This window comes from Plecotus auritus (genome assembly GCF_963455305.1).
Source record: "Plecotus auritus genome assembly, chromosome: 9".
NCBI lineage: Eukaryota > Metazoa > Chordata > Mammalia > Chiroptera > Vespertilionidae > Plecotus > Plecotus auritus.
In genome coordinates this window covers 109,953,681-110,010,926 of record NC_137783.1, presented here as the reverse complement: position 1 = coordinate 110,010,926, position 57,246 = coordinate 109,953,681, and the positions used below count along the sequence as shown (strand labels likewise).

The 57,246-nt window shown below is 39.0% G+C and overlaps 1 protein-coding gene across 1 annotated transcript; it reads right to left on the bottom strand.

Annotated features, from left to right (window-relative positions):
- Nucleotides 1–11,094: 11,094 nt before the first annotated feature.
- Nucleotides 11,095–49,666, bottom strand: PGM2L1 (phosphoglucomutase 2 like 1). Its single transcript, XM_080687178.1, has 14 exons — nucleotides 49,185–49,666; nucleotides 36,703–36,870; nucleotides 33,789–33,895; nucleotides 32,984–33,068; nucleotides 28,727–28,810; nucleotides 25,427–25,620; nucleotides 24,410–24,599; nucleotides 24,000–24,097; nucleotides 22,799–22,979; nucleotides 20,987–21,080; nucleotides 20,533–20,662; nucleotides 20,113–20,302; nucleotides 16,811–16,944; nucleotides 11,095–14,139 (listed from the first exon to the last, which is right to left on the bottom strand). Exons 1-14 carry the CDS (start codon nucleotides 49,293–49,295, stop codon nucleotides 14,037–14,039), a joined length of 1,869 nt encoding a protein of 622 aa, XP_080543304.1. The 5' UTR covers nucleotides 49,296–49,666; the 3' UTR covers nucleotides 11,095–14,036.
- Between the last annotated feature and the right edge of the window lie 7,580 nt (nucleotides 49,667–57,246).

The following is a 57,246-nucleotide window of genomic DNA, read 5'->3' as shown; positions in this document are numbered from 1 at the left end:
TCTTCGCTGTGCCCCTTTCACACTTGGGGAAACTGAGGCTGGGGTGGGATGAGCGATGAATTAATTGGTCTATGGCTGTACAAAGCCATCCTAAAAACATTCACACACACCACCACCACCACCACCACCACCACCGCCCCCGCCAGATCAGGGTATGGAAATACAGAAATACCACTGGTTCTGATGGGGACATCCAGGAGAGTAAATGATGTGTTATGATAATTGAGAGTAAATAGCTGTGCTGGTAAAGAGCTGTGAGAGAACAGAGGAGAGGAAAACATTTCGCAAAGGACTTGACATCTGAGCCATCTTAAAGGATGAGTAGAATTTTTGACCTGAGGTGAAGCTGGTAAAGGCCATTGGGGTCAGTGCACCGCAAATCTAGGACCTATAGAACCTAAATCTCAAAGGTCCTGGGTCACTGCTCCACACAACATACCCGTGGTCACTTAAGCAAACAAAAATATTGTCATCCTTATATCCTACTAGGCTACTTATTCTTTCCCCTTCTTTCCCAGGCACTGTTCATTTATTCATTTAACAAATATAGGATGTCCAAAAAAGCGACACACACACTGAATAATCATAAAGGCAGTGTTTAATAAAATATAGTTTATTTTCACAATTGAGCTATTAGCTGTTAAAGTGTGTATACATTTTGGGGGGACTATCCTGTATTTAGCACCTCTGTTACTGTGCTGAGGACACAGAAATAGCAGATCCAACCCTGGACTCACAGGGGGAGACCAGGATGTAGACAAATAACCACAATAAAGCGCAATCAGGATAGCTGAGGGTTGTGCAATGAGCAATGGCAACTCTGAGGAGGGAGCTCACCCCATGTCTAGGTTTTCCTGGTTCATATGCTGAGCAATTTTGGATTAAGTACTAGATGTTTTGAATATTGTAAGTATCTAGATCTTGTTGAAATTTTATGGAGAACCGTAATATTTTTATTTTAGCGTGCAGTAGACTCAGTTGGACTCAGAAATCCTAACCTGCCTTCTGTGGTTGTGATTCCAATGTCAGTTCAGTTTTTAAGGCTTCTGCAGTGCTATACAGATCCATCCCAGTTGTGCACCAGCCAGTGGCCGACCTTGGATCTGGACAGTGGTCTACCCCATATCTCAGCATGAAAATGTATTATATGCTTTTTAGCATCAGATCCATGCATACACAGCTCAGGAGTGAGGCCAGGAATTATGGGGTTGCTCTCCTGAACTTATTTCCTCTCCGTGATCTCTCTGATATTTTCCAATCCTCTCAAACTCCCATTTTTGGTCTTGTCCAAAACCCGAGGCTTCAGTTACTCTATTCTGCTGTGTATTTCTCATGGTTGCATGCATCTAGGGCCAAGTGGCAGGAAAACAGAGGGAGAAAAAAATCAGTGGGTGTTTGTCCCCCCCTCCCCGCTTCCTCCCCCTCCCCACGTTGGGATTGCTGAAAGCAAAACTTACAGCATCATTTGATATGGTTTCAATGTATATAAATGTAATACATAAGATAACTCGAAGTTTTAGGCAGCCATAGACCCTCACTACCGCCACTGTCTGTGGGAAAGGTGCAGGAGAACAGAGGACAAAGACAGGAAAACATGGTATGTCCCCCCACCTCAATGTGAAGAGTCCTCTTTCCCGCTCCCTGAGCCGGAGCTAGAGGCCTTCTCCTGTAGGATTCCCAGTCCTCACCTTGGGGTTGGGACTACTGAGGAACAAAAAGGGGAAAGTCACTGCCAATTCAGTGGTGCTTAAATTCTGGTCTTTCCCCCAATCTACCTGCTGTCATTTACTTTTGGGACTACTTAAATACCTGCTCTATGCATTCTGTCCAAGTTTTATAGCTTCATTCAGTGGGTAAGATATTTTCCCACAGTAAGAACTTCCTACATTATGATATTTTAATTCTGCACCAGAGAGGAATTTTTGAAGTCACTCTAAGTAACAACAGGATTCCAAGTTTAACTAAAACCTAACTAAAATGTAACTAAATTATGCTATAAGTGCAAATAATTATGTGACAATAGAATAGATATTTTCCAAACATGGCTAGGGCTCAGTGTATGTTCCTGTTTGGTATTTAGCAGCATTTTTTTTACCTGTATTATTAGACAATCACTATTTCTGAATGTCTATATAGAAATAGTGATTGTTTAATAATATATACATATATTAATAATATACCATATTATTATATATGGTATAATTATATATGGTATTATTATATATGGTATAACTTTGAGTAAATGTTACTATTATTAGGCTTTTCATGTGAAAATGAAAAGAAAATATAAGTAGAAATAAAAAGAATCAAGGAAAAGATCAAGATTTTCAAATAAATATAAAGGCAGGAAAGAAGAAAGGCTTTTCTAGAAATAATAAACACCCTTGGCTTCATGTAATGGCAATCTCCCTGCTCACCACACCAGCCAGGCTGGCCTCTAGCCTTTTCATTTCCTGCGCCTGCCAGTCTCTTTCCTGATTCGTGCGTAATTTCTGACTAACTCCTAATCATCCTTTGAGTCATTTCCTCGAGGACCTTTTATTTGTCTGCAGACTAGGTTTGAATCCCTACATTACTTAAAACACCCCCTATATTTTCCCTTGGTAGCATTTATTACATTCATAATTCCTTTTTTTCCCTATAATTAATGGCTATCTGCTCCACTAGATCCCAAGTTTTATGTAGACAGGACTGCCTAGCAGAATGCCTGGCAACCGTAAGTACTCATTTTAAAAAATAGAATAATGGCCTGGCCAGCATAGCTCAGTGGTTGAGCATTGATCCATGAACCAGGAGGTCACGGTTCCATTCCCGGTCAGGGCACATGCCTGGTTTGCAGGCTCGGTCTCCAGTGGAGTGTGCAGGAGGCACCCGATCCATGATTCTCTCTCATCATTGATGTCTCTATCTCTCCATCTGTTTTTCTCTGAAATCAATAAAAAAACATTAAAAAAAATGGAATAATGGAGTTGAAAGAGCATTCAAAACTATCCCATGAATCAAGGGTCCTCTATGTGCTATTCCTTTGCTGAATCTTTCATAGTATCTATCTCCTTTCCCTCAGAATAAGCCTATGAGGGATACATTTTTCTTCTGCATTTTACTGTTGAGAAATCTGTAGTTCATTGAAGTTAAGTGATTTGGCTGCAACGTGGTAAACATTGAACTCAGGTCTCCAACATCCCGTTGAGTGCTTTTCCATTGCGTCATTACTGCAGGTTGCTCGTTTTCAGTTCCTGGGCCACATTCAAGGAGAGTTTCCAGGGGACTCACTTCTGCTCACTTCTCCTCAGTTTCCTCTTCTATATTAGGAAAGGATTCAACCAATGGATCAATGTTCCTAAAAGTGGTCCACAGTCCATCAGCATCAGAATTATGGAGGGAAGAGTGGATGTTAATTATGAAAAATTCAGATCCCAGAGCCCCACCCAGACCCATTGAATCAAAATATAGATAAGGGGGAGACAAGGTCCAGGAATATGCATTTTAACAGGCTCTTGAGGTGATCCTTACTAGTAAGCATGCCTAAGTTGAGAATACTTAGTGATGTTTTTTTTTCCAAAGTTCCCTCCAGCTTTGATAGTCTTTGCTTCTAAGACATTAAATTTGGAGGGTATGTCTTTGCATCTCTATCATATTGTAGAGAGCCTGGAACTCAATATATTTTTAGTGTGAATATATTTGAATTTGGAAGACAGATTCAAGTCCTTGCTTTGGTATTTACCAACTGTCATTTCCTTGGGAAAATTAGCTCTTTGAACCTGAGTTACCATCTCTAAGATGAAAATAATAATGACAGTTCCTGTTTTAGCTCCCAACAGTTGATGTGGAATATAAGTTAAATCATGTTTTGAAAGCTCTTGATTCCAATCTGAAGATAATTTCAAGTTGAAGAATCAATGCAGGTATAAAGTGAACACCAACAGGGATTACTTCACTCCTTCAAATTCACAGATAGCTCATCTACAGCTCTCTCAAGTGGACTGAATAGGGAGTTTTTTAAAACACAAAACACAATCACCACCACATTTGGAAAACACCACATTTGAAAATCACATTTCTACCCAAAGTAGGTAGGATCCTTTCAGCAAAAAAACCAACATGATTTTTTATTAGGAGAAATCTGAGGCATTCCAATAATGCCCCCTGGTGGAATTTACAAGAGACAACTCAAATCTACCGTTCATGTGACATATTTGCTGTTTGCCTAGCAGAGAGATTAGTTTATCAATGTATGTATCTGTTCTCCACCTAGATTAGGAGCTTTTTGTGGAGGCTCTTTTTGTCTCCAGAGCCTAGCATTTATTTGTGCATGCATTCATCAGCCATTAGTGAGCATCCGTGGTGCTGGGTGCTGTGCTTGGCACCCAGGGACACAGCAGAGGAACCAGATGGTCCCTGACCTTAGAACCCTTAAGTCTAGTCATGGAGACAGACAAGTAAGTAGCCAGTAACAATAGTGACATATGCCATGTAGGAGGAGGCGCAGGGAACTATGGAAGCCACTTTCTTTGGGCAAAACTCAATGATCAGTTTTGAGAAAAAGAATGGCAAAAATGAGGCGTAAAATATAAAGGGGAGCCAAATGGAGTTTGGGTTTTAGTCCAAGGTCAATGCAAAGCAACTGAACAGTTTTAAGCAGAGGAATGATGTGGTTAGATTTTTGTTTTTTTAAAAATCGTTCTGACTATGGGTGGAACTGAGTGGAGGAAGCAGGCCAGCGTTAGAAAGGCCAGTTAGGAAGCTGCTGCGTAGTCCAGGTGATAAATGTTTGGGTAAGAGCAGCACACAGGGAGTTTAAAATGTATTGGTAAAGTTCCATGTCTTCTCCTGGGTGAGGTGTAGAAGCGTTTTATTTTTTGTATCTTACATTACATTACACAAATCCTGCCCTTGCTTCATATCCACAGGGGAAAAATCTCTTCTACCTCCTCTCCACTCCAGCTTTATTTAGTCCTCCCCACCCCCTTCAGCTTCTCTTATGACTTTGCTGCAGCCCGTCTGGCTGGAAGCCCTCTAGCAAGTCTCAAATACTCCTGCTTCCCAGTCTTCACTCAAATATTTCCTTCACTTTGGGTTGAATTTATTCATATACCATGTATGTCCTCTTCCCTTTGTTTACACACAGCCTACTTTCCTTTCGAAAGTTAGCTCTAATTCTAATTCAGTTCATTTCAGTTGAACCATTTTTTTCCTGGAGGGCTTATCTGCTTGGCTTGGTTTTGGGCACCAGGGTACTGCACGGAGCCAGCCAATTCCAGCCCTCGGGAGCTCACAATTGATGGCAGAGTCCAACACACAAACAGATCATTTCCTCATGGCTCATAGTGGGGGAAGTGCTGTGACAGGTCGGCAAAGGGAGCTATGGCCGCACAGAGTGTGGGGACCCTTGCCCTGCTTGGTTGGTGGGGTGAGGGTAGGGAGACAGGCAGGAGATGCTTTTTGGAAGGGATGATGCTTGAGTTGAGGGTGAAAGGAGGAGTTGTTTGCAATGTGAAGAGGTGTCAAGGAGTGAGCCGCAGGCTGGGCCCTTCCCTGCCAAGTCTGTTGTGCCAGATAGAAATCCTACCTTTGGCTACTCTGGGCTGGTACCTCCATATCTAGCGTACATATTAATTCTGGACCTAGCTCTTTGAAAACTGTCCATAGGGTGATCAGGAAGGTGAAGGGGACCACAAACTGGCCATATAAGGACAGTAGCTGAATTATGCATACTTAGCCTGAGGGGACTTTTTTTGGGTGAAAGGAAATGAACTTTTGTGTAACAGTGAGTTTCCAAGTGTAACCAAAGGGCAGAAGCTAGTGGAGGGAGATTTCAGCTGAACACAAGAAAGAACTCCTTATTGGTCTTTCTTTAAAAGAGAGTAACTTGTCTTGGCAGGTTATCACTAGCGAGGTTCAAATATACACTGAGTGGCCAGATTATTATGACCTCTGAACGCATAATAACCTGGCCACTCAGGATATATATATATATATTAGAGGCCTGGTGCATGAATTCGTGCATGAGTGGGGTCTGGCCAGCCTGGCCAGGGGGAGGGGACATGGGCGGTTGGCCGGACTGCCTGCTGGTCGAACTCCTGGTCGAGGGGACAATTTGCATATTAGCCTTTTATTATATAGGATATACACTGAGTGGCCAGATTATTATGCATTCAGAGATCATAATAATCTGGCCACTCAGTGTATAACCCCATTTGGTGGTCATATTATAGAAAATTATGAGAGTTCGACAAGATGACCTTTAAGCTTCTTTCCAGGGCTGGATTTTCTCATACCACCTCCCCCATTCTCACCATCATCTCTCAGAGACCTTCTGCTTAAACCTTTTCGTGACCTTCGTCACCTGCTGATTCAAGACCATGCTATATAGCATAGCACACAGGAACCTCCCTCTCCCACATCTCCACTCACATCCCCACCCAAATGAAGCAACATCAAACCACTTAGTGGTGCTCTGCACACTCAGACTGTGCTCTGTGCTGAAGATGCCCTCCCCTCTTTGCCTAGCTCTTATCTCTGACACTTTCTCCAACACTCTGTTCCAGCACTGCAGTGGATGTTTGTCGTCTATTGTATGCACCTTAATTTCCAATTGGTAAATTAATTTTGTGTTTTGATGCAAGGGTAACTGCAGGGGCCTGCCTCCCACTACCATTCAGAAGAAGTTGAGGGAGTCAAATACTTCCCTATCAAGTCTCTTGTTCCAGCTAGGAGGCAGGCAGGTGACAATAGACCAGCCAACTGGGCCTTCTCTCCAGGTGTTTTGAATCCAAAGATATGAGGAATAGTTAAAGATGATTTGTCTGGTGGTGCAGGGGCAGGTAGAAAGGTGTCCTGAACAGGCTGTTGCAGCAATAACATGGTTGCTGTCTCTTTTTTTCTACCCTTGATACCATTTCTAGGCCAATTAATATTTAGAAAATGAATGAACGAAGAAGTACAGGAGTAAAGGTCAAAGACTAAATTTAAAGCAAATTACATGCATGATTGGAACATTTAATGATCAGAACCAGAGGTAAAGAAAGGGAAATAATGATAAATGATCCTACCCCTAAAAGAAACGAGGAAGAATGGTAAATTTTATAGTAATTCCCTCCTCCAACATAACTCCGTTTATATACACATCAACTATTCTCCACTGGGGATGACAACCGTTCTATTATTTCAGGCTGAGTTAGCTTCCTGGTTCCTCTTTAGATGGGCTTCAGGCCAGTGGCCCTGCCCTTACCTTCAGAGACTGTTAACAAACTTGTCAAATAGCACACATCCAGGAGAACTGAAAGATGACTTGGAGACTTCAAGATACGAAGCCACTAAGAAAAGGCTGGAAGAAAATGCTGAACTTTTTGAACTTCATGAATTTCACCATGAAGTGGGTAAAGATGACCCTGAGGCAGCAAGAAGTAGGCCATGCATAGATGATACGTTAATGGGTTTATAAATCTTAAAGCTGGTGCTGTCACTACTGCATATTTCTCATCATGTGCAGCTCTGTGCATGTGCAGAATCAATAATTTAGTGTTTTTCTTCCACAGGCAGAAACATGAATTCATTCCATAAATATAAGGTGTCCCCCCAAAATGTACACACACTGTAACAGCTGATAACTCAATTTTCACTCCTTTTCAGGTTTAACTGATTTGAAGTAATAAATGGGTGAAGCCAGACGAAGCTTTGAACGAAGAAAATTTATCCTAAAGTGCCACTACACTTTTTTTATGGGGACACATAAGAGATAAAGTTTATGGTACAAAAACAGGGATAGTCAATGAATTGAGGGTGCACAAATACCGAATGAAATGATTCTTGATGTTTGCAATTCCATTGCTTGGCGTTTTCAGCAGTGCCCAATCCAGAACAATCATCAGTTTGAAAACAGGCATTGACAAAAAATTATTCATTTCTGTAGATTCGTTTAAATTTTGAAAATGAACTGTATGTTAATAAACACTGACTTTATAATCATTCAAAGTGTGTACCCGTTTTTTGGGACACCCTGTATTTACTGGGCACCTACTCTGTGCCATGCTTTGTTGTAGGCAGTATTAAAGCAGTGAAAAAGCTACACTCATGGAGACCACAGAAACAAATTAATACTACTTATTTGTTCACTTGCTCATGTGCTATGAACAATATTATATTAGCACATGCTAACAACATGGACAAATGAGGTCAACTGAAGGACAGAAAGAGAAAAATAAGATGGACAAAACTTTAATATTAATTCTTTTTTCTGGGACTTCTGATAAACCAATCAAGAAATATTTATTGGATAATGAGCTAGAATATTTATGTAGGCTCAAAGTAGATTCTAGGATGTGTCACACATATTTTAAAAATGTATTCAGTCTGGATACCAAACTTTATGAACTACTCAGTACTAGTATCTAAGATATAAAAATTACACAGAAATTCATGCTTATAAAAAGTCCTGTTTATTACTGACAACACTTCATTTGGCTAAAACCACAAGAAATCCACAACACAAATACTTAAAGTGCAAATTCTCAGTATTTAACACCCTGGTGTTTTCTTGGGGGGGGCGGAAATGGAAAGATATTGACAGAAACTGTTCAAACAAGTGCATAATTTTGAACTACTGCTACATAGTCAGAAAAATAATTCATTCTTAACTGCACACATTTTATCTGGCATAGTCAATGATGTACACAAAGTGTTTATTTTAGCCCCAAACAAGAAGGCCTCACCGTATATAGATGTGGACTCTGGAGTGGCTCTTGTCAGATATATGCTGAATCATAACACTGAACAAAATATACCAAATAATACCAAATTAGTTGTGACTCACTTGGACGGTAGCACTAGCAGGCTCAAAATGGCACTTGTATTAGTGATATTACATAGACACTTTCTTAGCCTTCTTGGCCAATACCTTACTGTGAATATAAAATACTAGGCATTATATGCAATTTCCAAATAGGAATATGCTCTGCTTTTTCCAAAGAAACTGAGTATTTAAGGATGTGTGTGCTTAATAAACATTACTTATAAATTTTAGTGGTGAGAATTAATACTTTTATTGTTTATCAAACTATTTGCTTCTTTAAAATAAAATCCCTTAATTACTATTATCACCAATTAAGCACTCTGTAGCAGGTACTATATTCTAGGTGGTGTGGATATTAAAAATAATAAATGGAGCTGATAGTTAAGAAAGATCGTAGTCAAGGAATGCCAATAAATTAAAGAGAACAAAGTGGCCAATACCTCTAACTATATTATAAGGTTCATTGGTAACATAACTGTTCCAGGTCAGTTTTCACTTGTCATCAATACTTTCAAAGGTCAGCTACTGAAGGGCAGGAAATATCCTATCTCCGTTCTATGTTTATAGTTCTCACACCAGCGTCAGTGTGTGTACACCCAGGGATATGCGGCAATTGGAGGGGCGTTTGGAGGAGAAAACTGAGAGGCCACATGGTAAACAACAGTGCTCCTTTCTGGCGGCACCAGTTTTGGTGAAGATTGAAGGAGTCATTTTTATATCAACACAGTTTTATTATGGAGAATGCAAAATCCGCTTACATTTCTGTGACAGAACATGAATTTCATGAGTGGGAGGCTGCTTCTGATTTTGCTCTCAGACCCCTTCCCCTACACATTCGGCTTTAGGGTCATGCTGATGGAAAGATCTGAGAAGCAAACTTTAGCTAGGTCACTTTGCCCTTGGTCGCTTTACTCATTCTTGTATGTTCTCTTTTTTAAGTACATAGTCTTTAATGAATAAAGGGAAAAGATGGCTTAATGAGTATAACAGTATGATGAATATCTCAAGGTAACCAATGGTCAACACTAACTTTGTTTCCAGCTAGAACTAAAGTCATGCTGTGTCCTGAGACAATGACAGATTCTCTTCTTTCTACTTAGACTCCTTATGGTTTATGGTAAGAGGCTTTGAGGCACAAATATTTAAAAATAATTTCCTCAAATCTTGTGCTTTGGATACCCAAAATACAAGGAAACTGAAAATAATATACTAGATTAATTGACCATTCATTTTGGTTAGTATGACTCTTTCCTCATCAGTTTCTAGAGCAATCTCAGAAAACAAGTGAATTGTAAAAAGCCATAATAATTTAATGTATAGTATCCAGGTAGACCACAAAAAGTTATGAAATAGGTTTAAAGTTACTTCTTACAATGTCTTCTCACAATAACAAAATACTCAAAAGTTCATAAACCAACTTAGTTTATGAATAAGTTTAAAGCATTCTGAAAGATACAGTTAAAGATTTCTTATCAGTGAGGTAACAGGGCAGTAGCATTTCACAGTAACAAAATGTGGGCGGAAAGAGGGAGGTAGAGAAAAAAAGACATAAAATTAAATTTATCCAAGCAGAATCATGAACAACAGAAAAGATCTGAAAGAAATACCAAGGGGGGTGAGGGCATGAGTGGGGGGTGGGGGTGGGGGGGTAATGGGGGAAGGACACATATGTGACACCTTAATCAATAAAGAAATAAAAAAAAGAAATACCAATAGCAGCAGCTCATAGAACAATTTCTCCATTAAACTCCAGCTAATATCTTTGCTGCATCAATTCCAGAAGCAATCTGCTTAAGAAACAGAAGTTCTATTTCCTCCATAAAGATATCCCAAAGTGTCCAATCTCTTAGAAACTCTCTGCTAAAGTTACTACATCCGAATAACAATACTGTAAACTTTAAACAAACCCCTCAAATACCCTATAATGCTATACATTCTTCAAGATTAACAAAATTGTGTTCAAGTCTCACTTAATTTGCCAGATTAAATTAAAAATAACATCTTAGTAGGTCTTATTCACTGCACTCATGCATCTACTACTCAACAAATTTATCTTATAGCTAAATTCTTACAGATATGGAGTGAAATTCAAATGTTACTTTCAGTGCTCTTTATGACATCTTTGTTCCAACCTGAATTTAAAAAAAAAAAAGGTTTAGAAAGAACCTGTAAAAGCCATTTAGCATATCCTATAACATTTAAATTTTTATTCTCTTAAAAATCAAAATCAAATCGAAGGCTTCATAATGATTCCTGCCTAAGGTTTTAAATCTTAAACTATTCATGTTGTCTTTTTTTTTTTTAAAGATCCTTATTCCCTCCTATTTTATGCTTCCTGGAGATGGAGAACAGTTTTTTATATTCCTTCTTAATTTAAGTCGTTCAATAAAAGACTCAATAACTTATGATTTATTAAACTATCTCAACAGCTTTCTCCTCTCCAGAATTAAATGCTCTTATTATTTTTTTACTTTTTCTCAGAGGTCTTATTTTCCAATCTATATTTTATTCCTCTTCATTTCTGCTATATCCCCTCCCCAGTTCCCATATGCTCCTAAGAAACAGCCTCCTCTCAGAAACTGAATCGGTAAGAGGGGTACTTTTTCTCATGCCTTAAAACATGGCCTCTTTAGTGGTCACCAATAATAGAAAACAAAGGTTCACTACTCATTCATCGTCACAACAAATAAATACAATTAAACAACTTGCCTACAGTCCATTTATTCCCTGTTTTTAGGGTGGTAAATTTGCCCTTGACAAAAAGCATTTCCTGTGCTACCTTATTGGCCTTCCTATTGTTTGCTTATTTCTACTGTTTATTCCCAACCTATGCTTTAATCTTGCCCCACTAATTCTTTCCTTTCCCTAGAGTTCTAGAAAATCCCAGTTTTGATCTGCACACTCAGTGAGGATGCGTTCATTTCCATGATATTGTTTATAAAGAAAAAGATAATCAATACAGAGACCAAAGTTGAGACCTACTGGTCAGCACTTCTGTCTGACCTGGTTGGCTGGGGCTACTGAATTTATCCTGTTAGGCAAGTGTACACCCACTATGTCAAGTTCATGCTAAATATCACACTCAAATAGACTTGAGAATTTAGCTAGAATCAAATAATTTCCTCAATTTATGCACTTTGGGAACACTTGCAAATATTTATTAACTTTAACTTTGGATTTTTAAATTTTTGAGATAAGAATCCAAGCTTTAATAACTTTTCACCTTGATTAAGATGACTTAAATGTTGCATTACATTAAAGCACTCAAATAAAACTGTCCTCTTTACAACAGAATGACAATCATAACATGGCTTTAGAGATTGTAAATTGGCTATTGTATCATTTTAGCTCCACTTTGTTCTTCAGTCAATGAAAAACACACTGAAATCAAATATACATATTTTCCATGTATATAGCATAGTTCATACCACTTTGTAGAATATAGGCCATTTCCTAAATTAATATCTACATTCCTAAAAGTACATAAAGAAAAAAATTCTACACATTTCTTAAGTTCAAAGCCACTGAAGACAAACGACAAACTCATTTAGAAACATGGTACTCTACATTTAGCTAGCTGTCTATTATCTACAGTCATACAAGATCCAGCTGTAAGAAACTAAGAAAGGAATAAATTAACAATAGTGGCAATACAATAATTTGAAAATTACATTTGGATTATATAAGTTCAACCAAATGTTAGCCAATAGCTACAACAAAACAAACCATGACTTAATAAGTATTCCAATCAGTTCAAATTTATGTCATTATTTTTAGGAAATAAATTCTCTAATAACAGTTATCTTCCATAGGCAATTTGTTTAGATGATTACACCCAAGACCTTGTTATTGTTACTTCTTAACTATACCACATGTGTTTAAGTATTCTGTGAGCTATATATAACAGGATACACTGTGAGCTATATATAACAGGATACACTGTGAGCTATATATAACAGGATACACTTTTTAAAAGCTTCTCCACTGTCTCTTTAGAAGACTGCAGAATCAACCAGTGACCTTCCAATTTTTTTTCCACATTAGAAAAGATAAATAGTTACTCTTGTGATAAGAAATTGTATAGAAGCCAGAAAGATGTTAGGATAAACTGGACAATAGTTTGAAAACATGTAGTTTTAGTGTTTCATAATACCTAAAGTCGGGATGTTTTATTTCCTAGTAAAATTGGTATTACTTCATCTGATAAAGAAATAAATCTAATTATAAATATGTAATCCAAATGTTAGACTTTTAAATAAATTCAGAGCTCTTTTCTCAGTTAAGGTCTTTTTCTTGACTCAAAGGCTGTGATAACTAACACTTAATTCTAACATGAAGATGCTTTTAACTACAGTTACATTGAGTCTGCTTTTATTAATAATTTTATATACATTCATAAGATTTTAAAGTCAGCAAACCTATTTAATATAGAGGGAATGCACCTATATAGTTTGAAAGGTTTTCCTGAACTGCCTGAAAATTAATGAATTAAATTATATTCAATGCAGGAACACTGTTTCAATTCAAAACATACCCTGAGAAGGCACTGAGAAATTGGACAAGAACCAAGCTTCTAGGAATATTGCCACTATTGTCTATGTTCAATAAACGCGGAATTTTAAATACATACAATAAATTTACACTGCACTAGCAGCACCTGAAACAGAAGAGCTGGACACCACATTTGTAACATCTGTGCTAAGCTAGAAATGCTAAATACCCTATCTCAAGAAGTCTCATTTGTAAGTCAATACCTATGATGTAACAATGATACTTTTCCACAGTATTCTGAGAGTAGTGCTGTTTTCTTGCCAATTTTATGAAATAAATTTCTTAACTAACTCGATAATAATACAACATTTATCTGCCTATTTTTTAAAATAAAAACACATGCTATACACAATCACAAGAATATGGAACTAAGCTTACTTGATCACACTTTAATAAGAAAACTCACTTTTGCACAGTTTTGTTTCTGCTAAAGGAAGAATGACATGTTACTATAATACTTTTAATGTAATGACTTTTGTTCAAGATTATGAAAAAATTTGAATCATTTTCTCCAGACTACTTCATATCAAAGTTATATAGTTTGTTTAGTCATCCAACCAAAGAGAGAAAATAAAAGGAAAAGGATACTCGGCCAGATGAGATAGAGAGGGAATGCTAACACAAGTTCGATGCATGAAGTTCTTGGCAGCCCTGTTCCATGTGACAGCGCAAAGTAATGATGTACGAATGTCCACTAAACAGAACGCCAGACCAGCCCATTTTTACTGGGCTCAAGAAAATTCTCTATCAAAGCTTCAATGAGTTTCTTCAATTCCTCTTCTAGTAAGGCAGTGTCACTGAGGGAAAAAATGAAGAGTTTTGAATTTCTTGAATTTCATAGCCTTAAAATTTTAATTGTTATAACATTTTAAGAAGGCATATGCCTGATGGAATGATTAAAACAATTGGTAAAGAAAAGAGAAATTTACTCATTTAAACTAAAACAATACCAAGGGCGGGGGGTGGGGGGGAATCACACCCAAGAAATATCACAAACTGAGGTTAAACTACATTAAGAGGAGACCCTTGGAACATGATACATGGATGAGTTATAGTACACCTGAAGATTCCTCCTAGGTGAGGCGATTTAATGGCTTAGAACACCAAGACTGAGTATTAAGAGAAACAGCTTCCTGAAACACTTTGAAGAATAACCTGTACAAATACTATGGGATGCTATGGCACTGTCTTTCAGGTAGCAGAAGGAAGTGTCACTATAAGAATGAGATGTTTGAAAAATAAATGTACACTTACAAGTAGATCCTTCAAAGTCATCACCTGAAGAGCTGCTGTTGCCCAAAACATTTCCAGAAAAGCCTCTTGTAAACTGCCTTCAGTTATTTTACACGCTACTCAACAAACCAGTTTTTGTTACTTTAATAATCGCCCTTCATTTTTATAAACCTTTTTTAAAATATGTTTTTATTGATTTCAGAGAGAAGGGAGAGAGAAACAGAAACATCAACGATGCGAGAGAATCACTGATCAGCTGCCTCCTGCATGCCCCACACTGGGGACTGAGCCCATAAGCCGGGTATGTGCCCGGATCAGGAATCGAACCGTGACCTCCTGGTTCATGGGTCGACACTCAACCACTCACTGAGCCTCACCGGCAGGGACATCCTTCATTTTTACAAAAATGTAGCATTACCTAATTTGGTTTACTTTAAACTCTGCTCTCTCCACCACCACCCCACATCCCCACCACTAAAGGAAACACAAAGATTTAGGGAAATACTAAATAATGTACCTTGGAGTCAATTCCAAAAAAATCTTCCCAAAAATATATTGATCAATGCCAACACTATAGAAGGTACTACTTTTAATAAGTTTAAATAGCCTTTGAATATGTTTATTAAAGTTATTTATTCACACACTCTTAAAAGGAAATAAATTGGGCAGATTAAATCAAATCATATTAGATGCAACAAATGAATATATGGCAATAAACACATTATTTGTTGATCATTTCTTTATATTTACTATTAAAGCTCAGAGAGCCTTTCTAGGAATATAAATTCACCAAAATTTAAAAATTCAATTCCCAAATGGTATTGCTGCTTTGGAAAATTGTCCAGATGATTCTCAAAAGGTTAAATATAGAATTACCATATGACCCAGCAATTCTACCCCTATATACCCAAGAGAAATGAAAACCTATGTTCACATAAAAATGTGTATGTAAGCATTTGTAGCATCATTATTCATAATAGTCCAAACATTCATCACCTGATAAATGGATAAAAAATGTGATCCATACAATGAAATATTATTGAACCATGAAAACAATTAAAAAAAATGAAAGTACTGATTCATGTTACAATATGGATGAACCTGAAAAACATGATGCTAAAAAAACCCCACCACAATAATATATAACCTCAAAAAAAACCCACAAAAAACCATTATGCTGCCTCTCCGGCACGCCCCCAACTGTGGCTCAGTGGCTGACATTGACCTATGAACCAGAGGTCATGGTTCGATTCCTGGTCAGGGCACAAGCTAGGTTTGAGGGCTCGATCCCCAGTGTGGGGCGTGCAAGGAGGCAGCTGATCAATGATTCTTTCTCATCATTGATGTTTCTATCTCTATCTCCCTCTCCCTTCCTCTCTGAAATTAAAAAAGAACAACACCCAAAACTAAAATCATCATGCTAAGTAAAAGATGCCAGTCACAAAGAAACACATCTATACTAATAAAAGGGTAATATGCTAATTAGACCAGACATCTTCCAGACATCCATCTAGGCGTCCTTCTGGACAAAGCCATAGTGGCAGGGGCTGAGGTAGGCGATCAGGCCAGCAGGGGAGAGCAGTTAGGGGTGACCAGGCTGGCAGGGGAGGGCAGTTAGGGGCGACCAGGCCGGCAGGCAGAGGTGGTTAGGGGAGATCAGGCAGGCAGAGGTGGTTAGGGGCGATCAGGCAGGCAGGGGAGCAGTTAGGGGCATCAGGCAGGCAGGCAGAGTGGTTAGGGGCGATCAGGCAGGCAGGCAGGTGAACAGTTAGGAGCCAGTGGTCCCAGATTGTGAGAGGGATGTCTGACTGCCGGTTTAGGCCCAATCCTAAACCGGCCGTCAGACATCCCCCGAGGGGTCCCAGATTGGAGAGGGTGCAGGCCAGGCTGAGGGACCCTCCTCCCCCGCCCCATGCACGAATTTCATGCACCGGGCCTCTAGTATTATATAATTCCATGTCTATAAAATGTTCAGAATAAGCAGCAAATCTATAATGGGATATAGTAGACTGGTGGTTGCCTAGGGCTGGGGGAGGGGGGAATGGGAAGTGACTGCTAATGGGTATGAGGTTTCCCTTTGAGGTGATGAAAATGGCCTAAAATCGATTGTAGTGATGTCTGCACAACTCTGGATACACAACTACTGAATTATATACTTTAGTGGGCGAACTCTTTGATATGTGAATTACCTCTCAATAAAGCTTTTACGTATACATTTAAAAAGTCAATTCTCACCTCTGGTCAGGTGATGCGCACATCTCTGCATAATACTTTATCTTTGGTTCTGTCCCACTTGTCCGAAGAGTAGCAACACAACCATTTTGAAAAGTAAATGTGATCATCTGGCTGTTTTTACTCACAGGCAACACCTATGCACAATTGTAACAACAGCTTAATTGCACTTGTTTCCTGGGTATAGAGTTTCAGTTTAGCAAGATGAAAAAGTTCTGGAGATCTACACAATAATGTGAAAGTAGTTAACAATGCTGAACTGTATGCTTAAAAATGGTTAAGTTGATAAAATTTATGTTTTAATTGTTTACCACAATTTAAAATAAAAAATTTTAAAGAATTATAAAATACAAAAAATATTACATACATAATTTACAAATATACCATTTGCGGAACACTTACAATACAGTCATTGGGTTATATACCTTTCCTTACATACATGGTCGCTGGATCCCAACAATAATCCCACAAAGTAAACATTACTGCCAATTTACGGGCAAGACTCAGAGTAAACGGCCGCTCAAGGTCATCAGCTAAGTGGCAGAGCAAGAAGTTGAAGCCAGGTCTATCTGTATCAAAGTCCAAACTGCCTCTATCTTTGCAAAGTGCTTTATAATTTTAAAGTACTTTCACAGTTTATTAATTCGCCAAAGCAGAATGCACATATCCTGGAGGACAGGCAAAATAATTCATTGGGGTTCAAAAATTAATATTTTTACTTCAAAATTAAAAAAGCAAAAAGAACCAAAGCTTTACTGACAGTAAATATATGGGTTAACACTGTTACTCTTTCTAGACCACAGATTGGTCTGTGAAGGCATCTCAAAGGAGCTGTGGGGGTTGACAGTGGGGCCTTTCCTCAGGTGTCCCAAGCTTGGTCCTCTCCTTGAGATCCCTCTCTCGGTCAATGCTACTACCATACACTAGTTGCTAAGGCAGAGACCTTCCTCCCTGCTTTTTCATTCACAGAACATCAACTAGCAAGCCCTATCTATTCTATACTTTATTTTACTCAACTTCGTCCACTTCTCTCCATCACTACTGCTACTATTAAGTTCTGGCTCCCATTCTCTCTCACTGAAACAGTGCACTAACGGATCCTCCTGCCTGGACATTTGCCCCTCTCTACCCACTCACCACACAGACCATTCTTCCTCGAGCCCCACACTATAGAGAGTTACTTGTGGTTCTTTTTAAAAAAATTTTTAATCCTTACCTGAGAATACATTTTTATTGATTTTAGAGAGGGAGGGAGGGAGAGAAACATCAATGTGAGAGAGAACCATTGATCAGTTTCCTCCTGCACACGCCCTGACCGGGAATTGAACCTGCAACCTAGGTATGTGTCCTGACTGGGAACCAAACCTGCAACCTTTTGGTGTATGGGATGATGCTCCAACCAACTAAACCACCCAGCTAAGGTTACTTGTGGTTCTTTATAATTATTATTTTTCTTTTATTTTGATTGATTTCAGAGAGGAAGGGAAAGGGAGAGATAGAAACATCAATGATGAGAGAGAATCATTGATAGGCCGCCTCTGGCACACCCCCAAATGGGGATCGAGCCCGCAACCCAGGCATGCGCCCTTGACCAGAATCGAACCCGGGACCCTTCAGGCCGCAGGCCGACGCTCTATCCATTGAGCCAAACCAGCCAGGGCACTTGTGGTTCTTTAAAGGAGAAGATGTCTTCTCACCTCCAGACCTAGCACTTCATATTCCCTTTGCCTGAAATACCCTCTGTTCCTCCTAATTTGGATAACTCCTACTCTAGAACACAACTCAACAAAGTCCTCCAGAAAGTCTTCCACAAGCCCCCCCGATTCTGAGTAAGGGCCCTTCCTATGCTCTTCCATGGCACCCTTTGCACCCCCTAGTAGCACTTATCACTTTGTAAAGTAGTCACTGTTTACTTGTTTGTTTCCCCACTGGACTCTGAGTGCAGAAGTGGTGCCTTTGTCATTGCTGTATCCCCAGCATGCCTCTGCCTGTAGCACAGAAGGGTTCTGATAAATGCCTGCTGAACACATGGATGAATGGCAACCTGAAGTGTGGAGAACAAACTCAGGAAGTCTTTGACACTGACTTTGTGACCTTAGGGGATTAACTATATCTCCACTACTAAGCATCAGTGAGAAACAGATAGAAAAGCCCTTTGATTAACAAATATATACTTTAAAGCAGCAGTCACCAACCTTTTGGACTTCACGGACCACCAGTGGTCCGCAAACCACTGATTGGCAACCGCTGCTTTAAAGGGAGTTAAGAGAAAAAAAAGCAAAACACAAGAACTATGATAAGCATAGCAACAATAGAAAAATAAAAAGCAAAAAAATTGGTTCTTTAAGTAGTTTACAAAGACACAAAAATAGATACACACAGATGTGCACATGCATACAATATCAATGACTGGGGACCAATATTTGTTGACTGGATGTATATACACAAAGAGAATATGGGTAGTATTCTCCACAAGAGGCTACAGGTTTCCCCAAATATATCATGCCCCTAGAATCTTGCGTCAACATCAGAACACTATAAATGAAAATTTAGGCTAATAACAACAACAATAACTAAAGATGATCAGCAAATATTTGTTGAGCACCTACTATGTAGGCAGGACATTGAGAAGCATAAAGGTACATCAGAAATGGATCTGCCACGTACAACACGGATAACATAAAACAGAAAGTGATGAATGACAAGAGGAAGCACAATACGTAATGAAACCTCAGGAGAAAGATATTTGCTTATGGGTCTTGGAGGGGACTGTGGAGGAGGTGACATTTGCCTTAAGTCTTGAATATGGCTAAGGTGTAGACCTGCAACAGCAGGAAGAAAAGGTAGACGGAAGAACTAGCTTGAGCAAAAATAGATAAATTTTTAAAAAAAGTATATATGCAAGAAACTATAAATTGTTCTATTTGGCTGGAGGTATAGGGAATAAAGCTGAAAAAGGGAGATTACACTAGAAAGATGGGCAGCTTTGAAATTATAGGCTTTTGGACTTCATTTTCAACATTATTTATTTAGCATCATCACACATTCTCCCTCCCTTCTTCCCTTCCTCTTTGCCTTTCTCATTTTTGTTCTCACCTCTCCAGGCCCAGAGGGTAGCATACACTTGGGGATTGATAAGACAGAATCAGAGTCAGAGAGCCAGTTAGTGGACTTAAAACAGCTCTGCGGCAAAGCAATGGATCCTAGTTTCAGGAAAATAATTGGCTTGAACTTCCTCTATTTTGCCCTAGTATGAAGTTAACAACTGTTTTCTGTTGTGTGTGTGTTTTTTTAAAGGTACTTACTGATTTCTTATTAGGCTGGCTGCTGTCATATCCAGTGGTAACGTCTCGTGTATGCAATATAGCAAATGTCCCACAAAATTTTGGATATTCTTTTGGAGAATCAAAATTGCGAAGCCTTTCAAATATACTTTTGATGGTATGTGGATCATAACACAAGAAATACGAAGTTTTTGAAATATGATAACCATACCTGCACACAAAGATTTAAAGTGTTAAAATCAGCTTTCAGATAACTCTTTAGAAAAGTATATATTAAAGATAACCTAATTATAGTATTATGTAGAAAGTGGCAGTCCTTAACTCAGTGTCTCAGACAATGAGTACTTTTAAAAAAGGACTGACTATTTCTCGAAAACAAGTTTGGCTGAAAGTAGGACAAAGAAAAATTTAGCACGTGAAATTCATAATGGTAGGACTTACTTTTCATAAACCTTAACCAGTTGCTGTTTCAGTGTTATATTCATGGTTTCCAGGTAAGTTGCCATCTCAGCAACAACAGCGGCTGCACTCACCCCATCTTTATCCAAAACTGAAGTTCCACATAGAAAACCTGAGAATTAAAAAAAAATCTTTAAAAAAGAGGAAAACTTAAGCCTGTAATAAGTTCATTGGTTTTACATTTCTTCAGGAGGACCAATGAATTTAAATCCTATTAATAAATGAAGCACATTGATACTGAAGTTATTTAGGGGACCTTCAAGGGTCTTTTTTTTTTCTGATGAGGGGATGTACCTACACATTTCTGAATGCTCTTTGGTTTTTACCACAACTCAGAATACAAAACCAGAATACAAAAATTCCTCTCTATAGAATCACTACAATTAAAAAAAATGCCCTCATTCAAATTTCAAAGGTTTTAATATTTACTACATACCAATAGACTCTTCAAATGCAAAAAGGACTTCTTTCCCACTTTCCAGGAGGTCTTTTATCCTACTTCCAATCCATTTAAAACCTGGTAATGTTTCCTGAAATGCAGAGGAGGCCACTCTTGTTAAGTGACTCTCTCATAACACATATTATAGAAAAGCAGGTCTCTAAATGCACTACATAACACTCTCACAGTGATCGTCTGTATGGCTTTTGGCCCATAAAGATGTACATAGTGGTAAACATGTAGTCATAAAGTGCACGGACACATGCACTGCCACAACTGATGACCTAATATTTATCAAAATAGGTGATTTACACCAAATATAATCCAATATTTACAAGTGGTGATGCATATAGTCACAAAGTAACATATTATGACCACCTACTATTTACAACACAGTGTAACAAGTGCTTTACATCACTCTTTTTAACGCTCACAAAAACCCTGTTGCTGAAACAGGCTCAGAAGTCCAGTAAATTTGCCCAAGATTATGCTGCATATAAGAGATGGAGGCAGGATTCAATTGCACTGCTTCTCAGAAACTGTCCTGTAAGCTGTATTGTAAGCACTAGAATAAGAGTACTTACGAAGGTTGTGATTTATTCCCTTGGAGTAATCGAAGGCCATAAAGCTTTTTAAGGATGCACTTTCAATATTATCACAACATATGCCTGAACCAAGTGTTCTTTACCATAACACCAAGTCCTTCTTTGGTAATTAGATTTGAGGACTTTTCATCTGATGAGCTATTGTTCCCTTCATAGACATGAACTGTTTTAGAGTCAACAGAAAGAGCATGTGATACACACTGACTCTAGAGCTCAGCATTACCAACTTAAGATTCCTAATTCACCTTTCTACCTCCTCACTGGAAAATAACATAACGTAACGTAACGTAACGTAACGTAACGTAACGTAACGTAAAAGCCAAAATCATCTGCCACCCCTATTCCCAACAACAAAAACAACAAGGAAGTACATTTATAATATTGGTCTTTAGAATCATTTTTTTCTCTTTTGTGCTCATTATACATTTTTCTTACCATAAATGATAAAAATGTTAACGTTACTTGTAATTCAGAATCTTAAATAAAATATCACTTTCTTCTATTTTGCTATTTGTATTTTAGAAAGCCTGAGGTTGAAAGCTCTATTTTATTAAGACAAGTACAATTTTCTTTTACTCAGCCAGTTAATGTTAAGACCTGTAGCTTGACTGTGGCTCAAGAAAAATGCCCAAAGGTGACATTTTCACTGATACTTGGCAAAGATGGCAGAGGAAAAGCAACTTCATTGACATTAGTCCCAGTGGCAGTCAGCTTAGTCAGGTTAACTGCCTGAGGCTCACAAAGGTTAGTGATCTGTGCTGAGAGAGAGGCATCATTTTTTTTTTTTTTTTTAATGTAGAATCTCTGGGTCTTAATTTGCAATTCAGAAGACTACTTAAAGTTTAAGACTGAACTTGAAGAGCCTACACAAGTGGTTCCAGACACCTACAATTTTTTGGAATGGAGTTTATGTTATTGATGAAGTCAGGAGCCAGATTTTCTCAGTATGGAAACCAGATATTATTGTATAGAATAATAAGCATTAATGCAATTTTTAAAGAACACCTAATCTTAGCTTCAGAAATTCACACACTGGATGAATTTGGCTCATGTCTAAGCTATCAAAAAGATTTAATGTTAACAAAATTAGAAAAAAAGTGGGAATCATAAATGAAATTGATAAAAGTCAGTTTTGGCGGGGAGATGGCTTTAATTTATAGAAATAGGTTTAGAAAAGTGGCACACAGGTATTATCTATTCTTACTTCAAAATGAAATCCTTCTTTAAGTGCAATTGCCTTCAAAATTTTGGAAGAGACTGTGGTGGCTAACATATAAATGTTCTTCACATCAGCATTTCCTGATTTACTTTTCTTCCAGCAATCAAACATCCACCACCCAAACAGAGCTGCCAACTCATTTCCTGAGAAAACTTTCCAGTGACCACTGCAGAGAGAAAAAAAACTCAAGTCAGGAACTTTATAACTTCTCATTAAAGCTTCTTGATCCCCAAGACCTACAAATCACCAACCCAAACACTACTGTATGGACTCTTTGAGAAAACATTTACGACTACTTTTCTAACTGACCAGGGGTGAGCTTAGAGTAGAAATGGTAGCAATGTCTTTTGAAAAATTGTTACTTTTATTATCCTATTTAATTAGAAAAAAAGTTAATATAATGTCCTTTCTATGCAGACAGTTGTCACAACATTATAACAGCAAAAATACATAGCAACTCAAAGGACCAAGATTAGGAAATGATCACATTGATAAGCAATCTGTTGTGATATTATGCCATTTTAAAATTTAATATTTTAAACAATAATTAAGGACAGGGGAAAATACTCACAGTATGATATTAAATAGAAAATAATCTACATAAAATTATATACATGGTGGGGTAAAAGTAGGTTTACAGTTGTTCGTATGGAAAATAATACAATCATTAATAAATAATACAAGAAAAACCTGTTTTTCGTACTCTCAACTATAAACCTGCTTTTGGTCCATCCTGTATAGTATGGTCACAATTTTGTAAAAACAAATATATCTTAAATATTTGAGTAGAAAAAACACAGAAAGAAAATGTTAAAATATCAACCTAGGTCAGCCGTGGGCAAACTATGGCTCGTGGGCTGGATCCGGCCCGTTCGGCTGTTCTATCCGGCCCGCGGAGCCAAAAGAGCAGAGGGTTCTCTTGCTCTCCCCTCCACTCCTTTACTTTGAATTTATATTAGTTCACACAAACACTCCATCCATGCTTTTGTCCCGGCCCTCCGGTCCAGTTTAAGAACCCATTGTGGCCCTCGAGTCAAAAAGTTTGCCCACCCCGTTTCTGGATCATGGGCTTACAGGAGATGTATTTTCTTATTTTTAAAATTATTTCCAACAAGCCTATTCGACTAAAATAAAAAATTTTTTCATCAAAATTTAAGCTTTTAATCAAATAACAGGTTCTACTGACTTCTCCTGAAGCTCTGCCACCGCCAGTCGGTCTGCGTCGGGGTCTGTGGCGACCACTACCCGGGCATTTTCCTTCTCTGCCAGTCTCAAAGAGAGTTCCTACAACAGTGACCCAAAAGGCTGGATTGTATTGAAGACATTCAATTCAATGTTAATAATCCTAAATGTAGGCACTATGCCAGTGATATGAATTTTAGAAGGAATACAGTTCAGCTAAATTTAAAATAAGCCTGGAAGTAGGAATATCTACCATAGAGATTTCAAACAAAACAGAATATATGGCTCCCATATAATTTAAAAGATGTAAACTAAAGTGATTTCTGCTTTTGTAAGTAATCTTTGAATTGTCAATGAGTTCTATTTGATTAAGTTTAATACACTAATAATAATTTAAAAATAAAAGAAAGATACCAGCACAGATTCTCCCTCTTCAGGATTTGGACATTTAACAGTAGAAAAGTCTGGGTCAGGATCTTTTTGTTCTGGTACTGGAATTGGAGGCTTAAAACCAAATACTTGAAAAGCCAACTGCACATAATCATGTCCAACCCCATGAAAAGATGAATGTACAAATTTCAAGGTGGTCTTTGAGTTTAATTCCCTGTAAAGAAAAATCATCACTCAATCAATCTAAAGCTTTGTTACTTGGGATATAATTAAAACAAGCTATAGAGAAAGCTAAAATCTGTTTTGTAGAATAAGGAAAACCTACTCAGCAAGCCAGGATGCTTTCTAGCAATTGTGTTAGCTACTTATGAAATAGTTATGAAAATATGCACATAGAAAAGGCAAAATAAATTTTTAGAGAAAATTCCCTAATCTTATACAGAGAGAATACATATATTTAGCTAAACTTTTTTAATGACTTTACTGAGAGGTAATTAGTATACTATACAATGCACCCATTTAATGTGTACAATTCAATGGCTTTCACTATATTCTGAGTTTTTCAACCATTATCATAATCAATTTTAGAACATTCTCATTACCCCCAAAAGAATCTGCATACCCCATAGCTGCCATATTCTAACCCTCCCATTCCTCCCAGCCATAGGTAACCACTAATGTATTTTCTGTTTGTTTCTGTCTCAATAGATTTGCCTATTCTGGACATTTCATATACATGGAATCATACAATATGTGGTCCTTGGTGACTGGTTTCTTTCACTTAGGATAATGTTTTGCATCAGTATTTCACTTCCTTTTATTGCTGGATAATATTTCATTGTTTGGATATATCATATTTTACTTATCTCTTCATCAGTTGATGGGTATTTAGGTTATTTCCACTTTCTTACTATTATGACCATACTGTTTAGCTATAATTTTAAATATAATAAACAGCCAACACATTTTTATATGTATTTCTTTCCCTTATTTGTTAATCTTATTCTAAGGTAATACTATCCTATAGTCCCACTTGGGTACCTGTGAAAACAGATCTTTTTCAGGTCTTCCATGTATCTACTACAAATGTCCTGCAGAGGATCTTTCTTCAGTGGGCTGGTGTCCACTAAATTATCATTCCAGGAACCATTCCAGGGTTCCACACATTCTTCTATACATTTCAGAATTTCCTTGTCATGAGGAGATGTGATCTGAGCACCCGTTTCCCAATAAACCTAGATAACAGGTAAATACACTTATAAATACTTGAAATATTGGCCAAATATTGGCCAGATATTTTCTTAGCTAGAGATATTTGACTTTATAAAGAAGCACACCAAATTAATCAGGTAGAAAATGTCAACATGGGACTAGACTAATAAATGCCAAAGTACATTGATGGTATATTGAGGTCAAAAAGCTTCTGAATCACAGAGTTAGGTTTCAAACCCAAACCATACTCTTAACTGCTATTCTAATCTGACTATATAAAGTTACTTGCACATATGAACAAAGATTATGTGTAGAACAACATTCATTGTAGCACTGCTTATAAGTAGATCAGAAACAAATGAAATATTCACCAACAGAGGACCAGTCAAATAAATTAGGATTCATCTATATAGGTTTTTAAAGATCAATGAGACAGATCTATCTATCTATCTATCTATCTATCAATCAATCATCGATGGCTCGATGCAGAGAATTATCTCTAAGACTGTTTCATACTGTTGTGTGAAAAAAGTAAGGGAATGACAAATGCATATATGATTACACATGCATAGACTATCTCTGGAAGGAAACTAAAATTGGAAACAGTATTTGCTTCTGAAAGGGGTACTGGGGGAAAGGGTTAGGAGTGATAATATTTATTATTTAACTTTTTAGGCTGTTTAACTTTTGTATTTTTTACCTTGTGCTTATATTTTAAGAAAAAGAAATCTTTGAGGGTTTACTATGTGACAAATATGTTCAACAACAATGAATATCAAAACAGACTAAATACCTCCACCCATGCATGAGCTTATTATATTGGGAATGGGGGGGTGTCAAACAAACATGTCAACAAAACAAACAGATAAATTATTATAAAGAAAGCAGGGCCCTGGCTGGATTGTCTCAGTGGATAGAGCATCAGCCTTTGGACTGAAGGGTCCCAGGTTCGATTCTGGTCAAGGGCACATGTCCCGGTTGTGGGCTCAGTCCCCAGTGGGGTGTGTGTGGGAGGCAGCCAATCAATGATTCTCTCTCGTTGTTAATGTCTGTATCTCTCTCTCCCTCTCACTTCCTCTCTGAAATCAATTTAAAAAAAAAAAAAGAGGAAAAGAACGCAGATAATGAGAGATAGTGATAAGTTCTGTGAAGGAAATAAACAAGATAGATCAGGTCACTGAGGGAAGCTACTTGAGATAAGGTGACCCTGGAAGGTCTTCAAGGAAGATACATCTGGGCAGGAAGCTGAAGGATGAAAACAAGCCAGTCTGCAAGATTGGAGAAGAGCAATCCAAGCAGAGGGAAAAAACAATTACAAAGCCTCAGAGGCACAGAAGGGCTGGGTATACTGGAGGAACTGGAGGAACAAAGGAGATAGTGTGACTGGAAAGTAGTGACCACAGGAGAGGAATGAAGGAAACGAGGTTGAAGAGGTAGGCAGAGACAGAGTCCTGTAATCCCCAAAGTAAGGAGTTTGGATTTTATTTGAAGAATGAGAAGCCACTGAAAATTTTAAGCAAGAAAGTAACATGACCTGTTTATATTTAAAAGATCATCTGGCCACTTGGTGGAGAATGGACTGCAGGCGAGAACAATGGAAGGAGGGAAGAGACCAGTTTGGATGCTGTAGTTCAGACAGAAGACAACAATGCTTTGGAATGCTGGAGGTAGAAGATATGGACCGAAGTAAACATATTCAACATATATTGTAGATGTAGACTGTGTAGAACCTGTTAGTGGATTAAATGTTAGGATTAAATGTGTTCCTCTCAGTCTTCCCATCTCTGTAAATGTTAGGATTAAATGTGTTCCTCTCAGTCTTCCCATCTCTATAAATTGTTATCAATTTACAGAGATGGGAAGACTGAGAGGAACACGTATCTTCTACCTCCACCATTCCAAAGCATTGATGGGAAGACTGAGAGGAACACATTTAGGTGTGTATGTGGCAGGTTGTGGGGGAATCAAGAGCTCTGTTCTGGAGACACTATAGTAATTTTGAGATGTCTGCTAGACAACCCAGTGGATATCAAGTAGGCAGCTGGATGTAGGAGTCTGATACTCAGAGAAGATCTGGGTTATTAGCTCTCTTGACAGTTGACCTTTCTTTTCCTCCTTGCAACTCTTTCATCCCTTTTGTTTTTGTGACACCAAAATTTTCTGGCCTTTCTCCCATCTCCAGCAGTTCCTCTTTCTCCCTTCCCTTAAAGTTCATATTCTGTACAGATCCCCTCTGGACCTGCTTTTCTACCATATGTTGTCTCTGGGCTGCTCATCCCAGAGACAATATATGGTTGAACATTTGAAGTAAAGAACTTCCAAATACACTTAAATACTCTAATATGTATGGTGACCCCCAAATCCATAACTTCAGTCCAGATTTCTCCCCTGAGCAACAGATCTTTATATCTAACTGCATATAGGACGTTGCTACCTGGCTGACCGAATATCTCAAACTTAATATATCCAAAACGGAATTAATCTTCCTTCTGTGACTGGTAGTACTACCCATTTAGCTGGGTAGTGTTCCTATTAAATTTTATTTTCCCCAGTGTACCTGAAGACCTTCCACACAAGAAGAAAAGCAAATATAAGATCGTGGACTCATCACCCAGGAGCCCCAAACACTGGCTCCATACTGTGCTGTGTGTTTTCTGTTTGTCCCTCCAGGGCCACTCTTCACCCTTCTCCACCCTACTTTCTGTCACAGAGGCTGACACATCAAGTGGATCCTGTGGCCAATGGGGAGCCCTGGTAGAAGGCAGAGGACAGTGATGTCCAAGTACTATTACTCTGGCTCTCTTCCTGCAAACTCCAATTCATTTAGATACAATATGATTATATTTCTGAAATGGAAGACAGGATGGATTTGGAACAGAATAGGGAAATTGAGGACAGTAAGATAGAAGTAATGAGACTGATGAAGAGACTTTTGTTATAATAGTACATGTTGAGAAGTAGTAAGGGCCAGTAGGGATTCACATTCTTTGAGGGTTGGCCTCAATGTTTTTATCTCCCTGTCCCCAATATCTAGTTTTGCTCCCCAGTGTAGAAAATAAACCCAGCATTTAATATTTAAATGAGAAAGGAGCTATGTAAATAAGCAAAGAATAGGAGCCCAAGGCATACCTTGTATCCGTTATCTTCTTTGCGGTTGTGAGATGCTGTAATCATCACACCTGCAACTGCTTTGAGCTTCTGGACTGCATATGGCTGAAAAAACAGCAACAGCATAATTTCCTGGCTACTCATACATGTGACATTAGAATACCTTTGACTAAATAACAGGAAAAGACATCAAGATATAAATAGCCTATAACCGCAACCATCATTGGGTGGGGCCCATTTCTAAAAGGTCAACAATAATCACCTATTAGGCTGAATGGCTTTTCCCCCTAGTCTCATTGAACTTAGTCCTATGTTTTTTATTATTTTGTTCATTTAACAAACATTTAATGAGCATCTACTATATGCCAGACACTCCACTAGACTCTGGAGATATGAGTGATGAATATAATCATAAAATGTTAGAGCTGGAAGTAAATTTAGAAATCACCTAATCCGAAATAATTTTACACTGAGGTTTATCCAACATTATACAATCACAAGGGAGACAATTCATGGGTAGAATATAGGTCTCTTGCCTTCCAATTTGAAAATCTGAAAAAAAAATTGGAAATCTGTATATCTACTTTGTGGCCTCTATATCATATAAAGGTCAACTCACCATCTTTGTTGTCAAAGTTAATTCCTAGAGGTTGGGTTTCACTTTTTTTTTGTAGCATGTTCCCTCTACTCCTCTACCATTACATCCAACTTCTCTCCTCCTGGCCATCGAGGGATGGACACATGGTCCAGTACTGACCAGAGTAACTTATCCCTTGATTTAATTCAGAAACTGGTTCATAACGCAAGCCTCTCTGCTGAAGGTAGACAAGGAGGACTGCCTTTTAACTCAAGGTTATGTTGATAAAGGCTGTGAATCTGGGACTGCTAAAAATACCAGCTGAGCAAATCCCACCTTCAGTAAGACCACGCAGGGATTGATAGAGTTGGGACTGGCAACCCAGTGGCAGAATCCTATAAAAATGTTCTAAATTTCTGGATCCTTCCTGGTTTTTGTAAATCATTAGAACTAATTACTTAACAACTCCTTCAATTCTTTGAGCCACTCAGTATATTTCCAGTAAATCACTAGTTACCATTTATAGAGACATTATCTCTTCCTCAAACATTTGGTAAAACTTGCCTATAAAATCACCTGGAGTTGGCATATTTAATTTGAAAAAAAAATTTAAAATATACCATTTTAATTTCTTTAGTGGTTAGACACTTATTCAGGTTTTCTACTTCTTTTTGTTTATTTGTTAATCCTCACCCGAGGATATTTTTTCTATAGATTTTTAGAAGAGTGGAAGGGAGGGGGAGAGACAGAGAGAGAGAAACATTAATGTGAGAGAGACACATTGATTGGTTGCCTCTCATATGGTGCCTTGACCAGGGCCAGGGATGGAGCCTGCAATTGAGGTAGTAAAACTGAGTAAAACTGGCTAGGGCCAGGTTTTATACTTCTTACCAGTTTTGACATATCAATTACTATAGGAAATTGGGAAATTCATCTAAGCCCGGGGTCGGCAAACTGCGGCTCGCGAGCCACATGCGGGTCTTTGGCCCCTTGAGTGTGGCTCTTTCACAAAATACCACGGCCTGGGCGAGTCTATTTTGAAGAAGTGGCATTAGAAGAAGTTTAAGTTTAAAACATTTGGCTCTCACCCTAACCGGTTTGGCTCAGTGGATAGAGCGTCGGCCTGCGGACTGAAAGGTCCCAGGTTCGATTCCAGTCAAGGGCATGTGCCTTGGTTGCGGGCACATCCCCAGTAGGAGGTGTGCAGGAGGCAGCTGATCGATGTTTCTCTCTCATCGATGTTTCTAGCTCTCTATCCCTCTCCCTTCCTCTCTGTAGAAAATCAATAAAATATATTTAAAAAAAAACAAAAAAACACACATTTGGCTCTCACAAGAAATTTCAATCGCTGTACTGTTGATATTTGGCTCTGTTGACTACTGAGTTTGCCGACCACTGAAGCTTTCACATTTATTTGCATTATGTTATTCAGAATATTGTGCTTTTCTTAGTCTCTACTGTATTTATTATTAAATTTCTTTATTTGTGTCTTTTCTCTCTTTTTCTTGAGCACCCTTGTTAAAGGTTTGTTTATTTATTTTTATTTTTTTAAATACATTTTATTGATTTTTTACAGAGAGGAAGGGAGAGGGATAGAGAGTTAGAAACATTGATGAGAGAGGACCATCAATCAGCTGCCTCCTGCACACCTCCTACTGGGGATGTGCCCGCAACCAAGGTACATGCCCTTGACCGGAATCGAACCCGGGACCCTTGAGTCTGCAGGCCGACGCTCTATTCACTGAGCCAAACTGGCTAGGGCAAAGGTTTGTTTATTTTATTAGTTTCTTCAGAGAGCCAACTTACTCTTATGGTGGTACTCTCTTTTCTTTGTTTCCTATTTGATTTTCCTTATATCTTTATTATTTCCTTCATTTTACTTTATTTGGACTTATTCTGTTTTCATTCTAATATACTAAGTTAAAGAGCTTAGCTCATCATTTTTAATATTTTTTCCTAATTTATTCACAGACTATAAATTTGCCTTTAAGCAGGGCTTTAGTTATAGCCCATAATTTTTGCTACTTATGTTGCTCAGTTTTAAATATAGGCAGTCCTTGCTTTGCACAGTTCCAATATACACAAATGTCTGACACCATGCTTTAGTTAAATAATCCTAGTCTTCCAACAACATGTTTAAATTTCAGTTACTATGCTATATTATCTATAGCTTGCAAAAATGGAGAACTGAAAGAAGGAACTAGCCAATGAAGATGAAAATGCAGCAAAAACACAAAAGTGATAATGGTGGAAATGAAATTTGAATTGAATGGCAATGGAGTTGTAGGAAAAAATAACTGGGAATGTTGATAACACTGCTGTCATTCAAGAGACTCTAGATCTGCAACCAGAAGAGCCTTGTGAAGGCGAACGTATGGATTTAATTAAGTGAGAGCTATAGTTGTGATGAAAAGGATGAAGATGTCCCCGAGAAGTGACACTGGCAAAAAAAAAAAAAAAAAAAAAAAAAAAAGGAATTCTCAGAGAGAGTTCATAATATTGAAAGTACCAAGGATAAAATGTGGGAAGCTGATCCAAATTAGGAGTGTGACAATTCACTAAGGCATAGAAAAGATGCTCATCACATTGTTAAGAGATATGACAAGAAGCAAGCACTGGTCATACTCTTAATAAGTTATTTTACAAAAGAATAAAACACTTTAGTCCTCAATGTTTTAAATTACAGTGTACTAAATAAATAACATTTTTACTATTTTTTATTTTCCCTATACATTTTTAAATCAGTTATCTGCCACTGATAAATAATTTAATATTTTGAATATACTGGAACATTACATTGTTTACAAAAGTACTTGGTTTCTTTTCGCTGTTTTGTACCAATACTAGTAGAAGAACATACCAAACACATTTTCCACGTAGAGATTTGCAGCTATAGATGCGTGTGGTGTGTGGGGAAGGTCTGCCGCTTGTGTCTATAGACGCTTATGGTGTACAAAGGGACCTAACAGTAAGGTTTACAAATGTTTTAATAAAAATTTTAAAGTAAGGGTTAAGAGTGTTTTTATGTTTTGACAAAAAAAATTTAAAGTTTACAGAACAATTTTTCTCATTAATCATTCAGCTCGATTTCCATGGTTTTATAGTCCTGCACCACCATGCAAAGCAAGGATTGCCTGTAATTTTTAATCTTCACTATGATATCTTCATAAAAGGGTTTTTAAAATTCCAACACTGGATTTCTCATTTCTAATCTTATTGCATTGGGGTCCAGGACTATAGTTTAATAAGCAGTTCTCTGGTATTTGTTGAGATTTCCTATGTGATCCTGCTTGATAAGAATGAACATCCTACCATCACTAAGTACAGGGTTTTTACACACACACACACACACACACACACACACACACACACACAGATCAAACATACTAACAACGTGTTCAAAGCTATCCTTAATTGTTTTTGCCTGTCTAATAAGTCAATTTCTGAAAGAATAGTATTAAAATATTCCACCCTGACTCTAGATTTGTCAGTTTGTTACAGATCAAATTCTTACTTGGTTTAGCACATGCTTGTTGAATGAAAATAAATTCAGAGCAACACTGTTTTCCTTTGGTTCTTCTTTTGGCACTTCATATCACTTAATAGAGAACTATATGCAGGAAAAATATTTGAATCCTGGTTGACTTAAGAAATCTTTTCCAGAGCAGCAAACTGTAAGATTAATAACATAACACACTTACTACAAAAGGTGTAGGAACATATCTTGAAAAAAGGTACACAGGAACATCTTTAGCCAATAATACTGCAGCAGTGAGTTTAGCAAGCCTAAAAAAGAGAGAGGAAAAAAAAAAGATTTCACTTAGTCTTACCATACTTTTTAGAAACCTAACTTCCATAATAAATGTTTCCTGTTACAATTATTCTGAATATATAGTATCCTAATATAACCAATTCCTATAATCACTGGTTATTTAAGCTTCATGCTCTAACTTAAAAAGGTTAAATAAATTAGATATTTTTAAAGGAGCTTAACAATAAAGAGAATTGACATTTTAATTTCTTTTTTCTTATTTATCTTTTTATGGCTCTTTTACTAAGAAATAAAACCTAAAAAAAGCAAAAATAACAGAGAAAAGTGAAATAAGAGACTTTAATAAACACAATATGCATAACTACCCCCTGAAAAAATAAGGTATCATGGTAATCTATGTGTAAAAATACCCTAAAACTATTCAAATGGGACTACAATGAGAAAATATAAGCTACATCATTATTCCTACCCAGTGCCTTGGTCAAAATAGAAAATCATAAAATAAGCATGATGCTGTTCTAAATACTAACTCTAAGTATTTTTAAATGTTGCTCCTTTCTGTAAAAGCTAAAGCTTATCTTTGAAACGCTTCTATTTCAGCTCTAAAATAAATATTAGCATGTGATCACATTTCTATTGACAGTTTCCTAGTTCAGATATCCTGCCACTGGTGGGGAAAAATTAAGGTTTTTCCCTCTAATCCATTTTAACATCTGAGACAATGAACACTGTACCTCTGGCTGCTGCAGCTGCTAGTTACTTGCCCCCGGGTATCATACCCAACGACAAAGCCTCTCTGCTTGAAGTCTGAGAAACATCTCTCCAGGTATTTGTACATCCCCTGAAGCAGATAAACACAAAACATTAGCTCCTAATGCCTGCGTTTTTCTACGATTTAAAATCCATTATTTTTATGTGCAGTGTGCAGTTTATGGTTATGCCTATGTTTACCAATGTGGAGACAAGACTGTTCAATCCTCAAAGGTGAGATGTCAAACATTTATTTCCCAGAGTTCCAGAAACATTTAATACCACAAAAATATCAATTAAGTAAATATTAAACAAAATATGTTACATAAAATACGAAGGGGGAAAAATATGGGACATGCTAAAAATATTGTTAGAAGGGCCAAAAGAAATTGTTTCTTGCCTTAAGGCTCTAGAGAACAAAATTTTGACCATTTTAGGCCTTTCTAAATCATAAGACGAAAGCTAATCAAAATATTTCACCTATTTATGACATAATCATTTTTAATCAAAAACAAAAAACTTCATTAGAACATTTCTTAAAATGGCTTATCCCATTCGTAATTCCTTGGTTTTAAAATCTCACAGAAAAGAAAATCCTATAAACTAGGACTATTAACAGTCAAGGGTGATGAAAAAATGAAGTATTTAATATTGAAAACATCATGAAAATAGCTAAAACCATTTAACTATCTTATGAATGATTTGCTAACATTAACACTTTCATTTCTAAAAATAATCCTATATAATAAAAGGGTAATATGCAAATTGTCCCCTTGACCGAGAGTTTGACCAGGGGGTGGGGCTGGCTGGCCAAACGCACCGGGGCCCCTCCCCCCGGCTGGCCCTGCCCCCATTGGCTCCGATTGGGGTGGGCCAGCTGGACCCCACCCATGCATGAATTTGTGCACCGGGCCTCTAGTATTTCATATTGTTACAAGTTCTTTAAAACTACTTTCACAAATGTTGCCACACTCAATCCTTAAAACCCTGAAAAGACAGAAATGCTGATACCATTTCTATTTTTGTCTGTCTTTTAACATCTCTTCAAAAAGGAAGAATAAGATTGATGCTCCATTTAATGACTTGCCCAAGGCCATTCATTCAACTAAAACTAAGTTATACTGATTAATTAAAGACCTACCACGTGGCAGCACCAAATGAGGCCCCAGTGACTTCTGGACTCTTCTTCCAGGGCTCTTTCAAGAATGGCTCACTGGTTGAGCATCGACCTATGAACCAGGAGGTCATGGTTCAATTCCTGGTCAGGGCACATGCTCAGGTCATGGGCTTGATCTCCAGTAGGGGGCGTGCAGGAGGCAGCCAATTGATTCTCTCCCATCATTGATGTTTCTATCTCTCCCTCTCCCTTCCTCTCTTTGAAATCAATAAAAATACATATATTTTTTTAAAAAGAATAATTATTCTTGCCCTGACCAGTGTGGCTCAGCTGGTTGGGCATCGTCCCATGCACTGAAAGGTTACTGATTCGATTCTGGGTCAGGGCACATGCCTGAGTTGCAGGCTCGATCCCTGGTAAGGGGCGTGCAGGAGGCAGCCAATCCGTGCTTTGCTCTCACATCAATGTTTCTCTCTCTCTCTCATTGTCTTTTCCCCTCTCTCTTTAAAAATCAATGTAAAAATCTTTAAAAAAAGAATTATTCTTCCCAACTTACCTTCTGTGTGTGTATGTATGTGTATGCACATGCACACCCAAATTGACTTGTTTCACCCACTTATTTATTTCTAATGATTATACTATCCTAAAACCTCACAGAACCTCATATTATTCTCTGGTATGAAAATCCATTTTATCTTATCCCCGTCTACCTAGATTCTGAAAAGGCTGAAGAATCAGATTCCATTTGACTTTTCTACTTCATACTCAACTCCTGTAAAAATTTGTACTTCTAAAGAAATTGTTTTTCAAATAGCTACTCCACCCAATTTTGTTAAGTCAAGGAATCTTCATTTAAAATGAAAGCTTATGAGGAAACCCAATATATAAAAAAGATTGAACTGAAGCATCTCTAGATGAGGAGATGGGGGTGGGGAGGTGGTATGTATGTTGTCATCCCTTCATCCCCAACCCCTGCACTAGCCCTTGGCTTTAGAGAATTCCCTCAGAACAAGGCTAAAGATGATTTGCTATCTGCCAGGATCAATTAGAATTACGACTACTGAACATTTCTCTAGTCTGGATCTATTTTTAGTATATGCTAAATGCACTTTGGCCTTCAAGCAAATATAGTTCCTTGAAGCAATGATAATGATTCACTGGAAAGAAAAGTAATTTTGTTTCCAAAATAAGTTGCATAAAATGGGGAGAAATAAAATAAATGGTGTCATGCCATACACTGTCTTAAAGAACTTTCCAATGAATATGAAGAACCAAGGGAAATATTTTCAACTAAATTTTCCAAATACTCTGATTAACCTGTACCAATGGCCATATGCCTAAATGGGTAATCTAAATAGTAAATGTCAATATTCATTTGTTAGAAGAGCCAAAAGAAATTGTTTCTTTCTTTCTTTTTTTTTTTTTAAGAAATTGTTTCTTGCCTTAAGGCTCTAGAGAAAAGAATTTTGACCATTTTAGGCCTTGCTAAATCACAAGACAAAAGCTAACCAAAAGATTTCACCTATTTATGACAAATGCAAAGTAACACTGTCAAGAAGGTGACAATGACAGCTAAAATAACTCCTACTGAGAAAGTTAGTATTTGACCTTGAAGATACAGAAATGCCTTCTAAGATAAATCAAAGATCAGAATTTATTCTTTTTTTATTTACCTACAAGAGAGAATCTTCCTGGATATGAAGGTTTTGGTTTTTCTTAGAAAAGCACAATCTAATTTATACGATAAAAAACATTGAGTGATAAAAAGTGTACAGACTTACCTGTGTTGATTGTATTACTGTAAGGTCATTAATATAACAAAATCCTGCCCCCATAGCAGAACGAAGTCCTGCAGTCCCAAAAGTCATTCGGCAACAAAGACGATCCCGCAGTTCCTTATTCATTCCATTTCGTAACAGATTTTCAATTTGCTCTTTTGTTTTGGGATTCTATAAAAAAGAAGTATTAAAACTTAATCAGGATCACAAGCAGATTCCTAATATGAAGCCTTTCTAAGGAGCCAATAAATACTATGTATAGTCTGACCAGCATGGCGCAGTGGTTGAGAGTCGACCTATTAACCAGGACGTCACGGTTATTGAGTTGTATAAGTTTCTTATATATTTTGATATCAATCCTTTATCAAATATATAATTTGCAAATATATTCTCCCAGTCAGTAGGTTGCCTTTTTGTTTTGTTGAAGGTTTCCTTCACTATGAAGAAACTTTTTAGTTGGACGTCGTCCCATTTGTTTATTTTTTTATTTTGTTTCCCTTACATGAGGGGATGTGTCCACAAAGATATTACTCTGATGTCAGATAGTTTACTTCCTATGTTTTCTTGAGTTTTATGGTCTCAGGCCTTACCTTAAAGCAATTCCACTTCTGGGTATTTATCCAAAGAAAATGAGAAGACATTATTCAAAAAGATATATGCACCCTCATGTGCATTGCAGCAAAATCTACAATAGCCAAGATATGGAAGCAATTTATGTGTCTGTTGATAGATAAATGGATAAAGAAGATGTAGTACATATATACACAATGGAATATTACACAGCAATAAAAAAGAATGAAATCTTGCCATTTGTGACAACGTGGAGGGATCTAGAGGGTATTGTGCTAAGTGAAATAAGCTGGCAGAGGAAGAAGTGGAACTGCACAAGCTGGCTCTGATCATCCTAGGGCAGTTCTCCAGAGAAGGATGCATATGTGTGAACTCATAGCAGTAGTACCTATAGTAGCTGGAAATGGACACAACCAACTAGTTAAACGGATCTCTGGGGGGAATCTTAACAGGATCTTAGCACACACACACTAAATTTATATATAGTCCTTGTTTGTTAGATTTTATCTTATGTAACAAATGTTTAACTTTATTAGGCACTTTGCATGTTGAAATTGTTATATGATTTTTCTTTTTTAACCTGTCAAAGTTGTGGATAACGTTGATTGATTTTCTAATATTATACTAACCTTGAATTCTGGTTTTGGTTTGATAAATTTACTTTTTATTTAAGGATAGCTGGTATACAATCTTACATTGGTTGTATTAGTTTCAGGTGTATAATATAGTGATTCAACATTTTTATACCTTATAATGTGGTCACTCCACTAATTCTAATACTCATCTGTCACATGTAAACTTATCACTATCTTATTGACTAAATTCCTCTTCCCTTTTTCACCTTCCTCCCCACCCTTCCCTTCTGGTAACCATCCCTTTTGTCTCTGTTTCTGAATCTGTTTGTGCAGAACACATGAAGACTATACACACCTTCCCCTATGGCCAATAGCCGATGACTGTTTGGTGCAGGGTTATAACTCCATTAATACTCCAGAGGGTATTAATTAATACTCCAGAGGGCCAACGAATCAAGTTGAGATTCAATTTCACCTGAAACTAAATCATTCCCTCACTCCCCTACAGGTTTCTCCTGAGAGCAGTCCTTTTATAAATCATTTACGCAAGAATCCCCATCTCGGCTTCTAGGGAACTCAACCTAAGATACATATATGCAAATATACACAGGTGACCTTTGAACAATGCAGGGGTTTAGGGTGCCCAACCGTGTGCTATCAAAAATCGGCAAATAACTTTTGACTCCTCAAAAACTACAGTCCCTTGGTATCTGTGGGGAACTGGTTCCAGGACCCCTACAGATACCAAAATCTATAGATGCTCAAGTCCCTCATATAAAATGACACAGATCAATGCATACAGTCGGCCCTCTGCATTCATGAATTTCCAACTGCAGATAAAACACCTGGGGATACAAAGGGCTAACTGCATATTTATTGAAAAAATATGCACATAAGTGGACCTGTGTCGTTCAAACCTGTATTGTTCAAGTGTCAACTGTATATACTTTTAACTTTTAGCACACAAGAAATAGAAAGGAACTTCCTGAATCTGATAATGGCTAGCAATCCTAGCTAAAGCTGTAAAGCAAGAAAAAGGGACAAAAAGTACAAGAACTGCAAAAGAAACAAAACACATATTTACAGATGAAATGGTTGAGCACATAAACAATTTCAAGAGTAAATAATTTTTAGAATGAATGTTAAAATACAGTAGGGTTGTTGGATACCAGGTCAATATACAAAAGCCAATTGCATTTCTCTGTATCAACAAACAGAAATATCATTTTAAACCATCTGTTTCCTATATGGCCATGTAAACTCCAACAATATCTGACCTTCCCATAGGTAACAATTGTAAACTCTAGACAAAATACAAAAACAAAGAAACAAAATCAAACCCACAAAGACCTGAAGGTACTGGAGAGTGGACAAATGCAAATGATTGTAAAAGGGAGTTGGCACTTGGGACAAGGGAACCAGTACAGGGTGAGTTTCCCATTTTTATGGCTCTTAACGTGAAGGCAGGTATTAATCTGAACCATGCACAGTGGCTAAAACACCAGTGAAAATTCTACAGTCCTTGTGGCCTGAAGAACCAGAGCACAGAGTTCAGGGTAACCACTGGGGTATATGTCCAGAAAGGAGAGAGTTGGAGGGGGAGAACCTGACATTCTGCACACAGACTCTGCCCAGCTCTCTGGCTAACTCCTGTACTATGTATGTGAGATAGACTTCGGCTAAAGATAAAAGAATAAATCGAGATTTGAGCAGCCTCTCAAGAAACAGTTTGCAGTTAGCGTTCACCAAGTTAACTACCTGTTAAAACACGCAAAATCAAACACTCAATACTTAAAAGGTGCTTGAATTCTCAGTGCTTTATAAAACAGAGGTTCTTTTCCCCCCTAAGGGCATGAAAATTACAAAAATAAATACACATTGGTGTGAGTGGTACTGTAGTACTATAGTATAATATCAACTCACTTACTGTTAAGTTTTTCTTTATAATTATGTAAAAGTTCCTTGATATTTGGGGAGAAGATGTTTAAGTCATTTATTTTATGTATGAATCTAATTTTACAGAAATCACAAATAAAACTTATTATTTTTGTAAAGTATGACATTTCTACTTAGATGAACATCTTAGTCTGTTTTAATGTTATTTTATTGTTGACTTTCATTCTATTAAGGAAATAAAGCTTCTGAAAACCTTGTAATAGTGTACTGTTTAAAGATAAGTTAGTAGTATCCACATTTTCAAAAGTTATATACTAAGTATTTATATATTACTAGTGGCCCGGTGCACAGATTCATGCACATTGAAAGGAAATTAGAAGAAAGATGCATGTGATAATTATGCTACTGCAAAAATTACATGTCAAAATATTATATGTAATATAGTATTATAAAATTAAATACAAAATATTTTAATATCATTTGCCCTTTTTCTATAATAGAAGTATCAGAGATAAAAGAAAATTAGTAAAATGTATATGAAAATAATATATAAATTGATTAATAAATAATAACATGATATAAAAACAAAGACATGATATAAAAATAACAAAACATGATATAAAAACATTTATAAAAACAATGATTGATAAATTGATTAGTAAATAAACAAAAACAAAATTTTATGATTTAACAAAATGGGAACTGTTTATCATTCTCTGTATTTTTAAAAAGGGTGGGGTCCCTTGCCCTGGCAGGCAATCAGGGCCGATTAGGCCCGTCTCACCCACTCCCGATCGAGTGGGCCAGCTGGGGGAAAGGACTGCAGGTGGTTGGCCGGCCACAGGAGGTTGGCTATGGGAGTGCAATGACCACCAGGGGGAAGCTCCTGCATTGAGCATCTGCTCCCTGGTGGTCAGTGCACGTCATAGCGACTGGTCATTCGGTCAACTGGTTGTAACAGTCACTTGGGCTTTTATATAGAGAGATTATTAATTACAAACTACATAATATACTTTCTTTGCATAAAAAAGTACTAATAATATAGATAAGGCTATAAACATCTTTGACTATTATCCTCATTCCCATATGTCTGCTTTAGGGAAGCCAGTACTGTTTGTGATGAATCCTTCCAGAACTTTTCTTGCACCTCCATGCTTAGGGAAATGTAGTTTTGCTTTATCTCTTTTTATTATATACTAGAGGCCCAGTGCACGAAATTTGTGCACAGGGGTGTGTGTCCCTCAGCCCAGCCTGCACCCTCTCCAATCTGGGACCCCTCGAGGGATGTCCGACTGCCCATTTAGGCCCGATCCCGGTGGCCTGATCGCCCACAACTGCCCTCCCTTGCAGGCCTGGTCCCTCCCAACTGCCCTCCCCTGCTGGCCATCTTGTGGTGGTCATCTTGTGTCCACATGGGGGCAGGATCTTTGACCACATGGGGGCAGCCATCTTGTGTGTTGGAGTGATGGTCAATCTGCATATTACTCTTTTATTAGACAGGATAGAGGCCTGCTGCACGGGTGGGGGCCAGCTGGTTTGCCCTGAAGGGTGTCCCCGATCAGGGTGGGGGTTCCCTTGGGGCATGGGGCGGCTTGGGCAAGGGGCCTGTGGTGGTTTGCAGGCCGGCCATGCCCCCTGGCGACCCAAGCAGAGGCCCTGGTATCTGGGGTTTATTTATCTTCTACAATTGAAACTTTGTAGCCTGCAGTGGAGCCAAGCCTTCTGCTTGCTCCGAGGCGGCAGCCATTTCTCTTGGGGATTTATGTATCTTCTATAATTGAAACTTTGTAGCCTTAAGCAGAGGCCTGGGCCGGCCAGGGTGTACAGAAAGCTTGGCTTTCTCCATCACTGGGGGCAACCCTAGCCTCCTGCTCTTTCCAGCTCCGTGGCTGCCGCCATTTCTGTTTGGGTTTATGTATCTTCTATCATTGAAACTTTGTAGCCTTGAGTGGAGGCCTAGGCCGGCAAGGGCAGGTGGAAAGCTTGGCTTCCTCCATTGCCGGGGAAACCCAAGCCTCCCTCCTGCTCTCTGTGGCTGTAGCCATCTTGGTTGGGTTTATTTGCATATTAGCTCCTGATTGGCTGGTGGGCGTGGCCTGTGGGCGTGGCCTGTGGGTGTAGCGGAGTGATGGTTAATTTGCATATTACTCTTTTATTAGATAGAATACTAGAGGCCCGGTGCACAAAATTTGTGCACTTGGCAGGGGATCCCCTCAGCCTGGCCTGCGCCCTCTCACAGTCTGGGAGCCCTCGGGGGATGTCCAACTGCCGGCTTAGGCCTGGCCTAAGCCAGCAGTCAGACATCCTTAGCACTGCTGTGTAGGTGGGAGAGGGTCCTGCCACCGCCACTGTGCTCGCCAGCCATGAGCCCAGCTCAGGGCTTCTGGCTGAGCCTCACTCCTGCTGTGGGAGCACGCTGACCACCAGGGGGCAGCTCCTACATTGAGCGTCTGCCCCCTGGTGGTCAGTGTGCATCATGTGACTGGTCGTTCTGCCATTTGATCAATTTGCATATTACCCTTTTATTATATAGGATATGGTATTAAATTGTATGTGATGCTCTATAACTTGTTTATTTAATTGAATATCCTTTCAATACATGTAGTATCTATGCTAATCTTTTCAACTACTGCAGAACGTTCCAGTTTATTTATCCTTTGCCCTATTGGTGGGCATTTATGTTTTCTCTAATTTTTATTTGCATAAATAATAAAATATTTCAGAGGGAAAATTACATGAGAACATTCTGAGCAGAAACCACAAAATAAAACCACTACTTATATTGAATTTATTGAAGAGATTTTCTAACAAGATTCTAGTTAGCTGAAAATGAATATGCCTTTGTATATAAGAAGCACGGTATTTTTCAATTACACTATAATTTTCATACTCTCTTGGGCATTGAATATGACAGTATCCATAGTTTTTTTTTTGGTAAGATACAGTGCTCACTAAATTATTTGTTGTGGAAGATCTCAAGCAGGTTTGGATACACTACTGTCTGTCTATTCTTTCCACCAGCATTAATCATTTTCTCCATTAACTCCCAACACCAGAGGGCAGCAGCCTCAGTACTAATTAGCAATAATGCAGAGAGCAATTTCGTGAAAATACACTCCTGTAGTAAAATCTGCACTAAGTTGCTAATCAACCTTTTATTTGGTGTGTGTGTGGGCGGGGGGGGGGGGGGGTATATTTCTTAAAAACAAACAGAACAGACATATAAAGTAGGTAAAAAACAATTCAAACAAGCAAATGATGTTTGTTTTCTTTATATAACTTGACCTCGGTTAGTCATTGACATCCATAGATTTTTTTCTGGAAAGCTGGTATGGGTTTTCTCTGTTTTTGTATATACAGGCATGTTTTCTGCCAGTGTGTTCTTAAGTAGAATGGCCAATTAGGAGCTCTGTGTTTGTGAGCTGGGCTTATTGTTTTGCAGACTTGGTTAGCACTAATTACATTATGTAAACTTTCAGAAGAATAATGAAAACTGATGGCATAATGAAATTTAGGAGGGTTAAAGAATAGTGTGAGTGACTCCCATTTTTTCATAGCATGTATTTGACAGACGATATCTAAAATAAATCAAGGGATAGTGGTACTAGCACATTATTTAGTTTTTTTGATGGTAACCAGGAGAATAAAAACAAAGCTGAAAATGGCTTCTAAAGGGCAAATTGCAGATGCGAAGAGGCAGTTAGAAACATTACTTCCCATTATAATCCCTTTTATACTATTTTTTATCATAAGCATGTATTTCTTTGAAATAAATACAAATAAATTAAAAAGAAAATGGTAGAAACTGAGGAAAATGTAAAAAAAATGGAAATAAAAAGAAAAATAAATTTATTTTTAAAAAGGGAAATAAATCCAAACTCTTGTTCGTATGTACTAAATTTCTGGGACAGAAGGAGAATGTTGTTGCCAAGGAGACCAAAGCAACTGTTGAGCAGCAAATATAGCTCTTGAAAAAAAAAAATTCCATGATAATGTATTCTGCTTAATATTACATCCTATTCCAGCTTTTAAAAAGGACAAAATGGTTTTAATGAGGTTCCTGAAACTTGGTGATGATGTCACTAACATTTGCTAAGTATTCAGATTATAAGGTCTAGTACAGGATAAGAAAATTTGAGTAAAGGTCAAATGACCTGGGTTCTAGTCCCAATTCTACTACTTAAAAGCCATATGTCCTTGAGCAAGCCATTTTCCTTTTCTGAAATTAAGTTTCTTTGCTTGTAAAAAATGGGATAACCACTCCCTAGCCTGCCCACCACTCAAGTTTGCTGTAAATATAAAAAAAATTTTAGGTTATTTTACAAAGTTTAAAACACTACACAAATAAATTCAAGTGATGAGTACTAATATTTCCCAAGATTGATAAAGCCATATGTATTCCGTACTTTTCATTGATTAAATGCCAAATTAAGTAAATTATTATAAAAATGTGAACAAAACAATATAATATAAACTGTTATTGTAAAAATTGGATTGAACTAAGTGGCAGATCCAAGCTCGGGTCCAGGCTCTACCACAACTGGCTAATTTCCACAATTACTTTGGGTCTCTACACAGTGAAATTGGACTATACCACCTTGAAGTAGAGGTGCTCCATGGTATATTTTCCATCACAAGATGACTTAAAAGGGAATTCATTCACCATTTTAAAAAATCTGGGCTACATTTTGCTTGAAAAAAAAAAAAAATCACTGCTAGATGTCCGAAAGTCACTGGCTTCGATTAAAGTCTTTTTTATTTCTATTTCCAGGCATTTCATAACCTTATCTAAACTAATCTATCTTTAACTTTTCATTCTACTCTTTCTCAACATAGACCTACAGTGAGGTCAGAGTGTTCTACTCACTATTTTTCAAAATGCCATGGCCCCAAAACACCAAGGGTCAGATCCTGGACTACGGTAGATTTACCAATAGAATGCCCCCACTGAAACTACACGGGATACCCGACTGCCCAATAAACACCCTATTGCACTATTTTCTTTTTTAACACTTACACACACTTTTATTTATTCAAGGCCACTAAAGACAAATCACAGTTGACTCTAGAACTTAGCCCCTTTAAACTCCCTGCAGTCAAAAATCCACTTTTGACTCCCCCAAAACTTAATTACTAATAGCCTACTGCTGACCAGGAGCCTTACTGATAAGTCAATTAACACATGTTTTGTATGTTACACATATTACTTACTGTATTCTTATAATAAAGTAAGCTAGAGAAAAGAAAATGTTATTAAAAAAATCATAAGGAAGAGAAAATACATTTACAGTATTATATTTATTTTTAAAAATCTGCATATAAGTGAACCTACAGAGCTGAAACCTGTGTTGTAAAGACTTCCTATGACCTGGTCTCTACATGCCTTCTCAACAGTTTCTCTTTGTACCCTAAGCTACAGCAGAAACAAATGTTCGAAGTACACACATAGAAGGATAACATTCATTTGTAATTTAGTTTTCCCTGCTGAAGACACACATTAAAGTTTCAATCTCTGCTTGGTATAATAGTCTTCCTCTCCATGTTAACAAGTCTAAATTTTATTTAATTCTGAAAGTTAGCAGAAACAACACGTTTTTCATGAAGACTTCTCAAAGTACACCACCCCACCAAGGCTAAAACTAGCAATTTTGGTGACTTAAGCAAGTAGCAAGTTGCCCTCTGATCAATTTATAAATTATGTGCTTCACTTAGAGTCATTAGAATCAGTGGCATTTGGTAGGTTCCTTCTTTCAATTAAACTCAGTTTCTCTGTGCTAAAAGACTATAGATGTTGTCAACATGTAATGAGACAAATGCTGTAAATCTGGCCTATTATTTTGTATTTTAGCACTCTACATTTCAGTGCCCAGGGATACAACCTAGCTTACCTATACTCTCAGTCTACAATATACACCTTTATTTACCAATTAAAAGTATTTTCTCTCATTAAGAGGATTAATTAATCTTTATTATTTGTATTACGTGATTATCAAAATTATTTAAATCTGTTCCTCTGTTAAGGGCACCTGTTACTTACTCCCTGTATTATATTTGTGAGCTTTTGTTTTATCTTCCCTTCTACGTTCTTTAAAGATATGATCCATATCTATTTCATCTTTGATTTCCCACAGATTTTCAGACAGTGCCTTATATATAGACGGCACTTTAGATATAAATTAAGATTTTCTTTTCCACTTTCAATGAAGGCTGGCTCTCCGCATTCTGCTGTAGCTTAGGATATTTTCTTCTAGAAAGTCTTCCTTGACCATCCCAGTCTACAGGTCACTCTTACTTTTTAACTCCTAAGAGAGCTGTCTATAAACCATTTAATTGCCACTAAAACTACTCAGCATTATCTTTTTATGTTTATATGTATGTTATAATCTTTTTATATTTCAGTATATTCCAATAATATCTAGGCACAACATAGACAATCAATCTTTAAAAAAATTAATCAAGAGATTCATTAAGGGCCTAGCCGGTTTGGCTCAGTGGATAGAGCGTTGGCCTGTGGACCAAAGGGTCCCAGGTTCGATTCCGGTCAAGGGCAAATGCCGGGGTTGCAGGCTTGATCCCCAGTAGGAGACGTGCAGAAGGCAGCCGATCAGTGATTCTCCCTTATCATTGATGTTTCTATCTCTCTCTCTCCCTCTCCTTTCTCTCTGAAATCAATAAAAATATATTTTTTAAAAAAGAGAGATTCATTAAGAAGAGTATACTCAAAACTGGCACCTAAAGAGAACAAAAGATCTCATTCATGGCAATGAAAAACAAACTATTGTTGAAGGGCCAAAGGCTTTGACATACATAATAGTTACTAGTAAATTAAATTGTTTTAGAATTCTACAAGTGTCTTTGAATTTCATAAATCTTCCTTTCACTTTAGGAAGACATAAGTGCAACCACATGCATTTACTGACTACCAATGAAAGCAGATGACTGTAAACAAAAACTAACTGTATTAAACATATAAGGATAACATTCTTCTGTAATTTAGTTAATTTTCCCTGCTGAAGACATTTATATAGTTTGCAGTATATATCATTTTACTGTATGCTAAGCCTTAGTGCTTTTATTTCTATTAGGTTCCCTCCTCCCTAATGGACTAAAACCAGAAAAGCAATCTTTGAATCTTCACTTCTTTTGTATCCTTCCACAGTGAGGAACTATATTATAGCAGGCATTTTATAAATACTGCCAAAATGAATTTAAAGGCACATCTTTATGTTAATTAATGGGATATCACAGATTTGGTACACTTGACTATATTATATATATATATATATATATATATATATATATATATATATATATATATATAATATCCAAATCCTACAATAAGGGAGTTGGTTCTCTAGTTTATTTTACTTCAGTCAGAACACTCTAGAGCAGTGACTTCAACCTTTTACGATCCATGGCAAACATAACCTAATATAATTCGATCTGGACCAAAAAAGATGAAAAAAGTATAATTTTGATTCAGATCATCACTGGACAGCTAATGCTATGATGGCTGTTGTAATTTTTTAATTTGACAATCTAAGGGAAAAAGAGGTCAGTGCCCCTTAGCAAGTCAGGTATTGCATGTCTTAAAAATTCTTGCGGCACACCAGTTAAAAATTGCTGATCTTGAGTCTTGCTACTCAAAGTGTGGTTCAAAGACCAGCAGCACTGGTATCACCTGGGAACTCATTCTGAGGCTGAATCCTCAAGCCCTACTCGAGGCTTCCTAAACCAGAAATTGGTGATCCGTAAGCACTTCAAGGTTTGAGAAGTACTGGTTTTGACTCCAGAAGAAGAATGAGAATGTCCAAGATGCATATGCTCAAGTAATGCTGACTAACACGTGGTTGCTTATTTGTTAGTCTTCCTTATCTGTTAACTGAGGCTTTTTGGGGGCAAGAACCCTTTCCTATCTTCCTCACCAGTAGTATTCCCTGGACTGACAAGCCCTGAAACATTATCCAGTGCTCAATAAAATCTCTTGTGGTGGTGTTTTTTTAAATCCTCACCTGAGGATATATTGTCACTGATTTTAGAGCAGGGAGGGAGGGAAGAAGGGATGGAGGGAAAGAGGGGAGAGAGAGGGAGAGAGGGAGAGAGGGAGGGAGGGAGGGAGGGAGGGAGGGAGGGAGGGAGAGAGAGGAGGAGGAGGAGGAGGAGGAGGAGGAGGAGGAGGAGGAGGAGGAGGAGGAGGAGGAGAAGAAGAAGAAGAAGAAGAAGAAGAAGAAGAAGAAGAAGAAGAAGAAGAAGAAGAAGAAGAAGAAGAAGAAGAAGAAGAAAGGAGAGAGGAGAGAGAGATGCTAGAGATGGGGAATCCGACCAACAGCCTAGGTATGTGCCCTGATTGGGCATGAACCTGCAATCATTTGGTGTACAGGAGGATGCTCCAACCAATGGAGCCACCTGGCCAGGGCTCAATAAATATTTTTTGCTGAATGCATGAATGACTGAACAAAATGAAAATGAAACTTTTTCACAAAGCTCATCCTTTAGGAAATTATTTGTACAACATGATTTCACATACTACCAGACTAATTATTTAATTCAGCATTATTAATTCCATTTTAAATGTTACTTCTCGATGTCAACAAATGCATTGCATGTGTTCGACAAAGCAAAAGCTTGGATCATCTTCCTTTGTTGGAGCCACCAGGGACCTTTTTTACAAGTGCGATAGCTGCATTTTAATTCTGCTTGCACAGATCCATCCCACAAGAATGCACAAGATGAAATCACCGCAAAACTTGGAGGGGGTGGGGGGCACAGAGGAGGAATGGGTAACACAAAAACAAATTTATGTATCAAAGCATCATATAAAAGCTGGAAAACATGATTTTTTTGAACAGAATACTTCCAGGAAATAATTCCCGGCAAGGGAAAGAAGGTGGTAAGATAACTCTTACCTTTCTCAAGAGCAAAAGGTGATACTAGCGAATACTAGGGAGTGATAAAAGATCATCGACTACCTAGCGACGGAAGGTGGAAACAGCAGACCAGAACTAACGCGGATAGCGGTTAGAAACGTCCAAGAAGGGTGACAAAAACCACTTTCAGGTTTAGAGAAAGGAAAGGGAAAGGAAAGCTCTATGACGGATACAACTTACGATGATGATGATTAATTATTATTATTATTATTTATTATTATTATTAAGAGAGACGACATGCACTTTAAGGGAAGGGGTGAAAGGAAGAAAGGGAGGTTGCGATTGCGCTCACTGTAAAAGGAAGCGACTGCAGGCGTCCCTGCCCAGCTCAGACGGTCCCAGGGAGCCAGCCCAGGCATAGGTGGGTGGCAACGCCCGGCCCCGCTGGCTCCCTCCCGGTGGCCTGAGCCATCTCCTCTGCAACCTGCCGAGCACCAGGTGGGGACAAGAAGCAGCAGACGGCGTGTGGGAGGGCGTGCGGGAAGAAGGGGAGGATGCGGGCTGCCCAAGTACCCACCTTATCCCAACGCAGCCACTGCCCGATGGCCGTGTCTAGCTGAGGGTCCCCGGTGTGGTAGGGGGCGTGGAGCAGGTTGGAGTTCAGGTCCCCCTCTGCGTTTTCAGCCATGGCTGGCAGGCTGGGGTGCGCGGATCAGGGGGGCCGATGAAGACGCCTAGTTGGGGGAGCCTGAGGTGCGCTCACCGGGAGCCTGAGGTGCGCTCACCAGGGTCCCAACGCCCCCTCCTCACTGAAGGGCATCGGAGACCAACGGCAGGATGTTTGCACCAGCTCCTGCCGCAGCTTTGAGACGCAGGAGAGAGGAGGTTGCGGCCGCTCGCTCTTCACCACACCAGCTCCTGGTCTCTCTCTGGGCGAATGGACAGGGGCGGTCGCGCCGGGAGAGAACAACAACAGTCCCTGATGCCTGGGTTTTGGTCACCGCCGCAGCCGCTGCCTCCGCCCTGGCTACCTTAGGCCCCGCCCCTGCCGCTGGCCCCGCCCCTTATGATTTAAGCCTTGGGGCGGGGGGCTTGGGGCGGGGGGAGGCGTGGAGCACGAATAGGCAGGGCGCTCCCGACGTCTCAGCAGTAGCGCGTTAGGATCCGCCACGGGGGTGGAAAAATGAAGCACGGCTCTTTTTATGTTCTAAATGGCCTTTTGCCACGGGTGTTGTCTTTGTTTCAGCCCCCACACACTCCCACGCGTCTCCTTTTCTCGGCCGGTTATCACGAGCCAGCCACCTAAGCGCTCGCCCGGCAAGTCCCGGGTGCGGCGTGTGCGCAGGCCGCTCTCCACTTTCGGCTTCGGAGCGCGCGCCTGGCGGCAGGGTGCGCGGGGCTGTCCCCGCACGGCCTCACGGGGCTTGTAGTTCTTTTCTTTCCCCGAGGTCTGCGGAGACCGCCGCTAAGGACTACGACTCCCAGCAGATCCGCACCCTTCCTTTCCTCAAAGGAAAAATCTGTCTCGAGGCTGTTCCCCTTTAGGGACATTCCTGTACCTGTTACCCTACGCGAGTGCCCAGAGCTTAAATTAATTAAGTAAGGACTGATTTAGGAAGGGGACAGCTGTACCCACTGAACCCTTTGCAGTGTATGAGTTGCGTTCTTTCGCTTCAACCCTCCGGTGAGGTAGGTGGGCGTGACCATCCCCATTTTACACACAAAGAGGAAACTGCCTTTCTCAGAGTGAACCGACTCTCTCCGAAGCGATGTTCGTGATGGAAGGGGGGTTCTAACCTGCTTTCAGACTTCCTCAGCGGGCGGTTCTTTTCGCTCTGCTGCTACCGAGGGCTAGGAGGCAGGGACAACAAGATGAAGGAGGGGAGATGGGTCAGCATTTAGCCACAGCTACAATGCATAAGCGTCACGAGAGAGGTACCAAAAGCAATGGGAATAGGAATATAGAGGAAGAAGAAAGATTATTGAGGTCATTTTAAAGTTCTTATTTTGGCCTCTTCTCTTCTATGGAATAGTCATCTTTCACGTCCCGCAGCTTGAGGTCTGGGACATGCTGAGAAGGGCTTACCTGCCTGCCACTCATTTGCTCCTGAGTTTCTTGTTTCTGCCTTTTTACAATGGCACTATAATTTTGACCAAATATCTTTCAACTCTTTACCTATCCAGCTTTTTTGGTAATGAGGGTGTAATAATATTTACTCCATGGCTACAGTAACTTCATAAGTGGCTTTAGAGTGCTTTGAGGTTCATAGATAAAAGATATAAAACATTCAAAGTATTACTTTCTTTCCTTTAAAGTGCCATTGCCATAATAAAATCCAAACTACCAAGGTACAGAAGAATCGTAGTGCCAGTTCCTGAAAAATAACATGCTATAATTTGGAGTTAGAGTTTTTGCTAAGCAGTTGTGTGTTTCCTTTAATGAAGTCAGCAGGTTCTTTTAATCACATAAGACCTGGGAAAAAAACCATGTGTCCTGGATGAAGATTCATCATTCACCATCGTCACTATTATTATCCATGATAAGCATTAATTGAACATTTACTCTATATGCTAAGCATTATGCTAGGAGCTGAGGCAATAAGGAAGTATATAACACAATTACTCATTAAAAAAAATCTGTCTAGGGGGTCAGGATCTATGCAAGAAAAGATAGCCCATGATAAACAGCAACTTACTGCAGACAACTGTTAAAGAGTTTGGAGCCTGAGGTGGTCAATAAAAGCAACAAGCAGCAGGTGAGACCAGCACTAGGCTTTGAGGAACAAAATAAGTAGAGGATATTTTAAAGCCATAGACCATTGGTTCTCAAATCTCCATAAGAGTTTGTTTAAAATATATATTTCTGGCCCTAGCTGGTTTGGCTCAGTGGATAGAGTGCCAGCCTGCAGAATGAAGGGTCCCAGGTTTGATTCTGGTCAAGGGCACATGCCCAGGTTGCAGGCTCAATCCCCACTGGGGGATGTGCAGGAAGCAGCAATCAATGATTCTCTCTCATCATTGATGTTTCTCTCTCCCCTTCTCTTTTCCTCTCTGAAATCAATAAAAAATTTTCTTAAATATATATTTCTGGACACTGCCCCAGAGATTGAAACAGCACATCTGTGTAGAAGAGCCTAGATACCTACATATTTGATAAATCTGTTGATTGTGACATTGGGGACCGTAATTTTACTACTTAAAGTGTGATACGACCAGTGTATTGGTGTCCTCTGGGAGCTTATTAAATACAAAATTTCAGGCTCCATCTCAATTCTGCTGAATCAGAATCTACATTTTACAAGATCCAATAATGATTTATGGATATGAAATTTGATTGGCAGTGGGTTTCATAAGATGATTCTTAGTTTAATTCAGTTTTGAGAAACACCACTTTAACAACTTTCAAGAGATGGAATTATATAGGGCAAGTATGAAAGACAAGAGAAATACAAGTTTTAATTTAATACCAGAGTCAACCAGCTCATATATATTCGGTGCATGAAATTCATGCACATTAAAAGGGGATTAATTAGAGGAAATAATTTAATATTGCTATTTGCCCTTTCTCTATAATAGAAGTGTCAGAGAGGAAAGAAAATTAGTAAAATGTATATGAAAACCTTCCTCCTGTCAGAGTCTGGGCTCACCACGGGACCAAGAGTCAAGTCCCCACCACCCACATGCACCTCAAAATCGTGTGAGACCCAGACCCAGCCAGGCCCCCCCCGCCCAAATTGGGCTAGATCCAGACCCAGCCAGTCCCACCTTTGTCAAGCCCTGCTGGGCAGGGGGCATAGCCTCAGGTCCCCTTGCCTGGCACCAGGATGGGGGACGTGGCCTGAGGTCCCCCAGCCCAGCCTGGGGCGGGAGGCATGCCTTGAGATCCTCAGTCAAGCCCTGCCAGGTGGGGGACACAGCCTGAGATCCCCTGTCAAGCCCCGCTGGGTAGGGGGCATGGCCTGAGGTCCCCCATCAAGCCCCGCCAGGCGGGGGTGGCACAGCCTCAGGTCCCCCGGCCCAGCACCAGGAGCAGGGTGCAGCCTCAGGTCCCACGTCCACCCCTGCTGGGTGGGGGCACAGCCTGAGTTCCCCCGACCCAGCACCTGGGGGTGCACCTTGAGGTACCCCGTCAAGCCCCACTGTGTAGGGGGAACTGCCTGAGGCCCCCTGTCAAGCCCCACCTGGTAGGGGGCATGGCCTGAGGTCCCCCGACCTGGCGTTGGGGCGGGGGGGAGCAGCCTGAGGTCTCCTAGCCCAGCACCAGGTTGGGAAGTGCACCTTGAGGTCCCCCGTCAAGCCCTGCCAGGTGGGGGGGGCATGGCCTGAGATTCCCATCAAGCCCTGCCAGGTGGGGGGTGCGGCCTGAGATCCCCTGTCAAGACCTGCTGGGTGGGGGACACAGCCTGAGGTCCCCTGTCAAGCCCCACAGGGGCTGGGGAGGGCATAGCCTCAGGTCCCTGCTGATTGCTCCTTAAGGCTCCTTATGGGAACTTGGCCTCAGCTGTGGGTACAGCCATCTTTGTGATGGAGTGATGGTCAATTAGCATATTCCTCTTATTAGATAGAATATATATATATATATATATATATACACACACTAGAGGCCTGATGCATGAAATTTGTGCTCTTGGGGGGGGCCTCAGCCCACCCTGCTCCCTCTTGCAGTCAGGAAGCCCTCAGTCAGACATCCTTAGCACTGCTGCAGAGATGGGAGAGGCTTCTGCCACTGCTGCTGTGCTCGCCAGCCACAAGCCTGGCTTCTGGCTGAGCAGCGCCCCCCCTGTGGGAGTGTACTGACCACCAGGGGGCAGATCCTGCATTGAACATCTGCCCCCTGGTGGCCAGTGCACATCATAGTGACTGGTCGTTCCACTGTTCGGTCGATTTGCATATTATGCTTTTATTTTATAGGATGTGTATGTATTTATTTTTATTTTATTTTATTAATTTATTTTTTAATCCTCACCTGAGCATATTTTTTCCATTGATTTTTAGGGAGAGTGGAAGAGAGAGGGAAAGACAGAGAGAAATATTGATGTGAGAGAAACACATCAATTGGTTGCCTCCTGCATGTGCCCTGACCAGGGCCTCTCTGGGGAGGAGCCTGCAACCGAGGTACAAGCCCTTGACAGGAATCAAGCCTGGGACCCTTCAGTCCGCAGGCCGATGCTCTATACACTGAGCCAAACAGGCTAGGGCTACTTTTCATTTTCCTAACTATGTTTTTATTGACTTGAGAGAGAGAGAGAAATGGAGAGGGAGAGGGAAAGAGAGCGAGAGAGAAACATGGGTTGCCTCCCACACGCACCTGCACACACCTACAACCCAGCCTGTGCCCTGACTGGGAATTGAACTGGTGACCCTTCAGTGCACAGGATGACACTTAACCAACTGAGCCAAACTGGCCAGGGCCAACTCTCACTTTTATCAGCAAGATAATGACAGAACAAATTGGTTACCAGAAACTTTGCCCATTGTCTTTGGCTTATTGCTTAGGAATTGAAAGGTATCCAAGGAGACCCAGAATTCATCAAATCCAAGAACAATGTTTAAGTGTGTCCAGAAGAGGGAGTATAATAGTTTTCCCAGTCAGGGAAAGTTCAGAAGCTTTAATTTCTGTTGGAATTTGCCCACGGTGTCCTGCATTTTTATTTGCTAAATCTGTCACCCTAACTGGTTATGAAAGAGAATCTCTCTCTTGGCTCTAATATACCTACTATATTTGGATCATGATATATCTTATCCTCAAGTGGTTCAGAAAAATGCTATGTACATACACATATATACATAAATATGTATTATGTAAATACACATGCACACATGTTATATAAATAGCAAATAAAAATGGGAAATGCTAACAATAGGTGAATCTGGGTAAAGGACAGATGGATATTGTTTACATTATTTTAATTTTCACAACTTCATTTGAAATTATTTCCAAATAAAAACATTTAAAAGAAAAACCTCATGTGTTAAAAAATAGCTGTTTCTTCATTGTTTTTTAAAAAAACACTAAGAGCCTCAAAGCTCTCATTCTGTCAGGGTAGCAAGAAATTAAATTTTCGCCCTAGCTGGTTTGGCTCAGTGGATAGAGCGTTGGCCTGCAGACTCTGGGTCCCAGGTTCGATTCCGGGACCAACCCAAGGGCACATACCTGGGTTGCGGGCTCGATCCCCAGTAGGTGGTGTGCAGGAGGCAGCCGATCAATGATTCTCTCTCATCATTGATGTTTCTATCTCTCTTTCCCTCTCCTGTCCTCTCTGAAATCAATAAAAATATATTTTTAAAAAAGAAAGAAATTAAATTTTCATCAATTTCAGGGGCTCACCTCTCTACCCAAGCTTTATATGGTATTAGAGAACCAGAAAGAAACACTAATTCCTCAAGATTGCTGCTAACATCTGTACTGTTCAGAGTTACAGTGGTCTCTGGAAGTCTGACAGCTTTCTCCTTGCATACAATTAATAAGCGATGTCCAGGAAACTTGGGTGAGGCTATGAACCCCAAAGCCTCTCTCTAGGTTTACCACATGTCCATCCCCTCTAAACTCTTGCCAGTTTCTTGAAGTGGTGCCACTAAGCAGCGCTCAGGATTTCTCTTGCATCACCCTTCTATTTTAAAACGATTATGTTCTGAGGAAATTTATCATTGTGCTGTGTGATTGCTTTGAAAAGAGAAGTATTTTTTTCTTTTTGTTGCTCACAAGGGTGCTTGTCATAAACTCTAGTGAACACTGTATTAAATGAAAAGTGGGCGTTGCTGGAGTGGCTCAGTCGGTGAGCCTTGCCCTGTGCCCTGAGAAGTTGCTGCTTCCATTCCCGGTCAGGGCACATAATCAGTTGTGGGTTCCATACCCAGTCAGGGAACGTTCAATCAATTTCTCTCTCTCTCTCTCTCTCTCTCTCTCTCTCTCTCTCTCTCTCTCTCTCTCCCTCCCTCCCTCCCTCCCTCCCTTTCTCCCTTCCTGTCTCTAAGCATGCCTTGGGTGAGGACTGAAAGAAAGGAAGAGAGAGAGAGAGAGAGAGAGAGAGAGAGAGAGAGAGAGAGAGAGCGAGCACAGGAAGGAAGAAAAGTGCTGGTTAAGTATTTAAAAAGAAATAAAAAGAGCAAAGGAAGTAAGTACTAAAAAAATGGAAAGGAAGTAAGTACTATCTTGCAAGCAATTTTCTACTTTCAACATTCTTACATAAAATGTCTACTGAGGCAAGTAATAGAAAGTGGTTATCTTTGGGGGGTGGGAGTGGCCGGGGAGGGGTTGATGGGGGAAAAAGGAGACATAGTAATACTTTAAACAATAAAAAAAAACAGTATGCCAACAAATAAAAAAAAACAAATGAAAAAAAAAGTGATTATCTCTGTTTAAGGGGGGAAGGATGCAGAGCCCACCTGGGATTAGAGTGAGGCAAGGCACAGAACCTAGGGTGCAAAATCTAAAGAGGCACCACCTTTCAGGTTTGTGGAAGTGCAGGATTGGCTCCTGAGAGAGACTACCTTATTATATTTTTTAAACAGTTTTATTGAAATATAATTGACATACCAAACAATTCACATATTTCATGTATACATTTTATTTTTATTATACATATTCACAGATATGTATAAACATCACCACAGTCAATGTTAGAACTTTTCATCACCTCAAAAAAACTTGTGCCCTTTAACTATCAGCCCCCTATTGCCCTATTTCCCACTTCAAGGCCTAAGCAACCACTAATTTACTTTCTATCTCTACTGATTTTCCTGTTCTGAACATCTTATATAAATGGAATCATATAATATGTGATCTTTTGAGACTAGCTTCTTTCACTTAGCATAATGTTTCCAAGGTTCTTCCACATTATAGCATTCCTCAGTATTTCATTCATTTTTTTAGTTTCATAATATTCAATGTATGGGTATACTACATTTTGTTCATCTATTTGTCCATTGATGGACATTTGGGTTGTTTCTACCTTTTGGCTGTTATGAATAATGCTGCTATAAACATTCATGTACAGTTTTTGTGAGGAATATGTGTTCATTTCTCTTAGGCATACATCTAAGAGTAGGGATTTGCTGGATCATGCTTAATCATTTGAGGAACTGCCACACTGTTTCTCAAGCGGCTGCACCATTTACATACACAGCAGTGTATGAGGGTTCCAAATGCTCCACAGATTTTCCAACACTTGTTACTATTTCACTTTTTTTTAATTGATTTTTTTACAGAGAGGAAGGGAGAGGGATAGAGAGTTAGAAACATTGTTGAGAGAGAAACATTGATTCAGCTGCCTCCTGCACACTCCCTACTGGGGATGTGCCCGCAACCAAGGTACATGCCCTTGACTGGAATCGAACCTGGGACCCTTCAGTCCGCAGGCCCACGCTCTATCCATTGAGCCAAACCGGTTTGGGCTACTATTTCACTTTTTGATTCTAGTCATTTTAGTGAATGTAAAGTGGTAGCTCGTGGTTTTGATTTGTATTTCCCTAAAACTAATAATGTTGAGCTTCTTTTCATGTGCTTGTTGTATATCGTCCTTGGAGAACTATTTATTCACATTCTCTAAAATTAAAAAATAATTATTGAGTTATATTTCTTTCTTTAATAAAATGTTTTTATTGATTTCAAAGAGGAAGGGAGAGGGAGAGAGAGATAG

Coding starts and splice junctions, on each gene's coding strand:
- PGM2L1 (XM_080687178.1), bottom strand. CDS start 49,295: ATGGCTGAAAACGCAGAGGGGGACCTGAACTCCAACCTGCTCCACGCC. Junction 28,811..32,983: donor ATGTTCCTACACCTTTTGTA/GTAAGTGTGTTA, acceptor CTGTTTTTTCAG/CCATATGCAGTCCAGAAGCT. Junction 24,098..24,409: donor AAGAGGGAGAATCTGTGCTG/GTATCTTTCTTT, acceptor TCACTGTTGTAG/GAACTCTCTTTGAGACTGGC.